The 69283-nt window shown below is 45.5% G+C and overlaps 3 protein-coding genes and 1 long non-coding RNA gene across 7 annotated transcripts; 3 read left to right on the forward strand and 1 right to left on the reverse strand.

Moving 5' to 3' along the window:
* The first annotated feature begins 1316 nt into the window (after positions 1–1316).
* Positions 1317–39951, forward strand: SNRNP200 (small nuclear ribonucleoprotein U5 subunit 200). The gene is made up of 45 exons (XM_036879967.2): positions 1317–1498; positions 1978–2141; positions 3209–3380; positions 4093–4285; positions 4756–4811; positions 6053–6151; positions 10605–10757; positions 10863–10962; positions 11132–11268; positions 11869–11952; positions 19413–19586; positions 19880–20017; positions 20253–20408; positions 20951–21121; positions 24375–24568; positions 24783–24906; positions 25982–26131; positions 26378–26488; positions 26933–27064; positions 27234–27422; positions 27713–27910; positions 28312–28464; positions 28577–28657; positions 28939–29022; positions 29662–29768; positions 30107–30225; positions 30498–30652; positions 30745–30934; positions 31127–31300; positions 32202–32362; positions 32678–32905; positions 33233–33424; positions 33514–33692; positions 33886–34037; positions 34868–34976; positions 35791–35899; positions 36322–36511; positions 36609–36773; positions 36957–37078; positions 37337–37480; positions 37582–37758; positions 38047–38207; positions 38321–38402; positions 39344–39436; positions 39515–39951. Exons 1-45 carry the CDS (start codon positions 1454–1456, stop codon positions 39656–39658), a joined length of 6411 nt encoding a protein of 2136 aa, XP_036735862.2. The 5' UTR covers positions 1317–1453; the 3' UTR covers positions 39659–39951.
* Positions 39952–41061: 1110 nt separating this feature from the next.
* Positions 41062–46743, reverse strand: CIAO1 (cytosolic iron-sulfur assembly component 1). Of its 2 annotated transcripts, none has more exons than XM_057496978.1 (7): positions 46428–46743; positions 45714–45862; positions 45462–45573; positions 45265–45353; positions 44827–45028; positions 43750–43861; positions 41062–42805 (listed from the first exon to the last, which is right to left on the reverse strand). In XM_057496978.1, the coding sequence occupies exons 1-7, from the start codon at positions 46564–46566 to the stop codon at positions 42565–42567; spliced, it is 1044 nt and encodes a 347-aa protein (XP_057352961.1). In that variant the 5' UTR covers positions 46567–46743; the 3' UTR covers positions 41062–42564. The 2 variants fall into 2 exon arrangements, with proteins under 2 accessions (XP_057352961.1, XP_036735864.2); XM_036879969.2 differs by having other exon boundaries at positions 43750–43837; positions 46428–46740.
* A 156-nt stretch (positions 46744–46899) lies between these two features.
* Positions 46900–58455, forward strand: TMEM127 (transmembrane protein 127). Of its 3 annotated transcripts, none has more exons than XM_036879970.2 (4): positions 46900–47048; positions 47458–47773; positions 55179–55343; positions 56113–58455. In XM_036879970.2, the coding sequence occupies exons 2-4, from the start codon at positions 47530–47532 to the stop codon at positions 56418–56420; spliced, it is 717 nt and encodes a 238-aa protein (XP_036735865.1). In that variant the 5' UTR covers positions 46900–47048; positions 47458–47529; the 3' UTR covers positions 56421–58455. The 3 variants fall into 3 exon arrangements, with proteins under 3 accessions (XP_036735865.1, XP_057352963.1, XP_036735866.1); XM_036879971.2 differs by having other exon boundaries at positions 46913–47048; positions 47462–47773; XM_057496980.1 differs by lacking the exon at positions 47458–47773 and having other exon boundaries at positions 46906–47048.
* Positions 47780–49512, forward strand: LOC118909486 (uncharacterized). The gene is made up of 2 exons (XR_005023667.2): positions 47780–48302; positions 49201–49512. It is a non-coding gene; the product is annotated as an uncharacterized LOC118909486 (long non-coding RNA).
* Positions 58456–69283: the final 10828 nt, after the last annotated feature.

Genomic DNA, 69283 nt, shown 5'->3' on the forward strand with positions numbered 1-69283 from the left:
AATAAAGATCAGTCTTGAGGATTCAGATGTGGATAACCTTCGGTGACACCCCACACTGAGTCAGGCACTTTGCTGGTACTTTTAAACACAATGACCTCATTTAATCACAAGTCCTATGAGGAAAGTTGTATTGCCTCAATTTTAAGGATGACTAAATGATGCTTATCCAGAGAGACCAAGTAGCCACCTCTAAGTCATGCAGCCACTGAGTACTTGACTGTCAGTTATGCCATAGAGCCGCCACTCCAAGCCTAAGGGGTCAGGCAGGTAATACCAAGGAATGAGGGGGACAGGTATAGGAGAAAACAGGAGCAGTGGAGGACCATGTCTATCCTCTAAAAGTGACCATTCTGATTAACACAGGGCATGTTATGCCGTGTAGGAATGTGGATCTTCGTGCGGACAGTATCCTAATTTCTCCACAGATGCTGGGAGTCCAGATTTTGTGTGAACTGCAGAGAGACCAATAGAGAGCCAAACAAAATACCCCCAAGGTCAGATTTGGCCAAGACTGTTATTGAGGATGCATTCTTTTGGCATAATACCCATCCTTCCTTACATTAACATTTCAGAATCAAACATGCTCTAAGTAAGGTAACCATTCAGTTAGTAGTTGCCATTCCACAGGTGAAAAGTGGTTGATTGGGGTGGGAGGGCAGGGATGGCTCCTGGCCCTGGGGCTTTGTCGTTGGGGAAAAAAATCAAGTCACTGTCTTTAAATAGTTGGCTCTGCCTAGAGGGCAGTCGCCTTCACCAAAGTTCCTTGGGCCCTGCCATGGAATGACAAACATTTGGGAGCAAATACGGGGCCCAGGCTGGCACAGACGAGGACGAGGGTCTTGGAGGCAAGGGCTTTAGGAAGGGACAGGTGGGGAACAGAATTTTCTTTCAATTGTTTAATATAGAAGAGAAACCTAAAGAAAGGCACTATTCACACTGATACACACACACACACACACACACACCCCGATTGCTGGTACTTCTTCAGTTTTCTCACCCGTTAAATGGGGTTAATGAGCCCCTCCTTGCCGGCACAGCTCACAGGACTGTAGCCAGAGTCACAGAAAGAAGACGGTAGGAAAGCACTGGGTAGGTGGCTAATAAGCAGGCTTATGTTCCGTTATGATGTGAGGAGTCTTGGGAACCAAAGGACAGAGTCCGAGGTGAGGGTAGAGTATCGGTCGTGAACCCTAAGTGCCAGGGGTTGGCTGGACCCAGAATCTGAGAAGTGCGGAATTCGCGAAGCAGAAGGCACCGGCCCCGCCCACCTCGCCTGAGATAAGCCCCACCTGCTCTTCCGGTAAGCGACCCGGAAGCGGAAGGGAACCCGTCTCCTCCTCACTTCCGTGCTTCTTTTCTGCGTCGTTCCGTCCGAGAAAGAGCCGAGAGCCGTGGCAGTTGGTGGCGTGCGGTGAGGGATCGCAGAGCTCTAAGACCCGGAGCAGCCGCAGCTATGGCGGATGTGACCGCCCGTAGCCTGCAGTACGAGTACAAGGCGGTGCGTGAGGGCTCGGGGTAGGACTCCGAGCTGGAGAGTCCAGTGGGGAGCAGAAGGCTGAGGAAGCGAGTTTCAATCTGAAGGCCTGCAGGAGAACCACAGATGCGGAGGGGAAACAAGATCCGGACAAAGGGTCTGGGGTGGCCGGGGTGGGCTAAGAGCTCTCCTAGGAGTGTTCGTTCCCTTTCCCCTCTGCGCTATACCCATTCACTTCTCTATGTCACCCCTAACATGCCCAACACTTTCCCGTGTCTGGGTTATTATGGGCATTGTTAGTAGCAAGAATTGTTCAACTGATTTGCCCTTTGCTCATACGCAGTTAATACGATGCTATTTCTTAAGGAAAACATTTTTTTATTTCTAGTGATTATTAGCATTTGGTTCCGATCCTTACTTTCTCATCGTCTGCTGTATATCCCTGCACTATAGGGATTGGCCCTACTCATGTCACAGATGCAGTACTCTTGTGATCTTTTCAGAACTCGAATCTTGTCCTCCAAGCTGACCGCTCTCTCATTGACCGCACCCGCCGGGATGAACCCACAGGAGAGGTGCTATCCCTGGTTGGGAAGCTGGAGGGCACCCGAATGGGAGATAAGGCCCAACGGACCAAACCACAGATGCAGGAGGAACGAAGAGCCAAGTGAGTACCAAGGGAAAACGATTTTTCTAAAGACCTCAAGTCCACCTTCCCTTGCATTTGAGCAGCGTTTTGGCTGAAATGCCTGGTGGAAGATGAAACATCAGTGGCATTAAAACAGCTTACTGAAGGTAAAAATAGAACATGAAAGTTAAAAGATTCATTGGTCTAACAAGTTTACCTTGTTACACTTGAAGTAGAAAATAACTTTTAGGCCTTTTTCTAACCTGTGTGTTTTTGGTCCATAGACTGATCATAATTTCTTTCACAGTATCTTCAAGATCTGTCTTGTCTCAGCAGTTTTGTCTCTCCCATTACTAACTTCCCACACTTACTCCTTTCTCTGCTGTTGCCCACTTTCTACGTCTGTAGTTATAAACTAACATTCAAGCATCCGTGGTATGAAACACAGGTTTTTTTGTTTGGGTTTTGTTTTTTACATTGGGGAGGATATATTTCAAAACTTAAAAAACCATTGAATTTTATTTCACCATTATCTTTTGATCCTGATGATCTCTAGGTCATTTTCCTCTCCCATAGTGGCCTCAAAACTTAGTAGGCCAAGTTTTGATTAAACTAGTTATATTTGAAATGAGTTAATATGTCATTAGTCCTCCACTGTACAGAGTATGACTTCTTTAACAGTTTTGTTATTATTTATTGGGAATCAGTTGTAGTAGATTCCTTTAGCACTTCAGTTTCTCTGACTAGAAAAAGAAAATGTGTTTTAGGAGTGAAATACAAGTGAGTCAACTCTAACTGTATAATATTGTCTGTCACATGAATTAAAAAAGGGTCATTTTTTAAGCGAATAAGCAGGATGTCTCGTAACGTTTAGTGCATCTAGTGAGAGAATGACACAGAATTCCCTTTCTGTTACTGTGTGCTCATAAAGAAATACTCTTTCATGTGACTGAGGCCACGTGGGATTCATTTGCTGAATTACAGCTTCATGTTTTTACATATTACCTGAGTGCTGTGAAACTTGGAAGAAGAGGAGGTTGGGCTTAATTAGGCTTGACTTTGGGAGGGAATTCTGCCTGTTGAGCATTGCACTGTATGTCTATTAGGCGAAGAAAGCGTGATGAGGACCGGCATGACATCAACAAGATGAAGGGTTACACTCTGCTCTCAGAGGGCATTGATGAGATGGTGGGCATCATCTACAAGCCCAAAACTAAAGAGACCCGAGAGACCTATGAGGTGCTGCTCAGCTTCATCCAGGCTGCACTTGGGGACCAGGTGAGGTGGCTAGAGAGTGAAGCCAGTTTTGAAGAGGGAAGAGTCACCAGGAGGCACCAGAAAAACCTTGACTGGGTTTTCCTGTATGAGCCGTACCAGTTTGCAGAGTGCCTGATATTTACTTGAGCACTTACTTTATGTGGGATAGTACTTTACGTGTCTTCTCTCTCTCAGTCCTCATGTTGTTCTAGGACTAGATGCTGTTGATATTCAATTTCCATTGTGCAGAAGAGAGATGTGAGGCAAAAAATAGTTAAGTACTTACCCAAATCCCAGAGGTAGTATCTGGTCGAGCCTGGCTAGTTTATATCCAGCATCTATGCCCTTAACCACTGTACATGTGTGATGAGATGAAGGACCTTGATGAGTCTCTGAGTGGCTCTGGGGAGGTGGGTGTTAGAGGCGATGAGAACAGAGAATTACCAAAAGTTTGACGGGCTGGAGGACTAAATGGCTCTACTACTGGGAGAAATGTGGCAGGCTGTGGAAGCCATGTCCTGTTGTTTCCCAAGACTACCTACATAATCTTTTTTTAAATGGATGGATCTGCAGTTGAGAGACTCTTGGTGGTGGTTTTTATTAACACTTACAAAAATAGTCAAAATCTATAGGCAGGTTAGGTATGACTTTTCATATCCTTATGTCAGTAAAGCTAGTCAGTGATGTTCTGCATTCCATTGTTCTATTGTTTTTCTTTCCCTTTTGCCACCAGCCACGTGATATCCTTTGTGGGGCAGCTGATGAAGTTCTAGCTGTCCTAAAGAATGAAAAGCTTCGGGATAAGGAAAGGAGAAAGGAGATTGACCTGCTGTTGGGTCAGACAGATGATACCAGATACCATGTGCTGGTGAACTTGGGCAAAAAGATCACGGACTACGGTGGAGACAAGGAAATCCAGAATATGGGTAACTGAGCTCTTTATGTCCTGATGATTCTGACTCATTGCTTGTTGATCTCTAAATGTCTTCCAGCTGCAGACATTAAAATATCCCAGTGTATCAGTGAGTTTCCATACCTGCTTAGTGTTTATCGAGGCGTTGTGATTGATGGACATCAGAATCCCTAGATTACAGTAGCCATTTCTTAATTCTGAGATCCTTTTATTGTATAGAATATGGGTGAAAACATGGGCAGAGCCTGGGGAGCTCAAGTGGTTGAGCAAGCAGAGCAGAGCCATGTTCAAGGTTGGCAGGTTGAAGAAGGCCTCAGGTGACAGTACAGATGGCTCTCTCATGTTGATCATTAAGTGTCTGTTTGTGAGACCTTAGATCTATCCTGGGGGAAGTCAAGTCAGGCAGTTGGGGAGGAAATTAGCTCCATAGTGCATTTCACTAGCCCTTCACTGTCCTCTTTTTCTGACCCTTAACCATTTCAGATGACAACATTGATGAGACATATGGTGTGAATGTACAGTTTGAGTCTGATGAGGAGGTGAGTGGTAAAGCAAATGGAGCTAACGTATTCATTTTTTAAAATTGTTAAGGTGAGGGGGCCACTTACAGTGTAAAGAAGCCCCTTAAGCTAAATAAATTTTATATTGGTGTATGGGTGTCAAATTTGGGCATAAATATTATTTTGCTAAAAAATTGTTACTGTTATCTTTAGATTTTATAAAGAAAATTTAAACTTATAAACTAATTTAATCTGAAAATAAACCAAGTGGATCAGCAAAAAGACAAAGATAAGTACAGTAGATACCTTCATTGAGGGTATTTTATTGCATGTTAACCTTAAAAAAGATTTCCTACTTTTCAGTACTGTCATCTTGCCAGTTTCAAAAGAATGTACATTTGCCCAAGAGCACGGGCATATTTTGTACATGGTTGTTTAAGTAACAGTTGCAGTAGACACTGAAGTTTACCATCTAATCAGTTTCTTGAATATAACTAGGAATAGGAGGGGCACTTGAAAAATGTGTAAAGTTCCTTAGAGTTCTCAGCGTGTGAGTTTGGCTCCTGAAGGCAGAATGCCGGCCTTGGGACTATCATGTAATGGAAAGGAAAAAGGGATAGCACAGGAGAGAGCATCAACTGGGAGCCAGGGGGCCTGAAATTTGGTCCTGCATCTTGGGCAGGTCATTTTGCTTCAGTTTTTCCATCCATTAAATGAGGTGACTGAAGCAAATGACTGCCAAGTCCCTTCCTGCAGTATAGTTAATAGGATTTTACGATTTGACATAGCAACAAACTAAAAGACTGCTTTGCCCATAGCCTTCATTCATTTAAGAAATGCATGTTATGAAGTACCTGCTTTTAACATTGTGCCAAGTATACAATACAGTGACCACGTGTGTGAGTAAAGACAGTGGTCAGCAGGCTAAGTGTGGTCTCTGCATTTCTAGATCACCATGTACTTTCCCAGGCATGCTTCTGCTTCTCTCCTGTTAGCTGATAGCTCTTTTTTTCCATTTATTGGTTATCTGTATATGAGAGTGACTGAACTGGTTCGTTGCCATTGTGGCAGCCTAAGGTGAGAGGCAGAAACGAGTGTAGAAGCATCTACTGACTCCATGCCCACTGGACTTAAGTGTACTCTGGAATAAGGCTGTTGGTTTCCCGCCAAAGCCATTGCTCTAACCATGGAGCTATTTTCATTGACTCAAAGGGAGATGTTCTGTGCTGATGCCAGGATGAGCTCCAAACCCTGAGTTGGGGTCGGGGTTGTTTCCCTAGGAAGGTGATGAAGATGTGTATGGGGAGGTTCGAGAAGAGGCATCTGACGATGACATGGAAGGGGATGAGGCTGTGGTGCGCTGCACCCTCTCGGCTAATGTAAGTACACTTTGCTCTTAGGTTGCTGCAAGGCCAGGAAAGTTGTGGGTATAGCACTTCTTTCTCATATCTAGGTCCTATTACATATAATTATTGAGCTGTATTTTTATAGAATGAGCCATAATAAACATTTAGTGTTTTGATCTTTTTTTTGGCATCATTAATCTACAATTATATGAGGAACATTATGTTTACTAGACTCCCCCCATCACCAAGTCCCCCTGATAAACCCCATTACAGTCACTGTCCATCAGCGTAGTAAGATGCTATAGAGTCACTACTTGTCTTCTCTGTGCTGCACAGCCCTCCCTGTGCCCTCCCCCACATTATACATGCTAATCGTAAGGCCCCCTTTCTTTTCCCCCCCCTTATCCCTCCCTTCCCACTCATCCTCCTCAGTCCCTTTCCCTTTTGTAGCTGTTAATCCATTCTTGGGTTCTATGATTCTGCTGCTGTTTTGTGCCTTCAGTTTCTTCTTTGTTCTTTTACTCCACATATGAGTGAAATCATTTGGTACTTGTCTTTCTCCACCTGTCTTATTTCACTCAGCATAATACCCTTTAGCTCCATCCATGTTGTTGCAAATGGTAGGATCTGTTTTCTTCTTATGGCTGAATAATATTCCATTGTGTATATGTACCACATCTTCTCATCTTCTTTATCCATTCATCTACTGATGGACACTTAGGTTGCTTCCACTTCTTGGCTATTGTAAATAGTGCTGTGATAAACATAGGGGTGCATATGTCTTTTTAAAACTGGGCTGCTGCATTCTTACCAAAAATCCCTAGAAGTGGAATTCCTGGGTCAAATGGTATTTCTATTTTGAGCTTTTTGAGGAACCTTCATACTGCTTTCCACAATGGTTGAACTAGTGTACATTCCCACTAACAGTGTAGGATGGTTCCCCTTTCTCCACAACCTCACCAACATCTGTTGTTTGTCTTTTGGATGGTGGCCATCCTTACTGGTGTGAGGTGATATCTCATTGTGGTTTGATTTGCATTTTTCTGATGACTAGCGATGTGGACCATTGTTTCATGTGCCTGTTGGCCATCTAAATTTCTTCTTTGGAGAACTGTCTGTTCAGCTCCTCTGCCCATTTTTTTTTTTTCTTACCAATTATTTATTTTCTTTATTCTTGGGGCCCACATTCTACTTCTTCCCACTGTCCATTCATTTCAAACTATTTTTGTATCTTTTTTTTTCTAACTAATTAATTAATTAATTTTGTTGTCATTAATCTACAATTACATGAAGAATATTATGTTTACTAGGGTCCCCCCTTCACCAAATCCCTCCCACAAACCCCATTACAGTACTGTCCATCAGCGTACTAAGATGCTGTAGAATCACTACTTGTCTTCTCTGTGTTGCATAGCCCTCCCCATGCCCCCCCCATTATGCATGCTAATCGTAATGTCCCCTTTCTTTTTCCCCATCCTTATCCCTCCCTTCCCTCCTTTTCTCCCCAGTTGCTTTCCCTTTGGTAACTGTTAGTCCATTCTTAGGTTCTATGATTCTGCTGCTGTTTTGTTCCTTCAGCCTTTCTTTGTTCCTATAGTCTTTGGGTTTGAGGTGAGTCTCTTGTAAGCAGCATAGAGATGGGTCTTGCTTTTTTATCCATTCTGTTATTCTGTGTCTTTTGATTGGTGCATTCAGTCCATTTACATTTAGGGTGATTATTGAAAGATATGTACTTATTGCCATTGCAGGCTTCAGCTTCATGGTTGCCAAAGGTTCAAGGTTAGCTTCTTTAGTATCTTACTGTCTAACTTAACCCACTTATTGAGCTATTTTAGACACTGTCTGGTCATTCTTTATTTTTCTCCCTTCTTATTCCTCCTCCTCTGTTCTTTATATGTTGGTTGTTTTATTCTGTGCACTTTTGTGCTTCCTTTAACTGCTTTTGTGGGTAGTTGATTTTATTTTTTGCCTTTAGTTAGTATTTGGTTGGTCTGCTTTCTTTGCTGTGATTTTATTTTCTCTGGTGGCATCTATTTAGTTTTAGAAGTGCTCCCATCTAGAGCAGTCCCTCTAAAATACCCTGTAGAGGTGGTTTGTGGGAGGCAAATTCCCTCAACTTTTGCTTGTCTGGGAATTGTTTAATCCCTCCTTCATATTTAAATGATAGTCGTGCTGTATACAGTATTCTTAGTTCAAGGCCCTTCTCTTTCATTGCGTTAAGTTTATCATGCCATTCTCTTCTGGCCTGTAAGGTTTCTGTTGAGAAGTCTGATGATAGCCTGATGGGTTTTCCTTTGTAGGTGACCTTTTTCCTCTCTCTAGCTGCCTTTAAAACTCTGTCCTTGTTCTTGATCTTTGCCATTTTAATTATTATGTGTCGTGGTGTTGTCCTCCTTGGATCCTTTCTGTTGGGAGTTCTGTACAATTCCATGGTCTGATCGATTATTTCCTCCCCCAGTTTGGGGAAGTTTTCAGCAATCATTTCTTCAAATACTCTTTCTATTCCTTTTTCTCTCTCTTCTTCTGGTACCCCTATAATGTGGATATTGTTCCTTTCGGATTGGTCACACAGTTTTCTTAATATTGTTTCATTCCTGAAGATCCTTTTATCTCTCTCTGTGTCAGCTTCTATGCGTTCCTGTTCTCTAGTTTCTATTCCATCAATGGCCTCTAGCATCTTATCCATTCTGTTTATAAATCCTTCCAGAGATTGTTTCATTTCTGTAATCTCCCTCCAGACTTCATCCCTTAGCTCTTGCATATTTCTCTGCATCTCCATCAGCGTGGTTATGAGCTTTATTTTTAATTCTTTTTCAGGAAGACTGGTTAGGTCTATCTCCTTCTCATGGTTTGCTTCTGTGATCTTGGTCTGTATCAATTTCTTCTGCCTTTTCATGGCGTTAGATGTATTTGTGGGGAGCTGGCGCGTGTGTTGGGTAAGAGAAAGTCCCTTCTTGCCAGTTTATGGCCTTCCTCTCCTGGGAGAACAGCGGTCTCTAGCGGCTTGTGCTGGGCAGCTGCGTGCAGACGGGGCTTCTGATCTTGCCCAGCCGCTATGGAGTTTATTTAGCTCTGCAGTTGCTGTGGGCGTGGCTGGCCTCAGGCCGTTCCTCCAATATGGTGGAGCCGTGTCAGAGGGGGAACAGGCGGGAGTCTGTTTATCGCAGTGAGGGGCCTCCAAGCTGCGCTGTGGGGGTTCAGGCACCCAGAGTTCCCTGAGGTTTGCGGCTGCTGGGCCAAGTGTCTCAGGGCGCTTCCGTCCAGCTGTAGGGTCCCTGTCCCTTTAAGACTTTCAAAAAGCACTCGCTTTTCTTTGTCCCGGGTGCTGGTGGGGACCCACTCACAGGTCTTACTGTCCTGTTTCCCTAGTATCCAGCACCCCATGTATGCACTGTGTCTGCACTCTGGTGCAGATGGCTAGGGCTGGGTGATTAGCAGTCCTGGGCTCCCTCTCCCTCCCCGCTCCGACTCCTCTCCTCCCGCTGGGAGCTGGGGGGAGGGGCGCTCGGGTCCCTCCGGGCCAGGGCTTGTATCTTACTCCCTTTGCGAGGCGCTGGGTTCTCGCAGATGTGGATGTGGTCTGGATGTTGTCCTGTGTCCTCTGGTCTCTATTCTAGGAAGAGTTGTCTTTATTATATTTTCATAGATATATGTGGTTTTGGGAGGAGATTTCCGCTGCTTTACTCATGTCGCCATCTTGGTTCTCTTTTCTCTCCTCTGCCCATTTTTTATTGGATTATTTGCTTTTTGTTTGTTGAGGTGCATGAGCTCTTTATGTATTTTGGATGTCAATCCTTTATTGGATATGTCATTTTTAAATATATTCTCCCATACTATAGGATGCCTTTTTGTTCTATTGGTGGTGTCCTTTGCTGTACAGAAGCTTTTCAGCTTGATATAGTCCCACTTGTTCATTTTTGCTTTTGTTTCCCTTGCCCTGGGAAATATGTTCATGAAGAAGTTGGTCATGTTTATGTCCAAGAGATTTTTGCCTATGTATTTTTCTAAGAGTTTTATGGTTTCATGACTTACATTCAGGTCTTTGATCCTGTTTTGATCTTTAAAAAAAAATTTTTTTTTAATTGACAAAGGTGATATATAATATTGTATTAGTTTCACGTGTACAACATAGTGATTGGGAGTTAAATTCATTACTAAATGCTAACTGTGATAAATACTGTTATCAGCATACAAAGATGTTACAGTATTACCGTATTTGCTATGCTGTATCCTCATTCCGGTGACTAATTTATTTTATAATTAGTTATTTATAGTGTCTTGGTTTTCTTAAGATTTCAGTTAGTCATCCTTTTTCCCAAAGGCATGTGCTGATGAAAGCTTAATTTGGTGTCAGGTTTTTCCCCTCTGCAAAGTCCTTAAAAGAAGGTAGGCTGTGGGTGGTGAGTAGAACTCTGTTGTGGAATGATGAGAAGGCAGTTGGGGCATACAGAGATGTGGTGAGCTGAGTGCCTGGTTACTTTTGTAGCTTGTAGCCTCAGGTGAGCTGATGAGTTCCAAGAAGAAGGACTTGCACCCTCGGGATATTGATGCATTTTGGCTGCAGCGGCAGCTCAGTCGTTTCTATGATGATGCCATTGTGTCGCAGAAGAAGGCAGATGAAGTGCTGGAGATTTTGAAGGTAGGGCCAAGATAATGGTCTTGTGGTCAGCATATTTTAGCCATTGGGACAGTGCCTGAAGCAGATGGCTATGTCCTTAACCACGGTCTTACCTTCTCTCTGCAGACAGCCAGTGATGACAGGGAATGTGAGAACCAGCTGGTTCTGCTTCTGGGTTTCAACACGTTTGATTTCATTAAAGTGTTGAGGCAGCACAGGACGATGAGTGAGTACAGGGTGGACCCTCCACGGCGTGCATGCGCACGCATGTCCTGGACGCTGTGCTGCTTCTGTAGCTTTAGGGCTTGTTCGGTTTAGTTTTATTTCTATCCCAGGGTTGAGGATTGATGTTCTCTCACCCTTCCTTACCTTCTTTTTCTTCCTATTGTTGGCAGTTTTATACTGTACCTTGCTGGCCAGTGCACAGAGTGAAGCTGAAAAGGAAAGGATCATGGGGAAGATGGAGGCTGATCCTGAGCTGTCGAAGTTCCTCTACCAGCTCCACGAAACTGAGAAGGAGGATCTGATCCGGGTAAGGGCTGGCTTGATTTCTTTGTCTGATTCCTTAGCTTTGGGGATGTTTGCTCTGCAAAAGAGACATTAGTTAGAAATTTGTAGTAAAAAGCTAATTCCTATTAAAAGGAGAAATTGAAGAGGTAAAGTAATTCTCTAAATTTTTTGAGGTTTGTCAGTGGTACAAGTTAGTCAGCACATTCACACTGGTGTGGTCAGGAGATCACTGGCCTGCTATTGTCTTCACCAGCCCCATAAGCCCTTTACTGCTTGTTTACACAAGCAGTCATGTTATCTATGGAAAATATAGGAACAGAACACGTTTTCTGAACACAGAGCCCACACTCCTACCCTTCAGGGATGGCCCTTGATGCTGAATTGTTGACCATCTCCTTTTGAAGTCCCTGCACTGTGCATTGTCCCTTTAATGCTGTTGGCTTGTTTTCATTGTTCTGCTGGCCCCCACGGCAAGTGTCTGAACATAAAGGGTCGTCTTTCTGTTTTAGGACTTCCTAGTCAGCACCCGTGAGGCAAACACCAGCTAAGTAGGCACTGAGAAAGACAAGAGTCTGGCATGATGTGGAATCACTTATTCTTGTCACCTACCTTCCTGTTACAGGAGGAAAGGTCCCGGCGGGAGCGAGTACGGCAGTCTCGAATGGACACAGATCTCGAAACCATGGATCTGGACCAGGGTGGAGAGGTAGATGTTGGGTCATTTCCAAGTCTGTGATGGAGGGAAAACTTGTTTGCTCAGCTTGTTCACTTCCTTTGTGTTTTTGTTTGTTTTGGTATCATTAATATACAATTACATGAGCAACATTGTGGTTACTAAATTCCCCCCATTATCAAGTCGCCAGCACATACCCCATTACAGTCACTGTCCATCAGCATAGTAAGATGCTATAGAAACACTACTTGTCTTCTCTGTGCTATACTGCCTTCCCCATACCCGCCTACACATCATGTGTGCTAATTGTAATACCCCTTTTTGCCCCCTTCTCCCTCCCTTCCCACACATCCTCCCCAGTCCCTTTCCCTTTGGTAACTGTTAGTCCATTCTTGGGTTCTGTGAGTCTGCTGCTGTTTTGTTCCTTCAGTTTTTTCTTAGTTCTTATACACCACAGATGAGTGAAATCATTTGATACTTGTCTTTCTCTGCCTGACTTATTTCACTGAGCATAATACCCTCTAGCTCCGTCCATGTCATTGTAAATGGTAGGATTTGTTTTCTTCTTATGTCTGAGTACTATTCCATTGTGTATATGTACCACATCCTTATCCATTCATCTATTAGGTTGCTTCCATTTCCTGGCTATTGTAAATAGTGCTGCGATAAACATGGTGCATATGCCTTTTTGTAACTGGGCTGCTGCATTCTTAGGGTAAATTCCTAGGAGTGGAATTTCTGGGTCAAATGGTATTTCTATTTTGAGTTTTTTGAGGAACCTCCATACTGCTTTCCACAGTGGTTGAACTAGTTTACATTCCCACCAGCAGTGTAGGATGGTTCCCCTTTCTCCACATCCTCCCCAACATTTGCTGTTGTTTGTCTTTTGGATGGTGGCCATCCTTACTGGTGTGAGGTGATATTGTGGTTTTAATTTGCATTTCTCTGATGACAAGCGATGTGGAGCATCTTTTCATGTGTCTGTTGGCCATCTGAATTTCTTCTTTGGAGAACTGTCTGTTCAGCTTCTCTGCCCATATTTTAATTGGATTATTTGCTTTTTGTTTGTTGAGGTGTGTGAGCTCATTATATATTTTGGATGTCAACCCTTTATCAGATATGTCATTTGTGAATATATTCTCCCATACTGTACGATGACTTCTTGTTCTATTGATGGTGTCCTTTGCTGTACAGAAGCTTTTCAGCTTGATATACTCCCACTTGTGCATTTTTGCTTTTGTTTCCCTTGCCCGGGGAGATATGTTCATGAAGAAGTTGCTCATGTTTATGTCCAAGAGATTTTTGCCTGTGTATTTTTCTAAGAGTTTTATGGTTTCATGACTTACATTCAGGTTTTCGATCCATTTTGAATTTACTTTTGTGTATGGGGTTAGACAATGATCCAGCTTCATTCCCTTACATGTAGCTGTCCAGTTTTGCCAACACCAGCTGTTGAAGAGGCTGTCATTTCCCCATTGTCTATCCATGACTCCTTTATTATATATTAATTGACCATATATGCTTGGGTTAATATCTGGAGTCTCTATTCTGTTCCACTGGTCTGTGGGTCTGTTCTTATGTCAGTACCAAATTGTCTTGATTACTGTGGCTTTGTAGTAGAGCTTGAAGTCAGGGAGGGTAATTCTCCCTGCTTTATTCTTCCTTCTCAGGATTGCTTTGGCTATTCAGGGTCTTTTATGGTTCCATATGAATTTTAGAACTATTTGCTCTAGTTCATTGAAGAATGCTGTTGGTATCTTGATAGGGATTGCATTGAATCTGTAGATTGCTTTAGGCAGGATGGCCATTTTTACAATATTAATTCTTCCTAGCCAGGAGCATGGGATGAGTTTCCATTTGTTAGTGACCTCTTTAATTTCTCTTAAGAGTGTTTTGTAGTTTTCAGGGTATAGGTCTTTCACTTCCTCAGTTAGGTTTATTCCTAGGTATTTTATTCTTTTTGATGCAGTTATGAATGGAATTGTTTTTCTGACTTCTCTTTCTGCTAGTTCATCATTAGTGTATAGGAATGCAACAAATTTCTGTGTTTTAATTTTGTATCCCACAACTTTGCTGAATTCAGATATTAGTTCTAGTAGTTTTGGAGTGGAGTCTTGGGTTTTTAATATACAATATCATGTCATCTGCAAACAGGGACAGTTTGACTTCTACCTTACCAATCTGGATGCCTTTTATTTCTTTGTGTTGTCAGATTGCCATGGCTAGGACCTCCAGTACTATATTGAATAAAAGTGGGGAGAGTGGGCATCCTTGTCTTGTTCCTGATCTTAGAGGAAAAGCTTTCAGCTTCTCACTGTTAAGTATAATGCTGGCTGTGGGTTTATCATATATGGCCTTTATTATGTTGAGGACTTGCTGTCTATACCCATTTTGTTGAGAGTTTTTACCATGAATGGATGTTGAATTTTGTCGAATGCTTTTTCAGTATCTATGGAGATGATCGTGTGGTTTTTGTCCTTCTTTTTGTTGATGTGGTGGATGATGTTGATGGATTTTCGAATGTTGTACCATCCTTGCATCCCTGGGATGAATCCCATTTCATCATGATGGATGATCTTTTTGATGTATTTTTTAATTTGGTTTGCTAATATTCTGTTGAGTATTTTTGCATCTATGTTCATCAGGGATATTGGTCTGTCAGTTTCTTTTTTTGTGGTGTCTTTGCCTTGTTTTGATATTAGAGTGATGTTGGCCTTGTAGAATGAGTTTAGGAGTATTCCCTCGTCTTCTACTTTTTGGAAAAATTTAAGGAGGGATGGGTATTAGGCCTTCACTAAATGTTTGATAAAAGTCAGCAGTGAAACCATCTGGTCCAGGAGTTTTGTTCTTAGGTAGTTGTTTGATTACCAATTCAATTTTTTGTTGGTAATTTGTCTATTCAGATTTTCTGTTTCTTCCTGGGTCAGCCTTGGAAGGTTATATTTTTCTAGAAAGTAGTGCATTTCTTTTATGTTAACCAGTTTGTTAATCATATAATTTTTCATAGTATTCTCTCATAATTCTTTGTATTTTTGTGGTATCCATAGTGATTTTTCCTTTCTCATTTCTGATTCTGTTTATGTGTGTAGACTCTTTTTTGCTTGATAAGTCTAGCTAGGGGTTTATCTATTTTATTTATTCTCTCAAAGAACCAGCTCCTGCTTTCATTGATTCTTTCTGTTGTTTTATTCTTCTCAATTTTATTTATTTATGCTCCAATCTTTATTATGTCTCTGCTTCTACTGACTTTGAGCCTCATTTGTTCTTCCTTTTCTAGTTTTGTTAATTGTGAGTTTAGACTGTTCATTTGGGATTGTTCTTCTTTCCTGAGGTAGGCCTGTATTGCAGCATACTTCCTTCTTAGCATGGCCTTCACTGCATCCCACAGATTTTGTGCTGTTGAATTATTGTTGTCATTTGTCTCCATATATTGCTTGATCTCTGTTTTATTTGGTCATTGATCTATTGATTATTTAGGAGCATGTTATTAAGCCTCCATGTGTTTGTGGGCTTTTCATTTTCTTTGTGTAATTTATTTCTACTTTCATACCTTTGTGATCTGAGAAGCTGGTTGGTATAATTTTCAATCTTTTTAAATTTACTGAGGCTGTTTTTGTGGCCTAGTATATGGTCTATTCTTGAAAATGTTCCATGTGCACTTGAGAAGAATGTGCATCCTGTTGCTTTTGGATGGAGTATTCTGTAGATGTCCATTAGGTCCATCTGTTCTAAAATGTTGTTCAGTGCCTCTGTGTCCATACTTAATTTCTATCTGGTTGATCTGTCTTCTGGAGTGAGTGGTGTGTTGAAGTCTCCTAAAATGAACGCATTGCATTCTAGTTCCCCCTTTAATTTTGTTAGGAGTTGTTTCACATATGTAGGTGATCCTGTGTTGGGTGCATAGATATTTATAATAGTTCTCTCCTCTTGTTGGACTGACCCTTTTATCATTATGTAATGTCCTTCTTTGTCTCTTGTGACTTTATTTGTTTTGAAGTCTATTTTGTCTGATACAAGTACTGCAACTCCTGCTTTTTTCTCCCTATTGCATGAAATATCTTTTTCCATCCCTTCACTTTCAGTCTGTGTATGTCTTTGGGTTTGAAGTGAGTCTCTTGTAGGCAGCATAAAAATGGGTCTTATTTTTTTATCCATTCAGTGACTATGTCTTTTGATTGGTGCATTCAGACCATTTACATTTAGGGTGATTATCGATAGGTATGTACTTTCTGTCATTGCAGGCTTTAGATTCGTGGTTACCAAAGTTTCAAGGGTAATTTCCTTACTATCTAACAGTCTGATTTAACTCACTTAGTATGCTATTACAAACACAACCTAAAGTTTTTTTTTCCTTTTTTCCTCCTCCTCTATTCTTTATATATTAGGTATCATATGCTTCACTCCTTGTCTATCCCTTGATTGACTTTGGGGGTAATTGATTTGATTTTGCATCTGTTTAGTAATTAATCGTTCTACTTTGCTGTGGTTTTATTTCCCCTGGTGACATCTATTTAGCCTTAGGAATACTTCCATCTATAGCAGTCCCTCCAAAATGCACTGTAGAGGTGGTTTGTGGGAGGTAAATTCTCTTAGCTTTTGCTTATCTGGAAATTGTTTAATCCCTCCTTCAAATTTAAATGATAACCTTGCCAGGTAGAGTATTCTTGGTCCGAGGCCCTTCTGCTTCATTGCATTAAATATATCATGCCACTGTTTTCTGGCCTGGAAGGTTTTTGTTGAGAAATCTGATGATAGCCTGATGGGTTTTCCTTTGTATGTAATCTTTTTTCTCTCTCTAGCTGCTTTTAGAAAGTGTCTGTCCTTATCCTTGATCTTTGCCATTTTAATTATTATATGTCCTTGTGTTGTCCTCCTTAGGTCCCTTGTGTTGGGAGATCTGTGTACCTGCGTGGCCTGAGAGACTATCTCCTTCCCAGACTGGGGAAGTTTTCAGCAATTATCTACTCAATGACACTTTGTATCCTCCCTTTTGCTCTCTCTTCTTTTTCTGGGACCCTTATAATGCGAATATTGCATTTGGATTGATCACACTATTCTCTCAATATTCTTTCATTCTTAGAGATCCTTTTTTCTGTCTGTGCCTCAGGTTCTTTGTATTCCTCTTCTCTAATTTCTATCCCATTTACCATCTCTTCTACTACATCTAATCTGCTTTTAAATCTCTCCATTTTATGTTGCATTGCAGATATGGAATTTCTTAATGATTGAATCTCTGTCTTAAATTTGTCCCTGGGTTTTGTTGTGTTTTTTAAATTTTTTATTAAGGTATTATTGATACGCACTATGATGAAGGTTTCACATGAAAAAACAATGTAGTTACTACATTCACCCATATTATCAAGTCCCCACCCATACCCCAATGCAGTCACTGTCCATCAGTGTAGCACGATGCCACAGATATACTATGTGCCTTCTCTGTGCTACACTGTTCTCTCCATGATCTCCCACACCATGTGGACTAAACATAATACCTCTCAATCCCCTTCTCTCTCCCTTCCCACCTGCCCTCCCACACCCCTCCCCTTTGGTAACCACTAGTTCATTCTTGGAGTCTCTGAGTCTGCTTCTATTTTGTTCCTTCAGTTTTGCTTCATTGTTATACTCCACAAATGAAGGAAATCATTTGGCACTTGTCTTTCTTTGCCTGGCTTATTTCGCTGAGCCTAATGTCCTCCAGATCCATCCATGTTGTTGCAAATGATAGGATTTGTTTCTTTCTTATGGCTGAATAGTATTCCATTGTGTATATGTACCACATTTTCTTTATTCATTCATCTACTGATGGACACTTAGGTTGCTTCTGTATCTTGGTTATTGAATCTGAGAAGTTGTATTCTTTGGGTAAATTCCAAGGAGTGGGATTCCCAGGTCAAATGGTATTTCTATTTTTAGTTTTTTGAGGAACCTCCATATTGCTTTCCACAATGGTTGAACTAGCTAACATTTCCACCAGCAGTGTAGGAGGGTTCCCCTTTCTCTGCATCCTTGCCAGCATTTGTTGTTCTTAGTCTTTTGGATGGTGGCCATCCTTACTGCTGTGAGGTGGTATATCATTGTGGTTTTAATTTGTATTTCCCTGATTATTAGTGATGTGGAGCATCTTTTCATGTATCTGTTGGCCATCTGAATTTCTTCTTTGGAGAACTGTCTCTTCATATCCTCTGCCCATTTGTTAATTGGGTTATTTGCTTTTTGGGTGTTGACATGTGTAAGTTCTTTATATATTTTGGATGTTAACCCCTTTTTGGATATGTCATTTACAAATACATTCTCCCATACTGTAGGATGCCTTTTTGTTCTGCTGATGGTGTCCTTTGCAGTACTGTCCCTGAGTTCTTGAATATTTTTCTGTACCTCCATTAGCATGTTTATGATTTTTATTTTGAATTCTTTTTCAGGAAGATTGGTGAGTTCAATTTCATTTGTCCGTTTTTCTGGGGTTTGTGAGATTTTGGTGTGAACCATGTTCCTTTGGTGTTTCATATTTGTATGTGGTGCCCTCTAGTGCCCAGAAGCTCTACTCTCTGGAGCTGCTCAGCCCCAGGAGTGAGGTCAGGGCTTGCAGGAGAGCGGAGCTGGTGCCTGGGGAGAGGAAAGAGCGATTCCCTGCTTTCCGGCTTCAGTACCCATCTCTAGTGTCAGAGCCCGTGGGCTGAGCACAGATTTGTAAGCCTCTGTGCTTTGCATCTGTAGCTGTTGTAGGCACAGCCTCCCTCTGGCTGGCCTGACGTCAGCACAGTGACTGCCAGTTTGCAAGCAGGTGCTGGCAGGCCAGGAGGAAGGTGCAGCAGGCTGCCTATAACAGTGGGGGCCCTTGCACCTGAGTAGCCAGGTGTATGGAGCACCAGAAGCTCCTGAAAGTTCCCAACCTGCTGGGTAGAGCATGCCCAGACAACCTTGTCCACTATCCCTTCTCCCACACAGCAAGCTTCGTGCAAACCCTGTCCCTTCAGCAGCCCTCTTGCTGCTAGGAAGCCTCTCAGAGCACCTGCCTTTCCTTTGTCCCAGAGCGGCTGGATGTGGATCCCTGTCTTCCACAAACGGCTGGAATCTCAGTCTCAAGTATTCCACCTGTCTTAGCTTTCCAACCCCACTAATCTCCAGAGCACCATGCAATGTAGGTTTGTGCTACCAAAGCAGATCTCCAGGGCTGGGTGTTCAGCAGTCCTAGGTTTCCACCCCAGTCCCTGCTCCATTTCTCTGATTCCTGCTGGTGAGCCGGGGTGGGGGAAGGACTTGGGTCCTGCCAGATTAAGGTTTTGGTATGTTACCCTGTTTCGTGGGCTGTTCTCCTGTTGTGTGCAGTCTGGTGCAGCCTTCTTTCCTGTTGCCTTTTTAGGATTAGTTGTGTTAACTGTATTTTCATATTATATGTGGTTTTGGGAGGAGTTCCCTGTCTCACCTCTCACACTGCCATCTTGAATCTTTTTATTGCTTTTCCTCCTTTGTGTTTTTGATTGTCTTAATCCCAGGCACTGGCTCCACGGCAGGTCCTGGACTTGGAGGACCTAGTTTTTACCCAGGGCAGCCACTTTATGGCCAATAAACGCTGTCAGCTTCCTGATGGTTCCTTCCGTCGCCAGCGTAAGGGCTATGAAGAGGTGCATGTGCCTGCCCTGAAGCCAAAGCCCTTCGGCTCAGAGGAAGTGAGTAAATTGCTTTTCTTAGTTTTCTACTCAATTCACCTCCCATCCAGTTTGGATTCTAATCCGTCCACCAAAATGTGGCCTTATGTCATAGTGTATTCAAGAACTGGAAGCTGCCTCAGTTTTCCTGTTTGTCTTTCATGCCCAGGGAACAGTACTGATCTCCCTGGTTTGGCCTTCAGTGCAGAGTTATGCAGGCAGGTTGCCAGGAAGTGCAATCCTCGCAGTCATACAAAACACCACGTGCTCAAGGGTGCTGCCAATGTGACACAAATGACATTTTCTCCTCCTAGCAACTGCTTCCAGTGGAGAAGCTGCCTAAGTATGCCCAGGCTGGATTCGAGGGCTTCAAAACACTGAATCGGATCCAGAGTAAACTCTACCGTGCTGCTCTGGAGACGGATGAGAACCTGCTGCTGTGTGCTCCTACTGTAAGCTCTGCCCTGGCTGCTGCTGCTTGTGGGATGTGGTGATATTTTGGGTGGCGACATTGTTCCTCTCCACCCATATCCCCCAATTCTTATTTTTTGATGGAAGAGACAATAAATGGTGGGATAAAATTTCCAGGGAACAGTCCACTCTCTATTTTGGTGATAAGCCTGGGGATGTTAGGGCAGTGAGCACACCCAGCTCAATAGGCCTCCTCACCCTTGATCTCTGTCTTAGGGTGCTGGTAAGACCAATGTGGCCCTGATGTGCATGCTCCGAGAGATAGGAAAGCACATTAACATGGATGGCACTATCAACGTGGATGACTTCAAGATTATCTACATCGCTCCCATGCGGTCTTTGGTGCAGGAGATGGTGGGCAGTTTTGGAAAGGTAAGGGGGTGGAACTCCCCTGCATAAGCTACTGGGAGCAGCTGTCAGTGTACTGGAAAGAAGCCTGGTACATCTCTGCTGGTTGTTTTGGGACATCTGTGAAATGCCTCGTGTGGTGTTTCTTTTCCACTTCAGAGGTGGAACTTGACTCAGGTACAGAGTGTTTCTGAAGCAGGAATGTCCTAGATCTGTTGTACTCCTTGCATCTTTCTTTCATCCTCTCCATAGCAGTTTTCTACAGTTGTTGTTTGCATTATTGAAAGATTTATGAAACACTTACGTGGACGTAGTTGACAATAGATCTAGTGGTGTTATTTCAGGTCCTGTTATCTACATGCTCCCATTTCCTGCTCTTGTGTGCAGAGCTCCTCCTAGACATCCTTGGCTTCATTTGCTAGTATAAACTTGGACTTGTTCACCTGATACTCCCCCAGTGGGTGGATACCTACTTCCGATACCCTGCGCTGAGACCTTCCAGACAGGAGTGTGGTGTTCAAGGTCCATTCAGGCATTCCTGCCTTGACGTGCCTTTCCTCCCACAGCGCCTGGCCACGTACGGTATTACTGTTGCAGAACTGACTGGTGACCACCAGCTGTGCAAGGAGGAGATCAGTGCCACCCAGATCATCGTCTGCACCCCCGAGAAGTGGGACATCATTACCCGCAAGGGTGGGGAGCGCACCTACACCCAGCTTGTGCGGCTCATCATTCTGGTGAGCGGGACACTGGTGGGAGTGGAAGGGCTGGGTCTGGTTGAGGAGGCTACTGCTAAGGGTCTCCTCAGGGCCCTTCTCTAGTCACAAACCTTTGTAATGACAGCTGTTGTCAGCATTGCTGTTAACCATTAAACGAGATATCACTTAACTGAAAAATTTCCTAGTGGGTGAATAGTGATTTCTGTATCATTATTATTGTTGCTGTTTTTTGGAAATTTGTACTGCTTTATTCCTTTCATCTATTTCTCTGTTCCTCCCATTCCCCACCTCTGTAGCAACCACCAGTCTGTTCTCTCAAATTGTATTGTGTTTATCTTTCTCTTTCTGACTTATTTTGTTTAGCATAGCCTTTAGATCCATCTGTGTTGTCACAAATGGCAAGATTTCAAAGATTTCATTCTTTAAATGGCTGTGCCATATTACATTGTGTCTATATACCACATCTTTATCTGTCTATATACCACTTGTTTATCTGTCAATGGACACTGGTTGCCTCCATATCTTGGCTGTTGTAACAAATGCTGCAGTAAATATAGGTGTGCTTGTATCTTTTCAAATTATTATTTTCTTCAGGTAGTGTGAGTGGAATTACTGGATTACATGGTTTTTCTGTTCTAATTTTTTGAAGAAGCTCCATACTCTTTTCCATAGTGGTTGTACATTCCCACCAACAATGTACAAGGGTTCCCTTTTCTCCACTTTCTCATCAACACTTACTTTCTTTTATTTTTTATAGTATTTTGATGGTATGAGGTATTATCTCATTATGGTTTTGGTTTGCATTTCCCTGATTATTAGTGATGTTGAACATCTTCATTTGTCTCTTGGCCAGCTATATGTCTTGTGAGTATTCAGGTCCTCTGTCCTTTTAATCAGATTGGGTTTTTTGGTGTTGAGTTGTATGAGTTCTTTATATATTTTGAATATTAACCCCTTACTGGATTTGTCATTTGGGAATATATTCTCACATTCAGTAGATTGCCTTTTCATTTTGTTGATGGTGTCCTTTGCTGTGCAGAAGCTTTTTAGTTTGATGTAGTCCCACTTGTTCATTTTTTGCTTTATTTTCCTTGTCTGGGGAGATGATCCAGAAAAAAAATTGCTAAGGTCACTGTCCAAGAGTTTGCTGCCTGTATCTTCTTTCAGGAGTTTTATGGTTTCAGGTCTCACATTTTGGTCTTCAATCCAAACTGAGTTTATTTTTGTATACATTGTAAGAAGATGATCTAGTTTCATTCTTTTGCATGTAGCTGTCCAGTTTTCCTAATGCCATTTATTGAAGAGGCTTTCTTTTCTGCTTTGTATATTCTTGCTTCCTTTTTCATAGATTAAGTGACCATATAAGTGGGGGTTTATTTCTGGACTTTCTCTTCTGTTCCATTGATCTGTATCTATTTTTATGGCAGTAACATACTGTTTTGATTTTTATAGCTTTGTAGTATATGCCGGAATTTAAAAAAATATTTTTGTTACCAGTGGAATGTGTTGTTTCCCAGATTCTTGTCTTTTTGAAGGAAAATTCAATCAAGAGACAGACATAGGACAGTTTTAAAATGACAGGAATTTATCAAGCAAAGCATAAGTACACTCTGAAGAAGGGCAGAGAGCGGGTTGTCTGGAAACCAGAAGCAGTGCTCCATTAGGGTTAGGGTTGATTTTTAAAATGGTGGAAAGTCCCTCCCTGCATCTTAGGTTATTTAATTGACATGTTAATTGATGATTTCAGGTTATATAACCTTCCTTGGGCGCAGCAGTCAACCCAGAAGTACCTAAACAGAAACGAGTGGTGGGGCTGGGGGTGGAGGTACAAAACCACAATGTAAAATTTTTTTTAAATTTTTTTATTAAGTTATGACTGATATGCACTCTTATGAAGGTTTCACATGAAAAAACAATGTGGTTACTACATTTACCCATATTATCAAGTCCCCACCCATACCCCAATGCAGTCACTGTCCGTCAGTGCAGCAAGATGCCACAGATCCACTATGTGCCTTCTCTGTGCTACACTGTTCTCCCTGTCACAATTTATTACAGTTTAGGGTATAATGAGTCCTGAGGTCACTCTGGATCACCTTCTGGGTCTTAGTGCTCTGGTGCCAACCCAAGGTGGTGGTCTAATGGAAGTTCTGTTGGTCATTTTACATGTCCTAGGCCCTAATAAGGGAAGAGACTAAACCATAAACAGGTGGGGTTTGGGGTACAGTCTGCCATCTGGCGATAAGGGGTAGGTGGGAACGGGGAGGACCTTGTCCAAGACAGGGCGGGTCCTGCTCGTGTATGCTTAGCTGCCTGACATTTTTATGTATGAAATACTTAGAAATAAGTTTAAACAGACAGACAAATTGTGACTTCCCAGAGCATTAAAGGCTTTTATAAATAAATAGTCTATTCTCAGAGGGAATGAATAAGGAGTCAGGATATGTATCCATATGCGCCAAAGCAGCTGGGGAGGAATGACTGTGTCTGAAGGTAGTTTCTTTATAAGTTGTGAGGGAAAGCAGATAGCAGACTTCACAGGTTGATTTTCAGTGTTCTAGAGCAGGGGTTGTCCATCTGTAGCTGCTGGTTTTCACTTCACTGGAATATAGCCATTCCCGTTTGTTTACAGCTGCTTTTGTGCTGCAGGAACAGAGTTGAGTATTTATATGGGGACTGTATGGCCCACAAGCCTAAAATACTGACTTTTTGGCTCTTTAAGAAAAAGCTTGCCACCCTCTGAGCCTTGCTATTCAAAGTCCAGTTAGAAATGCATAGTCCATGGTCCCACCCCACACCTACTGGTGTACAATCTACATTTTAATCATATCCCTCCCTGCTGCATTTGCAGGCTGAGATTTGAGAAGCACTGGTTTAGGCTACATAAACCCCTCTGGGGTGCCTGGTATCTTTGCTTGGTCAGGAAAACTGAAAAGGTGGAGCCTTACTTGATGTAAATAAGGTCTGATCCGAAGCTTCATTTTAGTAAAGACATTTACCTTTGAAGTTAACTCATTACCTGAAGTTCCAGATTTTCTTTCCAGAAAGTGTTGTGTTTCACTGAACTGTAATAAAGCAGCTCATGGTCAGAGCATGGTATTTCCTGGGATATTTCATGGTGTATCTTGTCCCATCCTTTGGGTTTCTCTGGCTTGGTGTGTCTTGTCTGAGTTTGACTTACTAGGTATGTACCTACAAAGTGGGACTACCCCAGGAAAAGGGGCTACATTTCTTTAGTCTTAGAGGTAATATGCTGCCCTCCTCTTCCTAGGATGAGATCCACCTTCTCCATGATGACAGAGGTCCTGTCTTAGAAGCTTTGGTAGCCAGGGCCATCCGAAACATTGAGATGACCCAAGAGGATGTGCGACTCATTGGTCTTAGCGCCACCCTCCCTAACTATGAAGATGTGGCCACCTTTTTGCGTGTTGATCCTGCTAAGGGCCTCTTCTACTTTGACAACAGGTATAAGAAAGACTAGGAGAAGTTTAACCAGGGTGACCTTCCTGCTGTCCTTCCCCTTTTCCAGGAAGCTCTATTGGATTGAGTTTTAGAAGGGCCTCTGGGTTTTAGTATGATGTGAGTCCAAAAAATGTTTTGCTCCCAGGAGTGAAAAGAACTGTTTGTTTCTTGAGTATTCTGGCTAAAAGCCTCATTTGTGTAATTGTTGAACTTCTAGCTTCCGTCCAGTGCCTCTGGAACAGACTTACGTGGGTATCACAGAGAAAAAAGCAATCAAGCGTTTTCAGATCATGAATGAAATAGTTTATGAGAAAATCATGGAACATGCTGGAAAAAATCAGGTCTGTCTGTGGTTTCTTATTACTGTTGAACTCTGTTCTTTTGAATTTTTGACCTATCGATAGGCAGGATTGCCAAAGATAGGACACAGTGCCAGTTGTCAGTATCAGGGATGAAATGGGATATTACTACACAATCTGTGTCCCTTGAAAGGATAATAAAAGAGTACTACAAACAAGTCTAGACATAAATTTGACCACCTAGAAGAAATGGGCCGGTTTCTTAAAAACCACCAACTACCAAAACTCGGCCTCTATAAACTAGACAACCTGAATAGTCCTATAGCTATTAAAGAAATTGAATTTGTAAACTCCCAAAAAAAAGAAACACTCAGATGCAGGTAATTGGCTATTAACATTATCAAGGGTCCTTCCATAAAAGATTTGGGTGTCCTACAATAAATAATACAAACACAGTAAAAATAAAGGTGAAAAATGAAAGCTAGTCAAAGAGGACATTTTACTAGAAAATACATTTTTAAAATTTAATTAAACCTTGGGTTTAGCTATATTAACCAAAGCAAAACTAAGGGAAAGTGATAAAAAGAAGTCTAAGAATTTTTGATAAAAAGCATACGAATTTAGATGAAGAGACAAATCTTTTTTTGGCATTAAATACTTGGAAGACTTCATTTTCTACAAAATGGTGCTAGTCTCATAAGTCTTTTAATCAAGGCCAAGTACCCATTAGTTTATATAATGCTTTAGTTGCTATTCTGTGGACACATTCTTCAGGTAGCTTAGAATCTTGTCATGTACCTGAACACAAATTCTTGGGATTCATGAATTTGCATCCATATGATGTCTAAACTTTTCATTAAAGATAAGTTGCTGAAAGTTAGTTTCCCAGTCATAGGACTGTGTCATTGTACAGAGTAGGTCCATTCGTGTAGGGTCTTGGCCAGCCCCATCTTGGCTTCTGAGCCCATGTATGTTCCTGCCACTGCCGCCCTTTAAGACCTCGGCCTCTGGCCTGTAACAGGGCAGCCCCTGCTTCCTGCTGCTGGTGCCCCAGGGCTGTGGGAGCCCCTGTGGGAGCTGTGTCTCTTGACTGTGGCAAACCATGGTTTCTGCTTAGGTGCTGGTGTTTGTCCATTCCCGGAAGGAAACTGGGAAGACAGCCAGAGCCATCCGGGACATGTGCCTAGAGAAGGACACTCTGGGTCTGTTTCTGAGAGAGGGCTCAGCCTCCACAGAAGTCCTTCGGACTGAAGCTGAGCAGTGCAAGGTGAGGAGAGACAGGCCCCGCTCTCATTCCTACCTGGTAACTGGCTCGTTCTGAGGTTGTCCAGACAGTCCTCTAGGACTGCATCTTGCTGCTAGTGGTGAACACTGGTTAAGGTCAACTGTTTGGATGTGGTTATGTGAAATAGGTAAGGGGCAGGAAGAGCATTGTGTGTGAAGGGTATACTTGGTAATCTGGGAGTTTCCATAGGAAGGCTCATCTCATCACCTGTTCCTTTTCTGTTTACAGAACCTGGAGCTGAAGGATCTTCTGCCCTATGGCTTTGCTATTCATCATGCAGGCATGACCAGAGTTGACCGGACACTTGTAGAGGATCTTTTTGCCGATAAACACATTCAGGTGAGGGCAGGCAAAGAGCAAGCAATAGAAGACCCAAAATGTCAAAAGTTGTGCCCTATGTTTTCACCTGGTACTTCATTGTTTCTGGCTCAGGTATCCCAGGTCAGAGGATTGTGGTAGATACAGTAAATACACTTCATGCCACCTCTCCCAGTTCTTCACATACTGCATGAGGGAAGATGAGTGAGTTTAGGAAAGTGTCTGAGAAGTGTAACAGACCAAGTCTGTTGGTGACTCCAGTCATTGCCAAATAAGGCCTCATAAGGAAAATACCTCGTTCATTCCCTCTCAGGATAGCCTGTAGTTTTAGTATTTCTAATTGTCTATTAACCTCAGGATCCACCTCAGTCCTGCTGGAAGCTCTGAGGCCAGTTGCCTAGACAAGTTGGGGATATTGACCCTCTGGTAGTAACATTTATTTTTCTTACTACCTTGCTTCTGTAGGTTTTAGTTTCCACTGCAACTCTGGCTTGGGGTGTGAATCTCCCCGCACATACAGTCATCATCAAAGGCACCCAGGTGTACAGTCCAGAGAAGGGGCGCTGGACAGAACTTGGGGCCCTGGACATTCTGCAGGTACAGAGCCTTTGTTCTTATTCTCAGCTGGGAAAAGTACCCCATGTATAAAAGGCAAGGGTGCTGGAAAGATGGCAGACAGAAGGTGAAATTCTGTAAAGTAGAAGCCCGGAATCAAGCCCTGAAATTCTGTGCCCGTATCGCTCTTGATGTGCTGTCTCTGACCTAGATGCTGGGACGAGCTGGGAGACCCCAGTATGACACCAAGGGTGAAGGCATACTCATCACGTCTCATGGCGAGCTGCAGTACTACTTGTCCCTCCTCAATCAGCAGCTTCCTATTGAGAGCCAGATGGTGTCAAAGCTGCCTGACATGCTCAATGCAGAAATCGTACTGGGGAATGTCCAGAATGCAAAGGTAGAGGAGGGCTCTGCCCTGGGAGCTTCTTGCCTTCTCTAGAGAGGCCAGAGTGCCAGGTCTCTGTTGTGGAGTTGTAGGCCACCAGCATCAGGGTTCTCCAACCCTGTGCCCCACCTCTTCAGTGTCAGCAGTCTCGTAAGCTTGGGTCTGTGGCTGATGATTCCCCTTGTTACCAAAATCTTAGAAATGAGTCATCTGTATAGTTGGGAATTTATTTCTAAGTGATCCCTGGGAACTTTCATTTGGACCTCAGTTTTCCATGCTGACTCAGGAGCTGTCTCTTATAGGATGCAGTGAACTGGCTAGGCTATGCCTACCTGTATATCCGAATGCTCCGATCCCCAACCCTCTATGGCATCTCTCATGATGACCTCAAGGGAGATCCTCTGCTGGACCAGCGCCGACTGGATCTGGTTCATACTGCCGCCTTGATGTTGGATAAGAACAATCTGGTCAAGTATGACAAGAAGACAGGCAACTTCCAGGTGAGGGGGCTGAGGTATTGAGCAGAGGTCTCAGCAAAAACTGTAGCCCCAGGAGACAGTTTTTCAAAGTGTTTTCTTAATTTGAATACTGCCTATCTAATTGCCCACTGATTGGAACAGTAGAAAAACAGGTGAGATTGGACTGTGCCCTTTGACCTAGGAACTTCTGAAATGGTGTAAGAAAACCTGATGGTGCTTCCTTCCTGTAGCTTGAGTTGAGGCAGCTAATCTAGCTATCTTTTTGGGGCATCAGTTCAATGTAGGTCAGCTTCTTGGCCCATCTTTCATCAGGTGCATGGGTCAGGCACATGTGTGGCTGTGAGTTCATCTTTTGGGCACCTCCTGTCCACAGAGGTTGCAGTTTATCAAGTGGTGTTGGATTGACTCTTTCTTCTTCACAGGTGACAGAACTGGGCCGTATAGCCAGCCACTACTACATCACCAATGATACAGTGCAGACCTACAACCAGCTGCTGAAGCCCACCCTGAGTGAGATTGAGCTTTTCAGAGTCTTCTCGCTATCCTCAGAGTTCAAGAACATCACTGTGAGAGAGGTGAGTCCACACAGCATGTTGGGACGGGGAGTTGGTGCTCACCACCATGTCACTGCATGGTTCTCTCCTTGGCCACCTGGCTTTTCCTTGACCTGTTTGCTTCCTGTGGCAGGAAGAGAAGCTGGAGCTGCAGAAGTTGCTGGAGAGGGTGCCCATCCCTGTAAAGGAAAGCATTGAGGAACCCAGTGCAAAGGTAAGCTCCCCCCTCTCTGCTTGGGGTGAGGATCAGGTAGTTACCATAATCTTCCAAAAGATGAGCCTTGAGCTTGGGTTCATGCCTGGCGACCTGCTCAGTTATCACAGTGTTCACATCCTTCTCACATGTTCTTTTTCTGTGAAGTAGCAATTATTTAATGTCTGTAAATCAAGAGCTGTGGAAGATCTTATGTGGCATGGATGCCAAGAACAGAAGTGTGATTTGCTTTCTTGGACTGCTTACTGATTGGCTTCCTGGCTGACCTTGCTTTTTTCCAGATCAACGTACTTCTCCAAGCTTTCATCTCGCAGCTGAAATTAGAAGGCTTTGCACTGATGGCCGACATGGTGTATGTTACACAGGTGAGCCCTGGGTTGTGCTGTCAGGAGCGGGGGGTTCTGTACAGTTGCAGTCCCTACATGCAGTCACTGAGAAGGCAGGCCTGATGCTAGTGAGGGAGAAGGGATGCTGAGTTTCCCCCAGTTGGCTTGTTGGTTGATGCATGTATGATACAGCTGCTCTGTTTTTCTGATCTTGAGCATGTGGGAAAGTTAAGGTCCAAAGAGAGTGCTGGGGAGTCAGTCCCCTGGGGAGGTCCACAAGACATAGCGTCAACTTCACTGCAGGGAGTGACTTCCCACTGTGGCTGCTGTACACGAAATAAATCCAAAAAAGGGCAAGAGGCTTTATTATTAGCCACTCTGTCTTTACCTTTTAGGGCAAGTCACTGGCACCCTATTTTTGCAAGAACACTAAATGCTAAATGAGCCAAAACCTTTACGATCATGCAGTGAGCATTAGGCTAAAATGTGCAGTGCCCTTGACCTGCACTTTTCTGACTATTCTGCATTCAGCAGGCATCTACTATAGAGAGAGAAGGAAAGAGTAATTCCACTTTGTGTTTGAGTTGGTGTGGCTAAGCTGAGTAAACCACCTGTAGAGTGGCTTCAGTGGCTTGGGGATTGTGGTGACTTAGCAGGGGATGCCTCCTCTCTCCCCAGTCAGCTGGCCGGTTGATGCGTGCCATCTTTGAAATTGTCCTAAACCGAGGTTGGGCACAGCTTACAGACAAGACCCTGAACCTCTGCAAGATGATCGACAAACGCATGTAAGGGCCTAGGGACCTGGAAGCTGGTCACCCCATATTGGGGTCCCCAGACCAAGGGTATGGTGGACAGCCTTGGAGTGCATCCTGTCTCTGGTCCTGATGCATGAAGAGTGATGTACACCTGGGTGAAAGTTGGGAGGAGGGAAGGCCCTTTGGGGTGGAGCAGGGTGGGAGGAGGGTGGTGGTGAGTGTTGGTTGTCAGGTCTCACTGCTGGCATAGTTTTGAATGTCTCTCTTTGGTGACTGTGTCTTGTGTGGTGTGGTCATGGCTTATCTATTGGAAGGCATTTTATTGCAGGCCTTGAACAAGAGACTAACAGTTTTGTTGCTCTGGATAGGTGGCAGTCCATGTGTCCTCTGCGCCAGTTCCGGAAACTCCCTGAGGAAGTAGTGAAGAAGATTGAGAAGAAAAACTTCCCCTTTGAGCGTCTGTATGACCTGAATCATAATGAGATAGGTGCGTGGGAAACTTTCATTCTCGTACTTAGAGTGCAGATGTCTTTCTAAACCTTCATGCTTCCCTTTCCCAGGCCTTGTGCCCCAAGACCGAACATTCACTTCTTGAGTGCCACTGAAGTACTAGGCTAGTTAGCTTTTGGTCTTGGGACTGTGAATGTCCTGGGTTCCACTGAGAGCAAAGGGAAGAGCCTGCTCCCCACCCCCAGTAGAATCTGCGGGTGTAGCAGGCAGGCTGGCTGCAGCCCCAGGACTCCTCCTGTGTCCCCATAGGGGAGCTGATCCGCATGCCAAAGATGGGGAAGACCATCCACAAGTATGTCCACCTGTTCCCCAAGCTGGAGTTGTCAGTGCACCTGCAGCCAATCACGCGCTCCACCCTGAAGGTGGAGCTGACCATCACTCCCGATTTCCAGTGGGATGAGAAGGTGAGGTGCTGCTTGGGGCGGGGACTGGTTTCAGGGTGATCTCAAGAGCTGAGCTGGAGGGGCTGTGTTCCCACACTGTGCTGTGCTGGCAGGTCCATGGTTCGTCTGAGGCCTTCTGGATTCTGGTGGAAGACGTGGACAGTGAGGTGATACTGCACCATGAGTATTTTCTGCTCAAGGCGAAGTATGCCCAGGACGAGCACCTCATTACATTCTTCGTGCCTGTCTTTGAACCGCTGCCCCCTCAGTACTTCATCCGAGTGGTATCCGACCGCTGGCTCTGTGAGTGTCCCCTTGCTGTGGGACTCTTGGGGCGGGTCCTCCCAGCACAGTTAGCAGAATGTCTGTACCTTGTACCCGGCCAGGCTTGGTTGGGGAAGATGGCCCACATGCTGCTTTGGGGTTTGCAGTGTGCACAGAGGGCTATGAGGTAAGAGAAGGCTGCTTACCACCTTTCCATTCCTTTTCTGGCAGCTTGTGAGACCCAGCTGCCTGTCTCCTTCCGGCACCTGATCCTGCCAGAGAAGTACCCGCCGCCCACTGAGCTCCTAGACCTGCAGCCCTTGCCCGTATCTGCCCTGAGGAACAGTGCCTTTGAGAGCCTTTACCAAGATAAATTCCCTTTCTTCAACCCCATCCAGACCCAAGGTGGGCATGTCTATTCCCAGGTGGTCAGTTCCCATGGGGGGCCTTTTAGGGTCACCTAGAGACAGATCTGTGGGTGGAAAGGAATTAGGGTGTGCAGGTGCTTGACTAGCATGGGTGCTCATACCAGCCGCTGGTCCACACCAGGATGTGGTCCTTCCTCAGAAGTCCTGGTTACCGTTAGATTTGCTTTGCGTCTGTGCACGTGTCACTGAGGACCAGTAGAGCAAGATCTTACCACAGGGTGTTACTGTTTCTCAGTCTCGGGAGGCTGGACACCTACCCCGATGTGCTGGTATTGAACCGGAGTGCAGTGTTGACAGAGGCCCCCCCATCACTGTTTCAAGTAACAGCTGCGTCCACACTGGTGTCATACCCCCAGTACATCATGGGTGTTTCTTTTTTATTCCTTCCACCAAACCTATGACATATTTACTATTTGAGCTACTACTGTTGGTGTCCTATTTTACAGATGAGGATCAGGCATAGAGCAGCACCCCTGTGAGCCAGCTGATAAATAGAACTTGGACTCGAACTCAGTTTCAGGCTTTGGCTTTTACCTTCTTTCCATGTTAGACTCTTTCCAGGAGCCATAAGAGAGTGTGGGAAGGGCAGAGAAAGTAGCCAGTTTCCTTTTGTTCTGCATCCTGGTTCCTGAGAAGACCGGCAGAGAAGCAAAGGAAGATACTTGGCTGCCTTTGCTTCTGTTGTCCTTCAGAGCTCCACGGGACTTGAACTCTTGATCCTGGTCTCTTCCCCTCTTCCCCAGTTAGAGGCCCCTGGGCCGTCACCCTCCGTGGTTGGCACTCCTCGGCTGACCAGCTGAGTTGTTGATGTTGGCCTTTGTCCTGATAGCCAGTCTGAGTCTCTTCAGTCCTCACACTGCTCCTCTGTCGGTTTTCAGTGTTTAACACCGTGTACAACAGTGATGACAATGTGTTTGTGGGGGCCCCCACGGGCAGTGGGAAGACCATCTGTGCGGAGTTTGCCATCCTGCGGATGCTGCTGCAGAGCTCGGAGGGGCGCTGTGTCTACATTACCCCCATGGAGGCACTGGCAGAGCAGGTAGTGATGTGGGGCTGTGTCCTGTGTACATTTTCCCACGAGCTGTTTCCCTTTGTGAGTCCAGATCAAGGTTTTCTAAGCCCTGAGGTTTGTAGGGTCAGTCAGGGCAAGACTGTTTGCTTTCTCCCAGTCATTTCCTCAGTTGGTGTACTAAAGAAAAGCCCTTCCATTGCTAGAAGGTTGGTGTGGGTTATAAAGTAGCTTGAGATCTACAGATCAACAGGTGTCTCTGGCATCTCAGGTTTTTCTCATAATAAACGAAACACTGCCTGGCATGGCCTGATACCTTCTGCCCTCTGTCTCCCTCCCTGCCAGGTGTACATAGACTGGTACGAGAAGTTCCAGGACAGGCTCAGCAAGAAGGTGGTGCTCCTGACGGGGGAGACGAGCACGGACCTGAAGCTCCTGGGCAAAGGCAATATCATCATCAGCACCCCTGAGAAGTGGGACATCCTTTCCCGGCGGTGGAAGCAGCGCAAGAATGTCCAGAACATCAGCCTGTTCGTTGTGGATGAGGTCCACCTCATCGGGGGCGAGAATGGGGTATGAAGTGACCTTGCAGCACAGAAGAGGGCTGTGGGCATTAGATTTGGTTCTGAGGCCAGAGGTGAGGGCTTCTCCGAGAGGATTCTGGTTGTCACGTCACTCTTAAAGAAAGGACGGTGTGAGACTTTTGGTAGTACTCTTGGGAAACAGCACTGCTTAGTGAAAGTTGGCTGTTGTGGAGGAGGAGTAACCAGAGACTAGGAGAGCCCTACCTCGAAGGAAGAACCAGGAGATCATTTCTAAGTCACTGGGCTGTACACACAGTGTAATAGGGTAAAGGATGGGCGCCTAGGCCTGACGTGACTCCCTTCCTTTCTCTCCCAGCCTGTCTTAGAGGTGATCTGCTCCCGTATGCGCTACATCTCCTCCCAGATTGAGCGACCCATTCGTATTGTGGCACTTAGCTCCTCGCTCTCAAATGCTAAGGATGTGGCCCACTGGCTGGGGTGCAGTGCCACCTCCACATTCAATTTCCACCCTAACGTGCGCCCTGTGCCCTTGGAGCTGCACATTCAGGTAGGACCTGCTCTTCCCATTGCCCTGTGGCCTCATATCCAGAGTACCAGGTCTTGTAACCTCTGTCTCTTTTCTTTATTGGTCTCCAGGGCTTCAATATTAGCCATACACAGACTCGCCTGCTCTCCATGGCCAAGCCTGTATACCATGCTATCACCAAGCACTCTCCTAAGAAGCCAGTCATTGTTTTTGTTCCTTCTCGAAAGCAGACCCGCCTCACTGCAATTGACATCCTCACCACGTGTGCAGCAGACATCCAGCGGCAGAGGTGGGGTGGGCCAGGCCTGGCATCTGGGGGTGGGTGTGGAGGGCAGCTGGGGGACTTTGGCCTATCCCAAAGGGTGTTCTGTGTATGTTAGTGGGATTAGTCCCCTCTGGCTAGGGGCTGGGCCCTACACAGTTGGAAGGGTGGCGGCCAGGGATGATAACTGCACTAAGCTGAATCCGTGCATGCTGCCTAGGTTCTTGCACTGCACCGAGAAGGACCTAATCCCGTACCTGGAGAAACTGAGTGACAGCACGCTCAAGGAAACACTGTTAAATGGAGTGGGATACCTGCATGAGGGGCTCAGCCCTGTGGAGCGACGTCTAGTGGAACAGCTCTTCAACTCAGGTAAAAAAAAGGCTTGTGGCCCAGAGTGAGGTTACATCCAGGATACTGCAGGTGAGGCACACTAACTAGGGTATGGGTGGGATTTCTCCATAGCACAGTCATCTTCAAATTGCTTTCTTGATTATGTCATCTATCATCTCCTTTGATCCTCCCAGTAACCTTGTAATGCAGGTGGGACAAATACTGTCCCTACTTGTTACGTGAGAAAACAGACAGGCAGGTAAGGCTGTAGTATTTCAGAACCTTGTTTTTTAGACTGGGACCTTTAGCCACTAGGCCTGGTTTTCGATGGATACCAGACTTGCCAGGGTTGTTAGACCTTAAAGATATAGTAAATGGTAGAACTGAGCCTTCCTTTTGTGGTCTGTGGGCCACTGTGATCTGTGGTGTTTTGTACAGAGTATTATCATATATTATCATTTTGAACTGCTGGGTGGGGCCACATGGATATGCTCCTGCCAGAATCACTTAACTCTTTGAACTTTGAATCTGTGTGATTTGGACCACACTCAGAGCTTGGTCTGTTGCATGTTCTGAGGCAGTGCAGTTGACCTTACTAGCACTTTCAAGTCAGCCAGGCCAGTCTGTCAGGCTTGTGTCTAAGTCTTGCTTTCCCTAGGCTTAGGAATCTGCTCCTGGCTTGTTTCCTGTGCGATAGTCCCCCAAGCAGGGCTGCAGCCCTCTTAGTCATGTTAGGCCTCCTTCCCAGCTAGCTTTGCACTGACTCCTGAAACGTAGCACAAGAGAAGCCCCTGCCTGCCCAGGAGGCAGGAAATCTGCCTCACCCAGGAAGCCTTGCACTCAGTTGTCGTCTGTTCTCTGCCACTCAGGGGCCATCCAGGTGGTGGTAGCTTCTCGGAGTCTCTGCTGGGGCATGAATGTGGCTGCTCACCTGGTGATCATCATGGACACCCAGTACTACAATGGCAAGATCCATGCGTGAGTCGGACTGTGCTCTGTATGGGAACCTCCCTCCTAAAATGGAAGTAACATCTGCAGATCTAGAGCTTAGCTCTCACAGAGAAAAGATGTTAGGGGATAAAAAACTAGCCAAACTTCCACCACAGCTGGGTGGTTGAGAAATTTTATTCTCAGACCCTAGGCTCATACTTGCTTTAATGGTCGTCCTCCCGTATTTCAGCACATTGGAGAACCAGGAAGTTTGAGTCAGAGGAACCTTAGAGATTATGTAGTTAACCTGCTAATTTTATAGATTGGCAGTCACTCAGTCCAGGTCACACACATTTTTGGTGACAAGTAAGAAGTAGAAGGTTCAGATTTTCTTAGAAAAAGCTTGAATAATTTAACTCAGTAATTTTTTCCCCAAATTGCAGATTATTTTGAAATGAGGTTTATTTTTATGGGCTTATTTTTACTGTCTGAATCTGCTTCTAGCTTTGGATTTTTTAAGTTGGGTAATTTCATAACAAAGTACACAGCTGTTAAATTTTAGAGGCTTGACTTACATACTTTGTCCTTTAATGGGGAGTTCAATTGCTTTTGGTGTAAGATGAGTTTGGTTCAAGGACCCTGAGCAATGAAGTCAGAACTCTTATGCTGGAAAGCTGTGATGTCTAGATAAACAAGTGAAACCAGTGCCTGAGCACAAGACCTTAATAAACACGGTTCTGCTGTCATGTGCCCATATTTTCCCCTATTTATATTTTCTTCTGTGATGTTTAGGGAGTTAAGAGCCTTCTGAATGTGGTCTCTGTGTTGAGGTGCCTTTACCTCCTTTGTTCTCTTATGTCAGGTACGTGGATTACCCCATCTACGATGTGCTTCAGATGGTGGGGCATGCCAACCGCCCTATGCAGGATGATGAGGGGCGCTGTGTTATCATGTGCCAGGGCTCCAAAAAGGTCAGTCCTGGCTGCTTGCACCATCTGCAGATGCTGGGGCTCAGAACCAATTGCTTACTCTTTTGATGTCTTTAGTTACTTTTTAACATTTTTTTTCTGTCAACTACTTTTTATTTTCTACATTGCTTTTTTAATGAGCCTCTCAGCCATATGGAAATTTGTAACCTTTTGTTTTTGCTGCTGCTTTGTTGACTCCATGTGTTGAGATCTTCACCCTCTGGCTGGTTCCATTTTGTTCTTAGGCACTGCTAGGCCCTGTTCTCACTACAGAAATAACCAGTGATGTCAGTGGGAACAGGCATGCACACCCACCATACCAGGTCCAGACCCAGCTCATCATTTTTGTATTAGCTGTGTCTGTTGCCCAAGGGCCATCTGTATTGATTTGTCATTGGCTCTTTATTACTTTCTCTAATCCACAGGATTTCTTCAAAAAGTTCTTATATGAGCCGTTGCCAGTCGAGTCTCACCTGGACCACTGTATGCATGACCACTTTAATGCTGAAATTGTCACCAAGACCATTGAGAATAAGCAGGATGCTGTGGACTACCTCACCTGGACCTTTCTGTACCGCCGCATGACACAGAACCCCAATTACTACAACCTGCAGGGTCAGTGGTCTTGGGAGCCCATGTTTTCCTTTTGTGGTTTGCACCACCCTTAATGGCCATCTCCCTATGACTGTCTACTTAACTATCACCTTCACAGGCATCTCTCATCGTCACCTCTCTGACCACTTGTCCGAGCTTGTGGAGCAGACCTTGAGTGACCTGGAGCAGTCCAAGTGCATTAGCATTGAGGATGAGATGGACGTGGCACCTCTGAACTTGGGCATGATTGCTGCTTACTATTATATCAACTATACCACCATTGGTGAGCAGCCAGCCAGGGCTTGTGTCTGAGTCTGTGGGGACTCCTAGACTCTTATGCAGGGTCTGCAGCCCCCCAGGTTGAGAGATGATGGGGCTTCCAGTGCCCAATGTGTTCCCCAGAGGGATGCACTGCAGGGCAGACCATGGGGACCCCAGGCATTAACTCTCCTTCCTGTGCCTTTAGAGCTCTTCAGCATGTCCCTGAATGCCAAGACCAAGGTGCGGGGACTCATCGAGATCATCTCCAATGCGGCAGAGTACGAGAACATTCCCATCCGGCACCACGAGGACAACCTCCTCCGGCAGGTGAGGACATCTAGGCTTTGGGAGAACGTCCCTAGAGTTGAAATTTGGCCTGTGTGCCCAGAGCACATGGTGTCCCTGGCAGACACAGGAAAATCCTAACACCCATACACATCTCTTCTGTACCACACCCATCTCCCCACCCATACCCTTCAAGTTTTAAAGGGTTGTGAGCTTGGGATGGGTGCTGCTTTGGGCCTTAGAGCTTGTCCCCAGCAGGGTCACCTGTTCATCACCAGTTATTTTTCTTCCACTTTCCAGTTGGCTCAGAAGGTCCCACATAAGCTGAATAACCCGAAGTTCAATGACCCACACGTCAAGACCAACCTGCTTCTGCAGGCTCACTTGTCCCGCATGCAACTGAGTGCTGAGCTGCAGTCAGATACAGAGGAAATCCTTAGCAAGGTATAGTGTGGGTACAGCTGGGAACGGGCTGGAGGGGCTGGTGTGGTATGTGAAGTAGTGGCTCCAGCTCCACGTGCTCATGCATGCCGATCCCTCTTCAGGCAATCCGGCTCATCCAGGCCTGTGTGGATGTCCTCTCCAGCAATGGGTGGCTCAGCCCTGCTCTGGCAGCCATGGAACTGGCCCAGATGGTCACCCAAGCCATGTGGTCCAAGGACTCGTACCTGAAACAGCTGCCACACTTCACCTCAGAGCACATCAAACGTTGCACAGACAAGGTGAGCTGGGCCTGGACCCAGAGTGTTAGGTGGCTGAGCCTGAGAGCCAGGTGTCCTGGCCTGGTGGGTTGTGGAAAGGGAGACAGTAGGGAGGATTTCTGGTTCTGGTTCCTGTGAAAGTGTGAGCTATTGAGACCTTAGAGAGCCTGACAACTGTGGGCTGTTTCTTCTGAAGCTGTGTCTTCTTTAGATGATCTGATAGTGTAGGAAGGTAAATTAGCTGTTTGGAGCCAGTTTCATTTGCTGTTCATACACATTCTTTTTCCCTGACGTGAATACCCACTGCAGGGGGTGGAGAGTGTGTTTGACATTATGGAGATGGAGGATGAAGAGCGAAACGCGTTGCTCCAGCTGTCTGACAGCCAGATGGCCGACGTGGCCCGCTTCTGTAACCGCTACCCTAACATCGAGCTGTCTTACGAAGTAGTGGATAAGGATAGCATCCGCAGGTGAGCCAGAGGCCCGGTGCCCTGTCCAGGGTCCCATCTGGGCCCAGCATGCCAGCGCACTCTGGGACACCACTGCCAAGGCACTGATGTACTATTCTATTTTTCTCCCTCAGTGGCGGGCCAGTTGTGGTGCTGGTGCAGCTGGAGCGAGAGGAGGAAGTCACAGGCCCTGTGATTGCACCTCTCTTTCCACAGGTATGTCCTGGTAGCTGGCTTTGCAGGTGCCCACCGGGAGCCTATCCACTGGCTGGAGTCCAGAGTGCAAGGGCACACTGTCACTGGGAGGGAAATTTAGCGTAACAGTGAAGTCACAAGGCTGAGCATTAATCTTGGGGCCATGGGTGACTTTTGCTTTTACTTCAGAACAGTTTAGAGGACTGGTTATTGTGAAAAGCATCGTTGTGCAATATAGTCAGTCTCTGTAACTGGTAAGGTGCATTTGTCTTTCAACAGCTGCAGGACAGCTGCGCTTCTCTAATTGGTGTTACTTCTACTCTCTCACTGCCACTCACTCTCTCTGTGTTTCTTTGGTTCTTTACTACCAGAAAGAAAGTCTTGATTCCTTATATGGGAGACTATGAAGATGGAAAGCAGAAACCAGAGACACACTGTAGTGTTGAATTTTACAAACTAGTTGTTTAAAAGGCTTTGAGAAAAGAGTGCCTTAAACTGAAACACTTGGGCCTTCCGACAGTGGACTGGCCAGCAACAGGATTTCTTCAATACACATGTGGCCTTTTTTGGACTCTCTGCCAGCAGGCTCATCTCCATTTGGCATGTATGCCTTTTACTTAACAGGGTCTCTGAGGAACTCAAAGTTCCCAGGCCTGCAGAGACTAGATCTCTAATAATGGGATCAGGGGTTCATTGACAAGCACTAAATGGGGGAAGGTGCTGTGGAATAAGGAAAAGGAAATGAGCCAGAACCAACACAAGTTCATCAACTACCTAACCACTGAGTTCATTTGAGATAGCTTTCAACAGTTTGAAAATCTTAATTCTATCAATTGTATGTCAGGAGCAAGTTTCAGAAAGCTAAGAGCTTTCTGTATAGTTTTTTTCCTATTTTTAAAACTATGGTCTCATGTGGCCATCAAGTTTTACATGCTGAAGTTCTTGGCTTTTGGTCATTGCAGAAACGTGAAGAAGGCTGGTGGGTGGTGATCGGAGATGCCAAGTCCAATAGCCTCATCTCCATCAAGAGGCTGACCCTGCAGCAGAAGGCCAAGGTGAGTATCTCTACAGGCCCAGCATTTGTTTGTTCCCCCATGTCCATGCTGACCCTGATTTCTGCCTGCTTTCTCTAGGTGAAGCTTGACTTCGTGGCCCCAGCCACTGGTGCCCACAACTACACTCTGTACTTCATGAGTGACGCTTACATGGGATGTGACCAGGAATACAAATTCAGCGTGGACGTAAAGGAGGCTGAGACAGACAGCGACTCAGACTGAGTCCAGAGACATTGCCCAGAGGAGAGGCTTGGCCCTGAATGAGGAGCGTGCACAATTGTATTGGGGTCTCAGTCATGGAGACCTGGTCTGTGGACAAGTGGTCCAGCCAGTCTGTAGGAGCTATCCCAGCCCACCTCCATTACTTTTCCCCTTTGGTACATCCTGCCATCCAAACTTTGGATTCCGCATCTGCAGGTGTCATGTAGCTGTCAGGCTGTGTGTACAGCATTTTTAGGCATGTTTTTTGTAGTTCCTTGTGAGTCAGGCATTCTAATAAAATAACTTGGAGAAACCATTTGTCTTTGCAACAATTCCAAATTGTTTCCTTTCTCTAACCTAAAGGCCTTGGCCAAGATTTGTTTAGCCATTGAACTTGCTTACAATGAATATTTATAGAGGACAAGGCAGCTCTTTAATTGGGCTGTCACCTGCAGCCATTTCAGTCAGTGTGGAGGAAGAGACAGGCCTTAGTTACCTTCTTTTTAGCCAGTTTTATACCCCTGGTTCACCACCTGCTACCCAGACATAGCTCTACTGCAGGAACAAACACTGAATTTTAGTGGATAGAGGTTAGAGGTCTGAAGATGTGCAGCATCCCCTCCCATCAAGGGGGGTTTTTAAATGTAGCGGCTGGTGTGGCCTATCTTGGCAGACCCACAAATTTTCCTCTTCAAATTCTTGCTTTCTATTGTTCTTTAGGAATAAACACACATAAAATTGTAAGGTGATTCTCAAGGATATTTTTCCCAGGTCAGCAGTTTTCAAATGGTTTGGTTTTAGGGACCACTTCATACTATAAAAAATTAACCCCAAAAGCTTTTATTATCTAGGTTATACCCATTAATAGTTACTACACTAAAAATCAAAATTTAATGCATTTAAAAATGGTTAACTTTCAAAGATGAAAAATAACTTTGAAAACATATCCAGAGAGATGAATGGCATTTTACATTTTTACGAATCTCTTCAATATCTGGTTTAATAGAAGACAGTTGAATTCTCATATCCGTTTTCTACAACCTTGTAGACAGCTGAAGTAAAATGGAATAAAGCTGACTTTACACAGATATGAAGTTGGGAAAGGGAATTTTTAAATAGCCTCCTCAGGTAATTATGGCTCTTTGATACTACATGGAGATTCCACTTGTGGTAGTCTTAAGGGCAGTGTGGAGTCAAACCTTATTAATGAGCTTTTTGTATTGTTACCATAAAACCCACTGATCTTATACTTTGAATAAGCGTCTACCCATGTACGATTTGTAACATGCATTAGTCATCTGGAGAACACTGGTTCACTGAATTATGTATACCTTCCAAATGACACATTTCATAATAATCACATTTTTACACCACCAATCTCATCAGAAAAGTACTGGGAAGACACCAAGCTCATTGTGGCAATACAGGTTTTCAAAAATTCTAATTTTTGCTTGAAAGCTTTATTTTATCATTGGCAACACTATCAGTTTCCCTTTAAGTGAAAGGCTTGTTCCATTCATTTCCTAGAAAATGCCAAACAGCCAAGTCTAGCATTTGTCAGTTCTTTCAAGTAGAAATGGTATACCATGAGGAACACAGTTCAGCTTACAACTCAGTTACGCAACTGTTTCCTCAAGATAGCAATACTGTAGTGTGCTTTAAGCAGAAGTACTCTATGCATGCTTCCTATTGTCAGAGTATTAGCAGTGTTCTCAACGTCAAAACTTAGTACAATTAATTTTTACTGGTTCTATCAAGGACATTTCTAAAAAAAAAAGCTGGCAATGTTTTTACCAAGAGAACAAGGCAGTGAAGACTACTAGTATTTAGTGCCACTGCTTTGATTCCTGCCAAGGTGCCAACAACTGACCTCTCAGATACCCCTGAAAGGCTCTTGGGGCTTCTGGGCTCTACAGACTGCACTTTAACCACATTCAGATGTCTTCAAAATCTAAGGCCATGATCTCTGTGGTGTAAAAAACTAAGTGAAGCTAAATCTGGGGGCAGTCAGGTTGAAATGCATTTGTAAGTGACTCACGACAACTTGAGGGAGACTGAAGAACTGATTGCCTTAAGGCAGTGAGGCTCTACCTTCTCTCATTACTGCTCCCCTATGGGGCCTTACAAGACATCTTTTTCCTACTTGCCCCCACAATAAAAACTTAATACTACATACTGTGGATTGTCATACTATAGTCCTTTAGAGGGTCACAAACTATTGTCTCTTAAAATTTTGTCCCCCACCCAAGAACCAATTTTTAGCCCCACTGAAAATGTATGGCCTATGGCCAATAATAATTTTTTAGGGTTCATGTCCCCCACTTATTTTTCAGCATTCCCTGGTTACCATCATAGCACAGAAGATACATGAGGATTTCTAAGGGAAAGCAGAGGTATCTCTTAACTCTAAAAAAGCCTATGTTAAAAAATTATCAATATTAATTGATTCATGTCTTAAATGCAACGAATGACCCAGAAATTGGGAAGGCAAAACCTATTTCAGAAAAAGACTCACCATGGAATTCTTTATATTGTGAATGTCCTTGTAACACAAAATTGGACTTGGGACTCAGGTTATTTTTATCAAGTTTACAATTTCAGAAAGGTCTGAGATACAGCCCTCTTACACATAGATACAGTGGTTATAAATAATATATTCACCCCCCAAAATCTTAACAGAGTGCCCTAAAGCAAGCAAAATCTGTGGCACACTTACAATGTACTGATGTTCTGTGGATCTTTACCAAGGGCCCCACATCAAAAGGGGGGAAAGAGTGAGAAGTTCTGTGGCTCTGCATGTCTACCCAAGTCAATGGAAGAGAACCAAGTTAAAGGCCAACCCAACGATGCTCAAGTCCACTCGGGGGCTAGGAAAGTCTTAATGACATTTTTTTGGGAACCATGCTTCTGTCCAAGGTCGAGGTGGTTCACAGGCCTTCAGGCTGCTGGTACTTCCAGAAGGCCACCTCCCCATCATCACTGCAGGAGGCCAGGAGCCCCCGCTCCTTGGGGCTCCAGGCTACACAGTTGACGTCCTGGGAATGGGCCTGAGGCAAGTGGGCTGTCAGGGAGAAGGTGGGCTGCTGCAGATCTGAGCTGGGATCTTCCTCAAACACCCGGATGGCATCATCCCCACAAGCTGTAGCTAGGGCCCCTGTCAACTGACACCTGGGAAGAACGTGTACATCAGTGGGGACGCAGGTGGCTCCTTCCTCCCCAACCTCGCAAATTAGGTAAAGAGATTGGTTCTATGAATGATCCCTGGCCTGCTCTCCTCCCAAACATCAGGCCTTAGCTAGAAGTCTCTTATTAAAAAGAGCTTCCCTAACATCTAGTCACAAACATCCCCTGTTAAATCTTTAAGTACTGCTCTCCGGGTTTTTCCCCAATATGATTAATCTAAAAAACAACCTAACTCTGACCCGCAATTTCTCACTAGCATAAGCAGTTCCCTTTGTCAGGTACTTATAACCATTTTTTTGAATAGTGATATAATAGGCCATTGAATTTTACCACACTTCAGTCTACTTTTGTTATTCCTAAATTTCTGCCAACCTAAATAAAGCTTAGACGCACATCAACTTTTTTGATGCGCACAGTATGGTCATCACTGCAAGATGCCAAGCGCTGGCCACTGGGGTCATCTATTTCCTAGGAATAGATTCTAGGGCCAGAACTGCCCTAACTCTCCTGTATGAACTGTATGGCTCTTCTAGCCTCCAAAGGGGTAGTCAGTGTTACCAACCCAAAAAATCCCAGCCAGGAATCCAGTTTCAGTAATAAATATTTCTGGATGGTATGATGCTGTGTTACCTACACCCGACCCCACAAAGGCTGGTGCTGCCTTCACAGCCTGGGATCTTAATGTGGGTGCACGCCTTGATCTAAGTCTGTTTCCTGCTCTCCTGTGAACCCCGGTGCTGGCCAGCTGTAGGCCAACATGACAGATGTCTGGACTGATCTCAAGAAATGAGGTAGCTGCTCTCTATTCCCTGTACTCCCAAAGGTGGTAAAGAGCAGCACAGGGTCTTGACTTCCCTAAGACCTCCCCAAAGTGGGGTGGGGTGGGGTAGGGTGGGGTAGGTTAGGGGTGGAAGAGATGGAGGTCTTACCAAGCGATGTCGTAAATGGTCCTGGAGTGGAAGCCTGACAAAGTGCAGATACACTTCCAGCTGGGGTCAGAGCCGCTGCATGCCATCCCTGCACAACAGACTTCTCTTGAACCTAAGACACGACTTGTCTCTTAGGCACCTCGGGGGTAACTGCCTCGCTACAGAGGAGATCCTATTTGCCTTCCCTCATCCCCATCTTCAATCATGAGTCCTCTTCATTATTCTGTCCCTATCCTCACTGATCTGCCTTACAGGCTGGTATTTTAACTGTAGAATTTTGAGGAGGAAATGTCCTTCCCTTTAAAAAACCTTTTGCTGCAGACAATGTTTGAGTAGTTAGCCTAACTTTTTTTTTTTTTTTTGAGAGGGCATCTCTCATATTTATTGATCAAATGGTTGTTAACAACAATAAAATTCTGTATAGGGGACTCAATGCACAATCATTAATCAACCCCAAGCCTAATTCTCAACAGTCTCCAATCTTCTGAAGCGTAACAAACAAGTTCTTACATGGTGAACAAATTCTTACATAGTGAATAAGTTCTTACACAGTGAACAGTACAAGGGCAGTCATATCACAGAAACTTTCGGTTTTGATCATGCATCATGAACTATAAACAACCAAGTCAGATATGATTATTCATTTGATTTTTATACTTGATTTATATGTGAATCCCACATTTTCCTAGTTAGCCTAACTTAAGGCCACCCACCAGCCAGCCCAATCCATCTTATTGCTCCTAAAACCTTTTACACTCGGTGTTCCATTTAGAAGAATCATGTACGTGGTGTTAAGTCTAAGCTTTCCCATTTTCAATGCCTTTGCTCATGCTGTTGTTTCACCCAGAATTCTCTTCCTGTGGTAACTTCTTCTATGTTAATATCCTATACACACTTTTAGGTGTGGATAAAATGGCCTTTCTTCCACATAGCTTTCCCTGATTCTTCCAGCATTCTCTCTGGAACCCTCTCGTGGCATATTTCCCTTTCTATCTCAATTTGCTATGATTCATCTGTGTGTCTTAGGCCCTTAGTAGACAGTAAACCTCCTGAGAGCCAAGTCTCCTGGCCCCTCACCTTGCTCGTTGCCTGGCAGATACTGACGCCAGATGCGCACAGTACGGTCATCACTGCAAGATGCCAAGCGCTGGCCACTGGGGTCAAATGCCAAGCTCCACACAGTGGATTCATGGCCCTCAAGGGTGGCACAGCATACCCAGTCATCCTCTTCCTCCCGGTAAAGCTTCACTGTGTCATCATAGCTGGCAGAGGCCAGCAGCTGGGGAGTGAGGAAAACAACACTTGTTCGTATGACCCAGGAAGTGCCTATGGTTCCAATACCTCTCCCTGCTAGGATAGTACAATCCTAGGGCTCTGTGTTCATAAAGAGACTAATGTCTCTCAGTCATAGACAGAGATTTCTGTACAAGCCATGTTAAGGCTGAAGAACAGAGAAAGGCAAGGCACAACCCTCCACACCAGAATCCCTTCTCACCAAGACAGAATGCTTCTTACCTCCTGGCTCGGGTGCCAAACCACATGCTTGACATCCTGTGTATGGGAGTTGAGGACACTGACACATTCATATTCATCTTCTTCATCAACTGTGGGAGGAAAAAAAAGGAGCCCAGGAGCTGACCCTGTCAGGACACAGAGGGGGATGTCTGTCCAGTGGTGGCTCCTAACTGCACCTTGGAAGGACCTGGACTCACCTTCCCAGACCCACACACTCTTATCTCGGCTGCAGGTGGCAAGTAGGTTGCCAGATGGGGCCCAGGCCACTGACTTGACCTCATTTTCATGGCCCTCCAGGGTGGTTACACACTGAAAAGGGAAGAGGAACAGGGATCAGCAGCAGCTAAGACCCTGGGATCCTTTTCATGAGTACAACCCTACTAGTCCAGGTTGAACCAGCCCCTGTGGAGTAAACAGGTAACAATCTTGATCCCATCCAGCCTGGTTACCTCAAAGTCATCCTGGTTCTTCTTCCAAATGCAAGTGGTAGCATCAAAGCTGGCAGAGGCCAGGTAATTGCCACAGGGAGACCAGGCCACCTTCCTCACAGTGCGCTGGTGGCCTTCAGAAAGGACAGATTTGCAGACCCAGCTGTCACCTAGAAGCAAAGGACAGGCCAGGCTCTGGAGCTGGGTGCACAAGAGGGTGCAGTAGCACATCAATGCCATTGGATAATGGGGGCTAGCCAAGCTGTCCACAAAGCTCAATGGTTATGTAACAACATGCTTTTAGAAAGATGTAACTGACTACTTCCCCTGGAGACATCCTTCCAAAACAAATCTGAGGAGTCACTCTCCCAGTTTAAAACTGTCAAGGGCTCCCAAATGCCCTCAGGATAAAATTTTCAACGTCATTGTGTGGCAAATCACCCTCCCGTCTTTCATTTTCCTGCCTCAGCAACTCTCAATTCCAACAGTTCCAGCCTGTCCGTTGACGTTTTTGCCTCTCGTACCTGCCAACTCCTTTCTACCAACTCCTTTCCCAAGTCTCTCAGAGTGGATACCTTCCAACTGGAAGAAGGCCTCTCCCACCTCTCCCCTGGCCCTTAACTCTTTTCGGGGTCGGCCTGCCGCGAAGGCTACGCACCTCCCCGAGCCTGGCACCCCCACTACGCGCACGCGGAACCCTCGGCGGCACGGGTCGCACAACGGGCCGAGCCTTACCCTCCGCGCCCCAGATGCGGACTCTACGGTCACCACCGCAAGAGGCCAGCAGGGTTCCCGCGGGGTTCCAGGCAAGGAACCAGCAGCGGGAGTCCGGGTGTGCAGGGACACGGCCCAGCAGCACCAGCGAGTCCTTCATGGCGGGTAGGAGGAGGTGGGGAGAGTCAGCCGCGCCGACTACAGGTCCCACGGTGCAAGTTCCCTCAACCTCCAGGCCGGCCTCCCGCAGTCGTCGGGTCCGGCCGCTTCCGCCCGAAGGCCCAAGAAATCCTGGGAACTGAAGCGCCCGCGACTGCAGCCGCGCTGCCCTCTGGGAGTTGTAGTCGGTCTACCATCTCCGCCCCACCCCCCAGTGGAAAGCATCGCGGGACCGCTTCGAACCACCAGTCCCGTGAGGCCCAGCGCAAGGAGCCGGTGGCGCGCCCAAGCTGTGACGTAAGCGGAGGCCAGCGCGGGGAGCCGGAGGAGGCGGAGACAGAGGTGTAGGAAGCCGGAAGTGGATCGACCCCGGGTCGGTCCGGGCGTTGCGGATTTGGGGCCTGGGTTCGCTCGACCCGGGGCAGCTGAAGAGCCCATAACGGGACGGAGCGGCGTCATCCCGGCCCCGAGACCTGCTGACTGGTGAGGAACGGGTCGGTGTGGGGAGGGCCTTTTCCGGGCACAGGTCGCACCCCAGAGCGGATCCCTAGTTCCGAAACCCCGCGGCCCAGCTTGTTTCTCCGCCCTTTGGCACTCTGGCTGAGACCCCAGGTCCGGGTCTCTACCACCAGCAGCCGATAACTCCGCCCACCACACCTCCCTGCTCCGGTCTGCCCCGCTTCCAGCTGGCCCCCAGCCCTCTGCGGGTCCTCATCCCGCACCTCCGCAGCTCCATTCTGGGGACCCCGTCCCCGCCCCCCGAATCCCTGCAGCCCTCCAGTCTCCGCTCGGCCTCAGGTCCCAACCCCCATTCTCCGGTGTGGGTCCTAATAGCTCTGCGCCGGCCTCACCTGCCGCAAACCCAGCGCATTGCTCCTCCTCCTCGGGACAGGCAGGCTGTGCGCCCCGCTGAGGTCGGCGGCGACCAGGAGCGACCGCGGAGCGACGGCGGGCGTCGCCGGGCATGTACGCCCCCGGAGGCGCAGGGTTGCCCGGCGGGCGCCGGCGGAGGAGCCCGGGAGGCAGCGCTCTGCCCAAGCAGCCGGAGCGTAGCCTGGCCTCGGCCCTGCCTGGCGCCCTGTCCATCACGGCTCTGTGCACTGCCCTCGCCGAGCCTGCCTGGCTGCACATCCACGGTGGCACCTGTTCCCGCCAGGAGCTGGGGGTCTCCGACGTGCTGGGCTACGTGCACCCGGACCTGCTGAAAGGTGAGGGCGCTGCGCGCCGGCCCTCTTCTTTCTGGGTGACTGGGCTTCCTCGGCGGGGAGCAAAATGGGGTTCGAGCTGGAACTGAGATAGCCAGGGGCAGGCACTTGGTTGAAGCAAACAGCCCCCTTCCTGCCTGGTGTACATGCCCACCAGGTGGCTCTGTTTGAGGGTCCGGCCCCTCGTTAATTCCGATGTTATTCAGCCAAGTACCTACTCCCGCAATGCTAATCTGAACTGCTACTATTTTAGGATTCTGCCCAAGGAAGGGCGCTGTGTATCGAGAAAAGGGTGCTAGGCATCACATTTAGCTGTCCCCTTCTAATCAGTGGCAGCCTGATTGATGGAGAAAAAGGAACTTTCTATATGCCTAGATTTTAAAAGATATTTTTGAGCTGTACAAATTGAATTTTTATTAGAGGAAAAGGGAGTCTGTGGCATTTTTGATAACCACTAGTCAATTCCATTGCTATCCTCAGTAAAACAATTGGAATTTGGCTCTTGGAACCTTTACAAGTGTTTCTGACTGAGGTAGGTTGCTTTGTTCATCATCATGCTTCCCAGCAAGGTGGGCAGAGGAAAGGGAAAAGTTCTCTTTACTGGACACAGGGAAAGCCAAGGCCTTTATGGGGGCCTGGCTCAGTGAGCCCTGTAAGCTCCTCTTGCCCAGTGGTGTACAGTATTGAGGGAAGAGTTGTGTGGTATGAGGGCAGGACTGCATTGTCTTACTTTTACCTAAAGCCAGTCAGTGGACCCCAAACAACCTTTAGTAACAGCACATTTTATTAGCCCCAAGGTCTTCTGAGCTGTTCTTGAAGGGTGCCACTCCCCTGCTGTGATGCATTCCAGATGATTACTGCCCCATGTAACAGAAGCCCTTCCTGTTAAATATTTTCACATTGCCTCTTTAAAGATTCAGGCACTGGGATTTGGTGAAAAGGTCAAGTTCTTCCCTGTCGGATGATATACAACTTCTGCAGGTCCAGGCTAAAAGCTCTATCCTTGTGGTCTAATATTGTCTTTCCCTGAGAGTTCTGTTTGCATTTCTCTTGAGTTTTTGAGGCTTTAGGATGATTTTGTAGAGAACAGGATGGGAGCTTCTGGTTTGTTTCCAGATTTTACCACAATGATAGCCTTCGTTGGGCTGGCTATATAAGACCGAAGTCATACACAACACGATGGAGGCCTTGTGACATGCGGCTTTTTCTCTAGGGAGTAGCTGATAGCAGAAAGGCCACCAAACTTGAGTTGAGCCTCGATGGCTTTTCCCTCAGCTCATTCCCCTGCACTTACCTTCTTTGAAGCACAGCTGCCACCTTTCCACCACTTCATCTAGACCTTTGTAGTGGATCCCCTGGTGTTGCCTTGTTTAGGGAGCTTGGTGTCACTTACAAACTGGAAGAGAGCTCATAATGCTTCTCTCTTTCAGATCATCCCTGGGGAGGCTCAAAAAATTTGTGTGATGGAGGAAGAGGCAGTCTGACCCCTTATTTCAGAGGGTCAGGAGGCTGTGTCTTAGAGAAGTGAAGTGATCTCTCCAGGGCCACACAGCTGTAGGTGGCATAGCTAAGTCAACCTCACATCTGTTGGCTCCACTATAAAATGATGCTGTCTCATTTGTTTTTTAGCCTTTGTTTTACTTCAGCTCTCATAAGGAATGAGCTCATGATTATTCCACTTTAGTGAGTATCCTTGTCAAAGGCATGTTAAAAATTTAAATAAATTCTTGGTGCAGATCCTCCTTTGCGCACATATCTATTTATCCTTTCTGAGAAATTATTCATGCTGTAAAAGATTTTGTCTTTTATAAAACATGTTGCTTAAACTTTTTATTATGTTTGTTCTTGTGTTTAGGGATTGTAACCCATGGGTAGTTAGAACCTGCTTTCCTGTGGCTATCTCCTTGGCCCTTGCAAGCTAGGAACACTTGGTGTTCATTAGTAAGAGAGTTGACAGTGGGTCCTCAGGAGCTATCACAAAGGAGATGAGGAATCAGGAGGTCCCTGATGGCTTCTCTTCTTCCTTTTCTCTGTACCTGTTGGTTTTTTTGGTACCCGGTGGGCCTTCAGATATACACTGTCCTATGTTGTTATGCTGATCCTTAGGGCCAAACGGATGTCCTAGCATGGAAGTCTGGGATATTTCCCATCTCAGAGGGAGCAGAGCTGTGGGGCACACATCTGCTGCCTGTAGATGCTTCCTGAGGGAGAACAGACCTTACCAGGTCTCTGCAGGTAACAGGCAGCAGGCAGCACTGGCAGACTTTGGAAAAGAGCCTTCTCGTTTCTCAGCCCCCCGCCTGAGTGCCAGGCATTGTACTAAGCACACTCCATACCTGGCCTTAGTTTCTCCTAAACAACGTCTTTATTTGGTAGGTTGTCGCTTCCACTTCACAGAGGTCTCAGGCTCGGGGTCACTTGCTCAAGGACACGCAGCTGATTTGCATGGTGTGGGTGCCACTCTTACCACTGCACCTTAGTGTTCTGGGTTTCTTACTTCCATCAGATCTGTCCAAGGCTTATTATTTCCCCATGCTAGTTGAGTTTTTATTACAAGTTCAGCCAAAGCTGTGCTTTTTATCTCTCATCCCTTCAGTGTTCTGGCTCTAGCTGGTGATCCTGAGGCAAAGCCACACCCCCTCCTGCTGTCCTTTGCAGAGCCCTGAAGCTTTAGTAAATGCAGGCTGGCTCAAAAGATTAGATCCTGAATTTTTCCACTCCCCAGGGGGTTCCTGCTTCTCACACAGCTCTTCAACCTGGACCCAGGTCCAGATATAGGCTCATACCTCTAGTGGCCGTTAGCAGGGGAGCCCCAGCGAATCGTTCCTTCTGAGATCCAATGCCTACCCGCCTCTCAAGTGCAGCCAGCAAAGGGCATTGCCAACAGCAGCCTCAGGAAGCATCTTGGGAGAATAAGGAAGTTTGGGATTTGAAGTCGGGTGAATCATGATTGACAAGCCACTGGAAGGTCAACAGCCTTCCAGAGAGGGCTGGTGTGCCTGAAGGGGTGGTGGTGACTGATGCAGCTGGCACTCCCAGGTCCTGCGGGGCCTGTCCTCAGAGGCAGCTTGGCAAAGACCACTGGTACCTGTGGTGTTAGCCTGGCCAGGCCCTAGAGGACCCTGTTGGAGTCCTGTGCCAGAAGCCTGTCAGGAAGCTAAAAAGTCACAGTGGGGAGAGACTGCCAGGTGGCACAGATGAGTGCTGACAAGGATTGGGGCCATGGGGATGTGGCTCTAACTCACAGGGGCTCCAGTGGGTGGGAAGGGAGGAGAGATGGAACAAGAGAAGGGAACTGGCCAGAATCCACTTTAGTCTTCCTGCCTGCAGCCTGTTTGGGTCGGGAGGGAGGGAGGAAGAGCAGTGGGCAGGTAGACAGGAAGAGCCAAGGCCTTCAAAACAAATCCAGCCCATTGACTCACCAGTGACCTTGGGCAAAGGCAGTTTCTTAGTATCCTGTTACACAGCAGCTGCCTTCTTCCCTGGTGACTGATGGGGACAGTCAAGCAATAGTTACCAAAATAAAGAGGCCACAGTAGACCTGCACCACTGGTTTGGATTTAAAATTAGGACTCTGCCCCATATGCCATTTCTCTTTACAAATAAAATAGTACATACATAACATTGCATGTATGTTCTCAAGGGAGCAGTATTCGTTGCCCTCCTGCCATACTAGTATCTGGCTGCGGAAGAGAAAAAGAGACACTGAGATCCTAACCCCAGGAGAGTCTGAGCTGGGTTTAAGCCTGTCTGGTCTAACTCTGCCTGTCTTCTCCTTGTGCTCTGAGACCCTCTGATAAAAGACTGCCTGGGATGTGGGACAGGCTCCTGGGATATCTGTTAGCATCACTCCACGGGCTGTTTACATTAGGCTTCCCCATTAAACCCAAGGTTTTATTGACAGCTCTGGAGTGGACAGAGTCACGTTGAATCAAAACCTGTTTGAATTTGGGGTCAAAAGCCCTTTCTCTGTACTGCATCATCACTGCTGGGGCAGATCCTCAGTCCAGCTTTAGTGGGCTCTTTCTCTGGCCCACACTGGCCGATGTTTGTGGACAAGGAGGTCTTGGTCTGAGGAGGAAAGGCGTGCCAGGGACGAGGGTGCTGTGGCCCAGCTGAGGCAGCCCAGTGCAGAGCAAGTGGGGCAGTAACAGTACAGGGGGCTGTTTGTTCATGGCACACTGTGAGCTGACTCTTCCATTGTGCTCCTGTGGAGATGGGGCAGGTGTTGCTGTCATTTGATAGATAAAATGGCAGAAGCCAAGGGCAGTTAAGTAAGTGACTTGCTCCAGGTAACACATAGTCTGTGGTAGGTCTAGGATTCAGTGCCAAGTCCAGTGCCTTTCTAGTGTCCCCACTGCTTCCAAGAGCCTGATGTCTGCAGAAGCTTAGACCATGCAAGCAGGCTTTTGCCCAGTAATTCCCAGTATGAGCATTTTTCACTGCTTAATGATCCAAACCTTTTTGGCCTAGAAGAGATTTGGTGCTCCCAGCTGTTGCCTTAGTTCAGTAGAGCTGCTGGCTCTGAGGATGGCTTTGACAGCATTCATATTAATTTTTGACCCTTTGCTCAAATATAACTCTTTAGGATTTGATTGATTATCTCCATCAGGAAAAAATTAAATGGGTAACTCTTGTGCTTGGTGATTCTGAACATCACGATGCAGGGAAGCCTGGCTTGGGTTTGGAGTCTAGCTCTGCACTGCGTGACCTAAAGGAAGTCACTTAACCTGGAGCCTCCAACTCCTTATCTGAACTGTGTGGTGAATCCCCCTGAGTGGAGTGAGGCTTAACTAAGGTAACATCTGACCCACCTGCATGCACAGGAGCTTCCTGGAGGGGTACATGAGGAGCTGTCACTAGTGTCTCTTGGGTAGGGCAGTTGGACATCTGGAAGGGAGGGACATCCTCTCTGATGCTTTTTAGCATGTGTGAGTCTTCGTCTTACTAAAATAAGTATATTAAGAAACAAAGGACACATGGGAGTGTATAAAGCAGATGTATATTTTTAAAGATGATAATAAAATGAACATCCTATACTCTGCAGCTGAAGAAAGTATTTTGAAGAAGGCCCCGTGTATTACTTTTTTCAGTTAAAACGAGTTGAATTCTAAGAACCACAGTTCAAGCAGCACTCGGGCACCTGTCCACACTGAGTAACGCTGCCTGCAGTGATCTGTGCAGCCTGCTGTGAAGCAGAGTGACAGAAGCCTCTGCACCGTGCTGCTGCAGGTTATTCTCAGAAGCACTAGAAGAGCACTTTCTTCCTGCTCTGTCCCTACCACATGCCAGGTGGACCCCAAGAAGAACTGTCTCAGAGAGCTTTTAACTATATTCAAAATAAAGCCAGGAGACAGCCCCTGCCTCCAGTTTTTCTTTCAGTAAAGCCCTGTGAGTTTATCTAGACTCCTTCTCACAGCGCTAGCTTAGGCTATGCCAGGCTGGATAAAATGAAGGCTGGTCTTGGTTGCTGGCAGAGCAAACATACAGGCCAGCCTTCTGGCAGTAGGCAATCAATCACCCAGGCTGATGATCGAGCCAAAAACAGTCAGTCAGCTGACAAAAGAGTCACAGATAGCTCTGGGGGCAACTTGGTGGATGATCTGAAGCCAGTTAAAGACATATGAGTCTTGTGTGGGCCCAGCCAACATCTGCCTGGTGAATTTGGAGCCCAAGAGAGGGAATGCATGCTGTCACAAAGGCACAGGGTCTCATGATATCTGGTCTGGCTCCTCAGTGTGGGAGGCTGGGCCCTCATGATGTCAGTGTCTGTTGTTTGGAGTCTGCTTTGTTGGGTTCAGATCCCCTCCCTAGGTTCTTGGACTGTACTTCAGTCCACCTCCCTCTAGGTCCAGGATCAGTGTTTCTTGGAGTGTAAGGCTTGGATTTACTGCATGGGAATTACCTGGGTTGCCTGTTAAAATACTAGGCCCTGCTCCAGTCTGAGAGCTCAGAATCTCTGGGGCCTGGAACAAGCTTTCAGCCAGGACCCCTGTGATTCTGATGTGCACTAGGGAGTGGTCACGACCACCCCACAGCCTCTCAGCCTGGGCCCAAGAATCAGGAAAGGACCATGTACTCTTAAGTCCTGCCAGCCCTTTCCCAGTTTCCCTAAATCACTTGGTGACCCATGGCCTAAATGAACGAAGAGCTTGCCAATGGCTGGAACAGGAGGGACAGGAAGTTAAGGCCCATTTCCTACCTTTTATTAAAAAGTGATTACTTTTTGAATCAGCCATTTATCTGTCTGTATGCTTCTGCGAGCAGTGGCAGTTTACATAGATATCAGAGGACTGACAGTGTTTTCTAGATGAATTTTTAAAAAAAGAAACTGTGCTAAAAAATAAAGTTTGTAGGTTCAAAATAAAAACAAAAAATAAGAAATAAAGTATGTAAGGTAAAAATAAAAACAAACAAATAAATAAATAAAAATAAAGTCCTAGAGGAAAATATCAGTTGCTCTATGTGCCTGGTGTACAGTTGTCATCCTAGAATCCCCTACACTGTTAATCTTGGAATGTTATGTCTCTTGTTTCAGCATCTTCCTTTTTCTTGGTTTACTCCCTCGTCTTGGTACAGCATGCACCCTTCAATGGCTTTGCTCTCATTTTATGAAGTGTTTGGTGCTGTCAGTTTCTGAGCCTTTCAGGCTTTGGTGTGTAAATCTGGTTGCTTCTTAGCTTTTCCCGCTTCCCACTTACACTTCAGCTTATCTAGTCTATTAAGTTAGTCCTAATTAGTTCTAAGTCCCTTTCTGGTTTCAGGAATTTTGTTTTGCCCCTCCCCTCTTGTATGGGATTATGCCTTAAGTTTTTTTTTTTTCTTTTGTTTGAGTAGGGTTCAAGTAGGGAGCAAAAATTAATGTGAAGCTCCAGTCTGCCACCTTTCCTAATTTGTTTAGGAGTCTCTTGTAATATTACATTTCTCTAAATTGCTTCAACTTCTTTTTGAACAAAAAGGGAATGAATGAGTGACTGGCTAGAGAGTTGACATTAATGGTCTCCTGGCCTTAACCTCTGGCTGTCTCAGCTCAGAAGTTAGTGGGATTTCCTGCCAGCCCAAAGCATGCTTTAGCAGAACTAGTTAACATGTCAGGTCATCAGGGTTTTTAAAGATGGCTAGAAAAGCATGGCATGTACTTCAAGCAGAGTCTTGCTCTAACACTGCTTTCATTGGAAAGGGAAGAAGGACTTGAGGCTCATGGGAGCAGTGACCCAGGGTTCCTGTCTGCTGATATGGAGGCTGTCCCACCTCTTCTGTAGGCCAGCTGGGAGCAGGAGCCAGGACTGCTCCCTGCAGTACTCCTGGCTCCCCTGACTGTGGTGGAAGGGGCAAACTCCTCCCAGGTGGAGACTGCCTGCGCTAGGGTGTTGCTTGGGGTGCTGAAGGTCTGGTTCTTCCCCTACAGATTTCTGCATGAACCCCCAGACAGTGCTGCTCCTGCGGGTCATTGCCGCCTTCTGCTTCCTAGGCATCCTGTGTAGTCTCTCTGCGTTCCTTCTGGATGTCTTCGGGCCCAAGCATCCAGCCCTGAAGATCACCCGTCGCTATGCCTTTGCCCACATCCTCACAGGTAAGAAGGAACACAGTGGAGAAGGAACTGCCACAGGGTGGGGGCATCCTGTCTGGCACTGCAGATGGGAACAAAGGGGAGGTTCTTTGAGCAGACACCATCCAGGTGCCCATTTCAGCTCTAGCCTTTCACAGAGCATGGGTCTATGATGGCAGCTTGCTTCCATCACTTACACGTATGCTTGCTGGACCACAGTCCCACTTGGCCCAGCTTTAGGGAGGGAATATTATTATAATCCCACAAGGCATTCACATGGCTCTCTGAGAACTGGATTTGAAGCTCAGCCAGGCGCATGGGGCCTGGAATAGACGGTAGACAAGGAAGGAACCTGAGCGTCCACTGCATCTCCCTGGAGTGCATGGGCTCAGCTGATTATCTCCTCCCCTTTCCTGCTTCCCTGCAGACCAGCCTTTGCTTGTATGTGGCTTCTCTCCTCCCTCGTGCCTGGGCTCGTGTGTTGATTTGACTTGTGATGGTGCCGACTCCAGCTCCCAAACTGCATGACCTTATCTATTCCTTTCGAGCACCCATGACTAGTATCCCAATTCCAAACTCTTAAGACAGAATCTGAGCGGCCCAGATGGGGTCAGATATCCAGCCCAAGCCCCAGCCCAAGAATCCTGTGGCCAAGAGCGCTCCCGTTGCAGGCTGTGGGGCTGGACCTATCCGCTGAGACTGGGGTTTGGGTGGAGAGGCTGCAGTTGGTTCCTCAAGCATCCTGCTTGCAGGATGCCCTCTAACTCCTTCCTACTGTTCCTGTGTCCTGCAGTTCTGCAGTGTGCCACCGTCATCGGCTTTTCTTACTGGGCTTCTGAACTCATCCTGGCCCAGCAGCAGCAACACAAGAAGTACCATGGTTCCCAGGTGTATGTCACCTTTGCCGTTAGCTTCTACCTGGTGGCGGGAGCTGGTGGAGCCTCAATCCTGGCCACGGCTGCCAACCTCCTGCGCCACTACCCCACGGAGGAAGAGGAGCAGGCACTGGAGCTGCTGTCAGAGATGGAGGAGAATGAGCCCTACCCAGCAGAGTATGAGGTCATCAACCAGTTCCAGCCGCCCCCAGCCTACACACCCTAATGGCAGCCCTTCCCCCACACTGCAGGGCCTCCCCAACCTGGAGGAGCTCCTTTCCCCAGGAGGCCTCCCTGGCAGGATCCTGACCATCTTCACCAAACCTTCTCCAGGAGAGACTCTGCCTTTAGGGCTGTTCATGTATTCCTGCTCTGGAAACCCGGGATTCACTGATTTTATGTAATGCACTGTCTTCCCTCTCACCACCTTCCTCTCCCGTCATGGTCGCCAGTCATTACAACCAGGGACTTTGCTTGGGGAGCTGCTCGCAGTGGACAGTCCCAAATAGAAGAGTGTCAACAGGGCCCAAGGGGATGGGGACTGTACCCTGCAGTCTCACTTCATAACAGTCAGCCTTTGTTTGATAGCTGTAGCTCTGGGCTGACCCCCACCCCCCTAATCCTCAGAGTGCCCCATTTCCAGGCCCCCACTCTGAGGAATTCTCTGCACTTTAGTCTTTGGACTCTCCATCATGTATGTTTTGGTTTTGTGGGGAGAAGGAATTGCTTTTGGGAAGCAGAGCAGGTGCTCCCTGTGCCTGTCCTCACTCTGGTGGTGGAGCCAGGCAAGGAGAGCAGCACCTGGCGTGGGCCTGATGCCTCCAGGTGCCCATAAAGGATCAGAGTGAAGGGGCTGATTCTCCCTGGCCCCTTCACCTTTTAAAATGCCAGTGGCTTTAAAAGGAAGAAGAAAACACAAGCAACAGCAACTACTCTCTTTAGACTAGCAACAAGACTGTTGTCATTTTTCAGATATTTATTCTTGGCTCTGCAATGTTTTGGACTGCAGCCCCTTCCAGCCCATAGGAGTTCCTCCCTGAATTTCTCCCAGAATGCAGCCCTCTCCCCTTCCTCTCTCCCTCCCAGGGACCAGTGTCTCCCTGGGGCCTTCCTGTGGAACCAGAGCCTCAGCCCAGGAGGCTGAGGACTGTGGCCTGGCTGGCTGGCCAGCGTGGTGCTCCTCAGGACTGTGGCACTGAGATGTAACCTGGCCTCCGTGCAGGAACAGGGGCCACAGCAGGGCGGGAAACCCACTACTCCACCGAGGAACCACAACCAGCAGGGCCCCATTGCGGAGGTGTCAGACGCACCCTGTCAGGCTAGTAGGTCCAGCTGTGTCCTTCAGACTCAGTGTGTCCCCTAGACTGTGACTTGGGCAGCAGCTTGTGGCATGCCCCCTCTCCTTGAATGTCCTCTGGTCTTACAGAGTGCCATTGGCTCTGTCTTGCCCAGCCGTCACTCTCAATGTCCTGTCTGACAGACATGGCTCTGGGTCTGGCTGAATTCTCTGTCCTGAAATCAGGGGTGTAAAGTGGGAGAAACTTGAGAGGCCTTCATTGTGGATCCGGATGGCCAAGCTTCTTTGGGATCACCGTCCAATGCTGAGCTGAAAAACAGACGGGTCCCAGTCTCCTATCCCCTTCCACAGACAGTGGAGCAAGGCTGGGGAATAGACACCGTTGTTGAACAGTGTCTAGAAAGGGACCGTTATGTCCCTTGTCCTTCTTCAGCCAGACTGCCTGGGGATGTCTGGATGCCTGTGTGGGAGGCGAAGACCATGTCCAGATATGAGGGAGTGACTGCCTGGAATTCACTGGGATGCCGAAGTGTGTCCCGTGGTCACTTTCACACCCTTCCAGACACTTCTCTTAGGCAAGAAAGACTCCCATATGATACCTTAGCACAAAGCCAACGAGCTAATAAATTAAGTCTTCTCTTTCTGTAAATCCAAATTTGTTTCTGGCGGGTCTCCAGAGTGTGGCCAGCTCTCTGTGGGTGTCTGAGCAGGCAGACCAGGAGACCGGGTACCAAACACGCATGCCAAAGTGATCAGTCATCTCATGAGGACCAAATGTGACTCTATGGACCATTCCACGTGATTTGGAACCCACTTTTTATTCACTTCCCTTGCCTCTGGCCTTTCTCTCTTCCCCTGCCATCCTGACACTGATTTGTCATATAAATTCCCCTGATTGTGTTTTTTTTTTTTCTAGGAAAAAAATTAAAAAAAAAAAAATAGAAACCACAAATAATAATGTAAATGCTAGTGGCTCCCTGTCATTTTTCTATTGTAATTTCCCTGATCTGGTTTGTTCCCTTCCTTTTAGGGAAACAGGAGAAATGATGAAGTGCATAATTTTTTTTTTTAAGTTAGAAGGGACTTTCATATGCCTACCCCATGCAAGGCATTTTCACTGCCATGATTCTTCTAACTTCTGACAGCCTGCACACCCAGCCCCTTTGCCCCAGCTGTAGATGCCTTTGCCGAACTCCTTGGCTTCCGACCCCGAGCTTGTCTGTGCATTTCTGGTTAGCTGCAGAAGAGAGAGCTGCTTCTGAACTCCAGCCAGTGTGTAGGAAGAGACAGACTCCTTCGGGGCTAGGACTTTGAGAAGAAACTGCACTTTTTTTTTGAAATGATTGCTTACTTGGAAGAGATGTGAGCAGAGTGTAACTGGGATTGTGACTTCTGGAAGCGCTTTTCATTGTCAGTGCCTTGAATCGTTACCACATTCTCTTCACTCATTCACACATTCCACCAACATACTGAGCCCCAAATGTATATATGATGAAAGAGCCCAGGGCTCCCTTTGAGGAACAGCCTGTGTAAGGTGTTCTTTTTTATTCCTGGGAAGAGTGCACGTCTTTCATGGGAGCTAGGAATGTGTTCTTATTTCATTTTAGACATTTAATGAAAGGTGCCTGCCATTATATAGAGCACTGCTAGGCACCAGGAGGGAAATCGGATCGCCTTCAGGGACCCTGCTTCCAAGTATTTGTATTATTCTTAGCTCAGGAGATGGACTTGTCCATGAAAGGGCAGAGTGAAGTAAGTGGTCTAATGTACAGCTGGGAAAAGTGCTGTTCTAAGAGGGGAGGCTGGTTCTGACCTAGATGGTTATGAAAGGCTTCATGTGAGAGCAGATTCGGTGGTGGGGTGGGAGGGTTCCTGCTGAGGGAAGAGCAGAAGCGGAACAACTGGTGGCCAGGATGTGGGAGAAGAGGTTAGGAAGGTGAAAGGGACCCACTTAAGGCACTAAAAGCAGTGGGGAGCCCTGGGAAGATTTTGAGAAAAGAAAGATCCAGATATTTCTAATGACTCCTGTGACAACGTGAAGGGGGTTGGCCTGATGTTAAGTGGAAGAGTCTGGAATAGGAATCAGGTGGGAAATGGTGTAGAGGCCTGGAACCTGGCAGAAGGCCAGTTAGGAAGCAGAATGAGCCACCAGGGCCTGTGTCTCCAGCAGGTGTTGGAGTAGAGATCCTAGGAGGCCCAGTCTCTGCTGGCCTATCATGGGATGGAAGGCCTCGTGCATGAGAAGTGCAGGGTGTGAAGGGAAACTCAGCTGAGTGGGAAACCAACAGTATAGGCGAATCAAGAGGGTCTTTGTGAGATGTTCAAGGAGAGACAGTGGTCCCTCAGCCCACCCATGTGTCTAAAGAGTTGTAATGAATAAATTTTCAAAGAGACATCTGTGGGTCCATGTTTTTTAAGGGCTTGAATGGTTTTAGGAGAGTGGAGTCTGAAGGCACAGGGCCTGTAGGCAGCCCTGTTTGATGCTTCCTGTCCTGTCTCTGAAGCAAAAATGGCAGCTGGCCCTCCTCCTGGTGAGGTCTGGCTAGATACTGTACCTCAGTGTCATCCCCACCCACTCACCCACCCCTTGGTTTTACCTCCCTCTTGGGGTTCTCTCACCTAGAATTCTAGTGCCATCACTATTGGTAGGGAGTTTCCTTCTGGAAGAACTTAGGGGTGGTGGGTGGGTTTTGTTTTAGAATGGTGGAAGGTGTCTCTTCCTCATTCTTTCCTCACGTTCTAGTGGAGTGGTGAGGGAATTTGCCTGTGTGGGCTTGCACACACAGGCACCCTATTTCTATTATGTTGACAGGCTTTATTCCTTGATTTTTGTAAGTTACTAAGGCCAAGGGGTCATGCTTTCTTATGCAGTGTATACTCACCAAATAACAACACAATGCTTTGTGAAGAATGCAAAGATATTAAACACATACAGTCCTTGCCTCTGGAGCCTTCCAATGTAGCTGCCAGGAGACAGGAAACCCGACAAGGCAGAAAACTGACAAGGGACACTTCATGCTCCTTGAGACTGTAATGGTCCAGGAAGACTTCATGAAGGAGAAGACTTAATAAGGACCTTGAAGAATGGGTAGCTTTCATGAGAAAAAGATGTAATCAAGGTGTGCAAGCAGGAAAGAAAGGGACAGATTTTGGGGAACACTGAGTTTTGACCGTGGTGACTTCCACCAGAGGAGAGCGGTAAGGTGGATGGTCCCAGCCCATGAGGGGCTGGAATGCCAAGAGTATGGTCAGGATACTTAGAGAACTCCTGGTGTTAGGTGAGCATTGTTTATTTTCCTCAGTTCTTGTCCCCACCGCAACAAAGAATTGAAGGGCAGAGAGACAGTAGTGAATCAGAGTAAAACTTTTATCTAAAGTTATTTAAAGAGAGAAAAAGCGCAGGCAACCTCAGGGAGGAGAGGTACCCTGAAAGGTTGGAGAGAGAAAGTTAAAGGCTATGCACTTAGAAAGTGCAGGCGACCTCAGAGAGAGGAGCACCTTGAAAGGTTGGAGAGGAAGTCTACGCACTTAAGGAGTGCAGGTCATCTCAGAGAGAAGTGCGCACTGAAAGATTGGGAAAAAATCAAAGTTGCACACTTAAAAATTTCAGGTGACCTCACGGAGAGGTGTGCCCTGAAAGGTTGAAGAGAGACGGTTTAAAGTTACACACTTAGAAAGTACAAGCAACCTTGGAGAGAGGTGTGCACTGAGAGGTTGGGGCTTCCACCTTTTAAGGATTTTTCAGGAATGTGACAAAGGTCTAGGGGTACAGACTTGTCAAGTGGTCCCTGAATATTTAACATTAGCGCAAGAAATTTAGTGCTCTGATTTCTCCCTGAGATACCAGCTTCTTAGTCTGAGAGCATTTCGAACAAGACCACCTGCCCAGCCCCCAAGGTGGGCTGGGTTATTATCTGTTTGCTAACGAGTAAATTAAGAATCTTACTCCTTAACTTCCTGGGTTTTAAAATGCAATCTTATCTTTAAGATGGAATACTTCCTGCCTTTTACTATGTTGTTTATGGCTGGACCTGCTAAATTAGTCGTCCACGTTGCAAATTACTTGATTAGGGCTGAAAAAGGAAAAAGAGCAAATAGGTAAAGTTAAAAAAAATAACTTGGGCTGGAGAGAGATTCAAGATGGTGGTGTGAGAGGTGAGACAGAGAATTCCTCCCAAAATCACATATAGTGTGAAAATATAGTTAATACAACTAGCCCTAAAACAGCAACAGGAAAGAAGGCTGCACCAGACCCCATACAGACCTCACAAACAGAGCGGACCTCATGAAATGGGGTAACGTACAAAAGCCTTGATCCGGTGGGACCTGAGCCCTTCCCCTGCCCCAGCTCACCGGCGGGAGGAAGAGAAACAGAGTGGGGAGGGGGTGGAAGCCTAGAACTGCTGTACACCCAGCCCTAGAGGTGTGCTTTGGATCACAGACCTACATTGTGTGGTGCTCTGGAGGTTGCTGGGGTTGGGGAGCTGGGACAGGTGGAGTGCTTGAAAGACTGAGATTCCGGCCGTTTGTGGAGGATGGGGATCCACACCCGGCCACTCTGGAACAAAGGAAAGGCAGGTGGTCTGAGAGGCTTCCTAGCAGCAAGAGGGCTACTGAAGGGGCGGAGTTTGCACAGAGCTTGCTACATGGCAGAAGGGATATGTAGACAAAGTTGTCTGGGTGCACTCTGCCCAATGAGTTGGGAACTTTGAGGAGCTTCAGGTGCCCCACCCCCCTGATTGCCTACTCAGCTCTGAGGCACCCCACTGTGACACAGCCTGCTGCACCTTCCTCCTGGTCTGCTGGCACCTGCTCGCAAACCAGCAGTCACTGTGCTAGTGTCAGGCTAGCCAGAAGGAGGCCCCACCTACAACAGCTAGAGAGGCCAAGCACAGAGGCTTACACCTGTGTGCTCGACACACTGGCTCTGATACTGGAGACAGGCACTGGAGACAGGCACTGCAGCTAGGAAGCAGGAAAAAGCTCTTTCCTACTGCCAGGCACCAGCACCACTCCCCTACAAACCCAACCTCACACTAGGGGCTGAGCAGCTCCAGAGACTGGAGCTTCTGAGCACTAGAGGGCACCAAATAGAATTATGAAACGTCAAAGGAACCTGGTTCAGACCAAAATCTCACAAACCCCAGAAAAAGGGCCAAATGAAACTGAACTCACCAATCTTCCTGAGTGAAAATAAAAATCATAAACATGCTCATGGAGGTAAGGAAAAATATTCAAGAACTCAGGGAGAAATTTAAGATGGAGATTCAATCATTAAGAAATTCCATATCTGAAATGCAACATACAATAGAGGGATTTAAAAGCAGATTCAATGTCATAGAAGAGATGGTAAATGGGATAGAAATTAGAGAAGAGGAATACAAAGAAGCTGAGGCACAAGAGAAAGAAGGATCTCTAAGAATAAAAGAATATTGAGAGAACTGTGTGACCAATCCAAATGGAACAATATTCCATTATTGAGGAGATAATTGCTGAAAACTCCCCCAATCTGGGGAAGGAGATAGTCTCTCAGGCTCTCAGGCCATGGATATGCACAGATCTCCCAACACAAGGGGCCCAAGGAAGACATCAAGACGTGATAATTAAAATGGCAAAGATCAAGGATAAGGACAGACACTTACAAGCAGCTAGAGAGAGAAAAAGATTACATACAAAGGAAAACCCACCAGACTATCATCAGATTTCTCAACAGAAATCTTATAGGCCAGAAGGGAGTGGCATGATATATTTAATGCAATGAAAAAGAAGGACCTCAAACCAAGAACAGCCTACCCAGCAAGGTTATCATTTAAATTTGAAGGAGGGATTAAACAATTTCCAGATAAGCAAAAGCTGAGAGAATTTACCTCCCACAAACCACCTCTGCAGTGCATTTTGGAGGGACTGCTATAGATGGAAGTATTCCTAAGGCTAAATAGATGTCACCAGGGGAAATAAAACCACTGCAAAGTAGAACAATTAATTACTAAGCAGATGCAAAATCAAATCAACTACCCCCAAAATCAATCAAGGGATAGACAATGAGTACTGAATATGATACCTAACATATAAAGAATGGAGGAGAAATAAAAAAGAACCTTTAGGTTGTGTTTATAATAGCATGCACAGTGAGTTAAATTAGACTGTTAGATAGTAAGGGAATTACCCTTGAGCCTTTGGTAACCATGAATCTAAAGCCTGCAATGGCAATAAGTACATACCTATTGATAATCACCCTAAATATAAATGGTCTGAATGCACCAATCAAAAGACATAGAGTCACTGAATGGATAAAAAAAATAAGACCCATCTATATGCTGCCTACAAGAGACTCACTTCAAACCCAAAGGCATACACAGACTGAAAGTAAAGGGATGGAAAAAGATATTTCATGCAATTAATAGGGAGAAAAAAGCAGGAGTTGCAGTACTTGTAGCAGACAAAATAGACTTCAGAAGAAAGTCACAAGAGACAAAGAAGGACATTACATAATGATAAGCAGGGTCAGTCCAACAAGAGGATAGAACTATTATAAATATCTATGTACCCAACACAGGATCACCTACATATGTGAAACAAATACTAACAGAATTAAAGGGGGAAATAGAATGCAATGCATTCATTTTAGGACACTTCAACATACCACTCATTCCAAAGGACAGATCAACCAGAAAGAAAATTAGTAAAGAGACAGAGGCACTGAACAACGTATTAGAACAGATGGACCTAATGGACATCTACAGAACACTCTATCCAAAAGCAACAGGATTCCCATTCTTCTCAAGTGCACATGGAACATTTTCAAGAATAGATCATATACTAGGCCCCCAAAACAGCCTCAGTAAGTTAAAAAAGATTGAACTTGTACCAACCAGCTTCTCAGATTACAAAGGTATGAAACTAGAAATAAATTACACAAAGAAAAGAAAAAAGCCCACAAACACATGGAGGCTTCACAACATGCTCCTAAATAAGCAATGGATCAATGACCAAATAAAAACAGAGATCAAGCAATATATGGAGACAAATGACAACAATAATTCAATACCACAAAGTCTGTGGGACACAGCCAAGGCCGTGCTAAGAGGGAAGTGTACTGCAATACAGGCCTACCTCAGGAAAGAAGAACAATCCCAAATGAACAGTCTAAACTCAATTAATGAAAATAGAAAAGAAAGAACAAATGAGGCCCAAAGTCAGTAGAAGGAGGGACATAATAAAGATTAGAGCAGAAATAAATAAAATTGAGAAGAATAAAACAATAGAAAGAATCAATGAAAGCAAGAGCTGGTTCTTTGAGAAAATAAACAAAATAGAAAAACCCCTAGCCAGACTTATCAAGAAAAAAAGTGTCTAAACACATAAACAGAATCAGAAATGAGAAAGGAAAAATCACTATGGACACCACAGAAATACAAAGAATTATTAGAGAATACTATGAAAAATTATATGGTAGCAAACTGGATAACCTAGAAGAAATGGACTACTTTCTAGAAAAATACAGCCTTCCAAGGCTGACCCAGAAAGAAACAGAAAATCTGAATACACAAATTACCAGCAAAGAAATTGAATTGGTAATCAAAAAACTACCTAAGAACAAAACTCCTAGACCAGATGGTTTCATTGCTGAATTTTATCAGACATTTAGTGAAGACTTAATACCCATCCTCCTTAAAGTTTTCCAAAAAGTAGAAGATGAGGGAATACTCCCAAACTCATTCTACAAGGCCAACATCACTCTAATACCAAAACCAGGCAAAGACACCACAAGAAAAGAAAATGGCAGACCAATATCCCTGATCAACATAAATGCAAAAATACTCAACAAAATATTAGTAAACTGAATTAAAAAATACATCGAAAAGATCATCCATCATGATCAAGTGGGATTCAACCCAGGGATGCAAGGACAGTACAACATTCGAAAATCCATCAACATCATCCACCACATCAAAAAAAAAGCAGAAAACCACGTGATTATCTCCATAGATGCTGAGAAAGCATTTGACAAAACTCAACATCCATTCATGATAAAAATTCTCAACGAAATGGGTATAGAGGGCAAGTACCTCAACATAATAAAGGCCATGTATGACAAACCCACAGCCAACATTATACTCAACAGTGAGAAGCTGAAAGCTTTTCCTTTAATATCGGGAACGAGACAAGGATGCCCACTCTCCCCACTTTTAGTCAACATAGTTCTGGAGGTCCTTGCTATGGCAATCAGACAACACAAAAAAATAAAAGGCATCTAGATTTGTAAGGTAGAAGTCAAACTGTCCCTGTTTGCATATGACATGATATTGTATATAAAAAACCCTAAAGAATCCACTCCAAAACTACTAGATCTAATATCTGAATTCAGCGAAGTTGTGGGATACAAAATTAATACACAGAAATTTGTTGCATTCCTATACACTAATGATGAATTAGCAGAAAGAGAAGTATACTTCCATTCACAATTGCATCAAAAAGGATAAAATACCTAGGAATAAACCTAAGTGAAAGACCTATACTCTGAAAACTACAAGACACTCATGAGAGAAATTAAAGAAGATACCAATAAATGGAAACACATCCCATGCTCATGGATAGGAAGAATTAATATTGCCAAAATGGCCATCCTGCCTAAAACAATCTACACATTCAATGCATTCCCTATCAAAATGCCAACAGCATTCTTCAATGAACTAGAGCAAGTAGTTGTGAAATTTATATGGAACCACAAAAGACCCTGAATAGCCAAAGCAATCCTGAGAAGGAAGAATAAAGCTGGGGGGATTAAGCTCCCTGACTTCAAGTTCTACTACAAAGCCACAGTAATCAAGACAATTTGGTACTGGCACAAGAACTGACCCATAGACCAATTAAACAGATTAGAAAGCTCAGATATAAACCCAAGCATATATGATGAAGTAATATACGATAAAGGAGCCATGGATATACAATGGGGAAATGACAGCCTCTTCAACAGCTGGTGTTGGAAAAACCGGATAGCTACATATAAGAGAATGAAACTGGATCATTGTCTAACCCCATACACAAAAGTAAACTCAAAATGGATCGAAGACCTGAATGTAAGTCATGAAACCATAAAACTCTTAGAAAAAAACACAGGCAAAAATCTCTTGGATGTTAACATGAGCAACTTCTTCATGAACATATCTCCACAGTCAAGGAAACAAAAGCAAAAATGAACAAGTAGGACTATATCAAACTAAAAAGCTTCTATATAGCAAAGGACACCATCAGTAGAACAGAAAGACATCCTACAGTATGGGAGAATATATTCATAAATGACAAATCCGATAAGGGGTTGACATCCAAATTATATAACGAGCTCACGCACCTCAACAAACAAAAAGCAAACAATCCAATTAAAAAATGGGCAGAGTAGCTGAACAGACACTTCTCCGAAGAAGAAATTCAGATGGCCAACAGGCACATGAAAACATGCTCCACATTGCTAATCATCAGAGAAATGCAAATTAAACCACAATGAGATATCACCTCATACCAGTTAGGATGGCCACCATCCAAAAGACAAACAACAACAAATGTTGGTGAGGCTGTGTAGAAAGGGGAACCCTCCTACACTGTGTGGTGGGAATGTAAAATAGTTTAACCATTGTGGAAAGCAGTATGGAGGTTCCTCAAAAAAACTCAAAATAGAAATACCATTTGACCCAGGAATTCCACTCCTAGGAATTTACCCTAAGAATGCAGGAGCCCAGTTTGAAAAAGACATATGCACCCATATGTTTATTGCAGCACTATTTACAATAGCCAAGAAATAGAAACAACCTATGTGTACATCAGTAGATGAATGGATAAAGATGTGGTACATATACACAATGGAATATTATTCAGCCTTAACAAGAAAACAAATCCTACCATTTGCAACAACCTGGATGGAGCTAGAGGGTATTATGCTCAGTGAAATAAGCCAGGTGGAGAAAGACAAGTATCAAATGATTTCACTCATCTGTGGAGTATAACAACACAGCAAAAACTGAAGGAACAAAACAGCAGCAGACTCACAGAACCCAAGAATGGACTAACAGTTACCAAAGGGAAAGGGATTGGGGAGGATGGATGGGAAGGGTGGGATAAGGGGAAAAAAGGGGCATTATGATTAGCACACATAATGTAGGGGGGTGGGACACGGAGAAGGCAGTAAAACACAGAGAAGACAAGTAGTGACTCTGTAGCATCTTACTACGCTGATGGACAGTGAGTGTAAAGGGATATGTGGTGAAGACTTGATAATAGGGGGAGTCTAGTAACAACAATGTTCATGTAATTGTACATTAATGATAGCAAAAGAAAAAAATAACCTGGGCCTTTTAGCAGGCTGAAGTAAATTTTAGAATGGCATGATCTAATGGACACAATGAAGATATGGGCTGGGCTCAGATACTGAAGAATATTCAAACATTCCAGGCCAAGTTGCTCCTGGCCTTTTGAGCTTTACCTGATTAACTCATTAATTCTGAGACTTTTCTGGGTTTCTAGTTTTAACTGGTTAACTTTTTGAGTCTCTTGTAGTGGGCTTTACTGGCCTTAACTCTCTCTCTGGCCCCACTCATATCATCTATTTTCCTGCCTAACACTAATACTGAACTATCTTAATTAAATGAAATTTATCAACTCCCATAACTGAGAAGGTGACTTGGCTGGTCCAGGGGCTCAGAATGAAGACGTGATTTTCTCCATCTCCATCTCCACTCCTCTGGGTTCACGTAGTCTCTCACTGATGGTGGAGAAGATGGCCACCAGGCTTACACTAACCTCTTGTTTAAGGATTGGGTTGAATCTTTTCACCAACTTAAATGATGGCCCCTTTCCCTGAACTGTGGCCAAGGGCTTGGAGCTTCATTCTATGGCTCAGGATGAGGAGGGTCACATGTGTATCTTGGATTCAGAGATGGAGCACTAATGGTGGCTGGCTACAAGCACAGGAGTGAGGCCTATACCAGTTAGAGGCCCTCGCTGGCACAGGGCCTATGAAATGGAGATGAAATGCCTGTAATTTCTCCCTCAGCCCTCTTGATGGTGATAATAGGGCATGCAGCCACTGCCCAGCTCTGTGTTCTTGCAGAAGTTTTGTATGTCCTGTCTTTGAACAGGGCTGGGCCTTGAAATCATGCTTGCTATTTTTACGGGGGGCATTGTATATTTTCTTCTCTTCTTGTCCCCACTGCAACAAAGAATTGGAGGGCACAGACACAGTAGTGAAGCAACGTCATGGTTTTATTTAAAGTTACTTAAAGAGAGAAAAAGTACAGGTGATCTCAGAGAGGAGAGGTGCCCTGAAAGGTTAAGAAAAGGTTAAGGCTACACACTTAGTAAGTGTAAGCAACCTCAGAGAGAGGATCACCCTGAAAGGTTGTAGAGAAAGTCTACATGCTTACAAAGTGTGGGCGACATCAGAGGGAGGAGCGCACTGAAAGGTTTGTGGTTACCCCTTTTAAGGATTTTCAGGTATGTGACAAAGGGCTGGAGGTGCAGACTTGGTAAGTGGTCCCTGAATATTTATTTATTTATTTATTTATTTATTTATTTATTTTTATTTTTTTTTTAGATAATTATTTTTTATTGAAGGGTAGTTGACGCACAGTATTACATTACATTAGTTTCAAGTGTACAACACAGTGATAAAACATTTATATACATGATTCTAGGTTCCAGCTATCACCCTACCAAGCTGTTACAATATCTTGACTATATTCCTTATGCTATACATTACATCCCGGTTACTTATTTATTTTACCATTGGAAGTCTGTCC

The sequence above is a fragment of the Manis pentadactyla genome, chromosome 2 (assembly GCF_030020395.1).
Source record: "Manis pentadactyla isolate mManPen7 chromosome 2, mManPen7.hap1, whole genome shotgun sequence".
Classification (NCBI taxonomy): Eukaryota; Metazoa; Chordata; class Mammalia; order Pholidota; family Manidae; genus Manis; species Manis pentadactyla.

What these genes read in the sequence shown, in the direction of transcription:
- TMEM127 (XM_036879970.2), top strand. Translation starts at nt 47,530, where the DNA reads ATGTACGCCCCCGGAGGCGCAGGGTTGCCCGGCGGGCGCCGGCGGAGG. An exon ending in GCACCCGGACCTGCTGAAAG is followed by an intron (nt 47,774 to 55,178) that starts GTGAGGGCGCTG and finishes CTTCCCCTACAG; the next exon opens with ATTTCTGCATGAACCCCCAG. An exon ending in CTTTGCCCACATCCTCACAG is followed by an intron (nt 55,344 to 56,112) that starts GTAAGAAGGAAC and finishes TGTGTCCTGCAG; the next exon opens with TTCTGCAGTGTGCCACCGTC.
- CIAO1 (XM_057496978.1), bottom strand. Translation starts at nt 46,566, where the DNA reads ATGAAGGACTCGCTGGTGCTGCTGGGCCGTGTCCCTGCACACCCGGAC. An exon ending in TTTGGCACCCGAGCCAGGAG is followed by an intron (nt 45,029 to 45,264) that starts GTAAGAAGCATT and finishes CTCACTCCCCAG; the next exon opens with CTGCTGGCCTCTGCCAGCTA. An exon ending in TCTGCCAGGCAACGAGCAAG is followed by an intron (nt 43,862 to 44,826) that starts GTGAGGGGCCAG and finishes GTCGTGTCTTAG; the next exon opens with GTTCAAGAGAAGTCTGTTGT.
- SNRNP200 (XM_036879967.2), top strand. Translation starts at nt 1,454, where the DNA reads ATGGCGGATGTGACCGCCCGTAGCCTGCAGTACGAGTACAAGGCG. An exon ending in TGCAGTACGAGTACAAGGCG is followed by an intron (nt 1,499 to 1,977) that starts GTGCGTGAGGGC and finishes TGATCTTTTCAG; the next exon opens with AACTCGAATCTTGTCCTCCA. An exon ending in TTGAGGAACCCAGTGCAAAG is followed by an intron (nt 28,658 to 28,938) that starts GTAAGCTCCCCC and finishes GCTTTTTTCCAG; the next exon opens with ATCAACGTACTTCTCCAAGC.